At 37.9% G+C, this 72,089-nt stretch overlaps 1 protein-coding gene and 1 pseudogene across 1 annotated transcript; one reads left to right on the top strand and one right to left on the bottom strand.

Annotated features, from left to right (window-relative positions):
* The first annotated feature begins 17,605 nt into the window (after positions 1 to 17,605).
* BTLA (B and T lymphocyte associated) lies at positions 17,606 to 57,256 on the top strand. Its single transcript, XM_090263478.1, has 6 exons — positions 17,606 to 17,693; positions 34,733 to 35,056; positions 49,834 to 49,869; positions 50,965 to 51,123; positions 52,615 to 52,661; positions 55,679 to 57,256. The coding sequence occupies exons 1-6, from the start codon at positions 17,624 to 17,626 to the stop codon at positions 55,952 to 55,954; spliced, it is 912 nt and encodes a 303-aa protein (XP_090119604.1). The 5' UTR covers positions 17,606 to 17,623; the 3' UTR covers positions 55,955 to 57,256.
* Positions 24,712 to 25,268, bottom strand: LOC150021538 (dynein light chain roadblock-type 1-like; annotated as a pseudogene).
* Positions 57,257 to 72,089: the final 14,833 nt, after the last annotated feature.

Here is a 72,089-nt window from a genome sequence, read left to right as displayed (position 1 = left end):
ATCTTCTACAGTCATATCATGTTAGTGTGAAACTGTGTTACAGAAGTACCGTGTTATACAGGGGATGACTGTATGTTTATATCTATCTGTCATTCCGTTTCCATTTCAGAACACACTTTTCCCAAATTCTTTTTTGACCTTACTCCAAAATAAAGCTAGCTTCAGTTAGTTTTTCTCAGAATTATTATTAACTTCATTTTTATGTTTTTTTCTCATAAAGCCATATGAATAGAGACTTATGCTGAGGCAAATTTAAGTGGTGTACGTGGCATGCAGCTCTAAGAAAAGTCTTTCACTTTATTTGATTGAATTCCCTCTATATTCTTAGCTACTTTCACTTTTACAGTTAAATAATATAAATTTTGTATGCTTCTGCTTGTTTTATAATGCTGGGCTTTTTTGTTTTGTTTTGTTTTTGTTTTTGTTTGGTTTGTTTTTACCATTTTTCCCATTGATTGGCCAATTTTTATAGTTTCTCCCAAATTGACTAATTTAACCCTGCTAATTCTACCAATGTGCTTTTATACATTCCTACCTTTTAAAAATAGATCCTCTGATGAAACAATGTTGTCTACTGAACAAGGATAAAGGGAAAACAAAATGAAAAAGTTGTATATTCAATTTGTCTTAACTATAGAAAATTAATGTGTTAAGACTGGGCTCTCCCAAAAACAGACTCCAAAACAGGATAAAATGTGCAAGAATGAGAGGAAATGCCTGTGAGGAAAAAAGAAAAGCATATTTCATGTATGTTAACTTAAAATATATGGGAAAGCTAGAACTATCAAACTACAAAATCACTTGGTGACAAGTGACAAGAGCAGAAAGTAATTTGGGTGGAAGCATCCTAGATTGCTGTTGTATTCCAAGGACAGCTTGACAAGGCTGTAGGGGAGTCCTGAAGCCAAAATTGTCATTGAAGGAGTTGTGACTGTCCCAGAAATTGACCTCCTGGTGTTTTTATTGCACTAAGTCACTAGCTGGGAAGCATGGTCTCGTGACACAAATGGGATGATGAATTTCAGAATGCAGGATTTGGGAATCTTGGTCAATTATGCCCCTATAGTAAGAAATCTATAGGGCATATCACCCTTTGTTTTTCATGTAACCCTGTTCCAGTCCCTCCTGGACGAACAAGTTGCTGGTTTCAAACTGTAACATTTTGCTAAGGTCTGAAGCTGCAAGCACATCAAAGCATAGATACATCCTCAAAAGTAAAAGATAAAACAATTTTCAAGGCAACAATGCATCCATAAGTTGGTTTCATGAGAAAAGCATTAAGATAAATGTATACAATGGCACAAAAATATAAGCACATAAAAACAGTACACACAGGTGTATAGGATATAAAAGAAGCCTACTCTCTTTTTGCCCATGCTTCAAAGATACAAATAAATAAGACATAAGAAATCTATACTTTTCTTTCTAAAGGGGAGGAGAAAAAGGAAAATGCAATTATCAGGATCCTAGTTTTGTGCCAGGCACTGTAGTAGGTGGTTTCATGTATGTTAACTTAAAATATATAGTACTATTTATTGAATGCTTGTAAGAACCTTCCAGTAGGTGTTATTATTTCTGCTTTACTAATGAAGTAATGGGATTCAAAGAGGTCATAAGTTAAAAGTTATGAATAAGAAAATAAAATATTTGGAACTTGAGTGTATTCACAATAGTCTTTGATGGGCTTCCACAGCCATTAACATAGCCTTTATTCATTCTTTTTGGATTTTTAAAAAACTGATAAGTTAATGTTTGACTTTTGACTGAAATCCATAGGTAAAAATAAATCTGCTTTATTACTGGGGAGAAAAAGTGAAGGAACTTTTCTAAGTTTGTGCATTCAGTAAATAATAGAACCAGAATACATTTCAAGTCTGCCAGTAGGGAAGTAAGGGGAGAAGGGCATTCTTGGGTATTTCTGTATATATATATTTTTTATTGCAGGAGATTTTTTTTTTCTCCCAAAGTGTCTTTAGTCTTTTAATTTTCGCAACTGAGGGTACTTTATACCATCTTTTTAGATCTACCCTATCCACTCTATAGTATGAGACCAGTCCTCTCACCAAAGGGATACGTTAGTACTCAAGGGGAAAAACACAATATCAGATCATCATGCTTGCCCAAATCAGATGAGATGCCAATGACTGTGATCCTTTTCTGTCATCCAGATTCAATAAGTGGTCCCTGCCTTGATTACCTGTTAATTCCTCCAGGCTTGCTGTGATTGCACAACTATTTTGACCCCTTCCAGTCTTTTGGAGGGTTAGAGCTCTTTCCTTGAGGGGACATCCCAATGGCTGGGCCCTTTATTAGACTTCTTGTCTTGAGGCCTCTCATTGTCTCTGCCCTTTACTTCTTAGGCCTCCCTGCCTGGCTGATTCATCCTTGTGAAACTTTTTTAAATTCAGATCCTCTATAATCTGCTACATTTCTCTGCTAATCAAAGCTTTGTTAATGACGCTTACTTCAGAATCTCTATCTCTACTCAACAATGACTCCCATTAGCAAATAAACATTTCAACTTGTTCTACCATCATTATTTTGGGGCCTATTTATATAGGGCTTCTTGGTATCCATCTTGTCCAAATGAAAGACCATCTTTGGTTCAGGAATAATTATAGATGCAATTTACTAACCACTTTGCATACCCCAGTTAACCAGCGTTAACCAATAGATATTATTTATTACCATCTGTGTCCAGGAAAATTGAGGTGGGGAGAATAAGAAATTGAGATAAGGAGCAGTTTGGTGCTCTGAAAGCAGACACTGAGATATATTAAGGATCAACACCTGTGAAAGGAAAGAGGAAGAAGCCAGGTTGGGCAGAGGAAGAAATCAAACTGGGATATAGGCCTAACATAAACTTGGCTGATCCAGCTGGGTCAAGTATCACCCATTAACAACCCATGTGAGGCTGAGATGACCAGCCCTTTATACACTTTTTTTGATTCATTACTGGATGCAGGCTTTGATGGAAAAGCATGACCTTGGACAAGGTGATTCTTGATTGAATAGACTCTGAAGAAGATTACACTTGGAAGCCATCTGCTGACTATATTCCCCACAGCTAAGAAAAAATCTGTCCTTGAAGGGGGATCTGAGTGGTATATTTGTGTGTCTACTGAGAATCCACAAATCTAAGAAATCTATGAAGGATTCTATAGGTAATAAGTGACAAAGATTTGACATCAAGTCTTTTGTCACTCAAAAGTCTATGCACCTCCCCAATTCATAACTGGCTTTTAAATATTCATTCCAACTAAATGAATCAGAATCACCTTAAGAGATTGCTTTAAAATAAGGATATTTACCCTCAATCCTGTGAGATTCACATTCAAAGGAAGTGGATGAGATACAGGAATCACACCCAGTTTATAAGTATCCAAGCTCATTCTAAAATACAGTTATATATACAGAAACCATTGACACCAAAGAATGGGAAATGATTTAAATGCTGGACTCCATTTATGTTAAAACTTATACAATGTTTTGGGGGTGTTAAAAATTCAGAACCAGGCTTCAGAAGATGGTGGGGGAGTAGGTAGCAGTGTTATCTGCTTCCTCCCATCGTGGAAAGGCTTGGAGTACAAACATGGAGAGGAGTGAGTGAGTGCTGATTTCAGATAGCACAAACAGGGAAGGGAGTGTGGAAGCGGAGTGGAAGAGGGCAGAAAGCTTACCTGTGCTCTCAAAAGGAGTTGCTGGGCCCCCCAGCCCAGTCGCTGGGTCCTCCAGCCCGGCGCCACTGCCACACCACACCCCAAAGGGGCAGCTGCAGACTAGCTCATTAGCCGGGGTCTGCTTGGAAACTGCTGCCTGCCATAGGTGCTGGGACCAGCAGAGTCTGGGAGGGAGACAATGGGAAGGTTTCCTTGAAACAGCAGGAGGTGTGGGAGGACAGCGAGCAGCCCGGACTGTGGGAGGCTGTATGAACTGAGTCTGAGTGGAGAACCTCTGGGTTGGCAACCCTGCGCCCTGGGCACGCGCATCATGGCACCACTAAACAAATAAACAAAAAAAGCAGAACTGCGCCGGGGAGAGGGGCCCATACAGGAGAGCTGCCACAGAAACGCAGACTCATTCGGGACCCCAGGCAGGCAAGCAGTGCACACAGGTGAACAGTGAGATGCTGCCAGCCAGGGACAGACACAGCCGGGTGCTGCTGCTTGGAGCACAGAGACTTCTTGGGAGGAGGAGCGAAGATAGGAACCAAGGCTGGGTGGGCACTAGGGATATGCTCACTGGCTTGCCAGAAGAACAACATTGCTAGAGAAGCCTGAGGATTGCTGGGCGGTGCTGCAGGACAAGTTGGGAGAGACCCAACTCAGTGTGTCTCAGAGCAGAAAGCTGCAGCAGGCCCACAAGTGAGAGAAAAGCAGCCACATAAACCAGCCAAATCTCATGGCCAGCCAGCCAGCCAGCCAGCCAGAAAAGATTTGAAACCCATGGAATTTTGACCAGGTGTGTATCCAGAAAAAGAAGACTGGGTAAGTTTGAACTGAGTAAAAACTTTCATTTTTCTTTTTTTCCCTTTTTTTCTTCCCTCTTTTTCTCTTCCTTTTTTTCCTTCTTTTCTTCTTTTTTTTTTAACTCTTTAATCTGTTTCCAACCTTCTCTCCCTCCTATCCTTCTTTAATTATTGTTTGTTTGTCTGTTTTGTTTAGCCTCCCTTTCACACTAAACATTTAGCATATAATTGATATATATAAACGTAATGCTATACACTTCCACTTTCTCACTTTATTCTGCATTCTTCCCTCTCTTTTTAAAGATACAATGTAAATGTTACTTACTGTTTCACACACCCTTGATCCTACTTGGTACTATTATTATTCTATCATCTTCCCTCTCAAAAATCACATTTCTTTCATTTAAAACAACTCTTATCTGTTTCTCCTATAGTCTTAACTTCTCTACATTTATATTAATACTGGCTTGTTTGCTGCCAATAGTGGGATTGGGTGGGGGATATTTTTGAGGATGTAGGTTTCTTGTCTGGGTTGTGTGTTTATGTTTTAACAGCATCTCCACAAAAGAACTTAAGACAAGGTGGGCAGAGTGACTCTCAATCAACTAGCCAGAGGGAAGGATCCACCAAAGAGTAACTGAAATACAACCAGACAGCATAAACAAATGGCAAAAAGGGCATCCTAAGAGCGTCAAGCTCAGGAGATCAAAGAGACTGCACCACTGAACCCCCCAGGTCTCTTATAAAGAAACTCCAACCACGAAGGTGGGAAATCAAAGCAGACAAATCTAATAAACAAAAACAAACACGGATAATCCGACATAGGAAGACACGGAAACACCCTCCCAATGAAAGGAAACGAGGAATCCCAAGAAAGAGAGATAGCTGGAATAGACATAAGCCAACTATCAGACATGGAATTCAAAAGAATGGTGATAAAGAAGCTCAATGTACTTGACAATCTCAAAAAAAAACTACGACGAACTCCAGGGAAATTACAGGGAACTCCAGGGAAACTACAAAGAATTGCACAGAAGCTACAAGAAACTTACAGAGAACTACACTAGCATAAAAAAGGACATAGAAACTATTAATAAGAACCAGGAAGAAATGAAGAATACAATTTCTGAAGTGAAGAACACAGTAGAATCAATCAAAAACAGGCTAAATGAAGCAGAGGACTGGATCACTGAGTTAGAGGACAATGTAGAAAAAAACTCCCAGACAATACACCAAAATGAAAAAAGATGGAAAAAGAATGAAGAGGGTTTAAGAGAATTGCAGGACAACATGAGACTAAACAACATTAGAATCATAGGGATACAAGAAGGAGAAGAGGAGGAGCAAGGGATAGAAAACCTGATAGAAAAAGTAATGACAGAATATTTTCCTAACCTGATGAGAGAAAAAGTCATGCAAGTCCAGGAAGCATAGAGCGTCCCAATGAAGATGAACCCAAAAAGGCCCACTCCAAGGTACATCATAATTAAAATGGCAACATTCAAAGACAAAGTGAGAATCCTAAAAGCAGCAAGAAAAGAACAGCAAATAACATACAAGGGAGCTACGATCAGGCTATCAACTGATTTCTCAACAGAAACACTACAAGCCAGAAAGGAATGGCAAAAAATATTTCAAGCAATGAAGAACAGACGTCTACAACCAAGACTACTCTACCCAGCAAGGTTCTCATTCAAAATGGACGGTGAAATAAGAAGTTTCTCAGACAAAGGAAGACTAAAAGAATACATTTCCATCAAACCAACATTGCAAGAGATGCTAAAGGAAATGCTTTGAGAAAAAGAAGAAAAAGAGAGAGGGAGAGGAACACAGGTACAAAGGGAAATGAATACATATCTGTCAATAATAAACTTAAATGTAAATGGATTAAATGCTTCAATTAAAAGACATAGGGTAGCGGAATGGATATGAAAACATGACCCACATATATGCTGTCTACAAGAGACACACCTCAAAAGAAGAGATTTACACAGACTGAAAGTGAAGGGACAGAAAAAAGTAAACCAAGCAAATGGACATGCAAAAAAAAGCTGGGGTAGCAATACTTATATCAGACAAAACAGATTTCACAGAAAGGGCCATAAAAAGAAACAATGAAGGACATTTCATAATACTTAAGGGAACAATCCATCAAGAAGATGTAACCCTGGTAAACATATATGCACCCAACATAGGAGCACCCAAATACATAAGGGAAGTACTAGAAGATTACAAGAAGAATATCAACACACTCATAGTAGGGGACTTTAACACTCCATTATCAACAATAGACAGATCTTCAAAGCAAAAAAACACCAAGGATATACAGGCATTGAACAACACACTAAACCACATGGACTTAACTGATATATATAGAACTTTCATCCCAAAGAAACAAAATATACATTCTTTTCAAATGCACATGGGACATTTTCAAAGATAGACCACATGATAGGACACAAAACAAGCCTCAACAAATTCAAGAAAATTGAAATTATATCAAGCATCTTCTCAGATCACAATGCCTTGAAACTAGAAACAACCTCAAGAAAAAAAGTCAAAGACATCCAAACTCATGAAGAATGAATAACATGCTATTAAATAATGAATGGGTTAACAATGACATCAAGGAAGAGATCGAAAATTTTCTGGAACTAATGATAATGAACACACAACAGCCCAAAACCTATGGGACACAGCAAAAGCAGTCCTGAAAGGGAAGTTCATAGCAATAAAGGCCTACCTGAAAAGGATAGAAGAATCTCAAATAAAAAATCTAACCCTACAGCTACAAGAACTAGAACAACAACAACAAACAAAGCCCAGAGCGAATAAAAGGAAGGAAATCATCAAGATCAGAGCAGAATTAAATGACATAGAGACTAAACAAATAATTCAAAAGATCAACAAAAGTAGAAGCTGGTTCTTTGAAAAAGCAAACAAAATCGACAAACCATTAGCCAGGCTCATCAACAAAAAAAGGGAGAGGACCCAAATAAACAAAATCAGAAATGAAAGAGGAGAAATCACGACTGATATCATGGAAATACAAAGGATTGTAAGAAATTACTACAAACAACTGTATGGCAAGAAATTTGACAACCTAGGTGAAATGAACAAGCTTCTAGGAATATATAATCTTCCAAAACTGAATCAAGAAGAAGTAGAAAGCCTCAACAGACCAATAACAAAATGAAATTGGAACAGTAATCAAAAATCTCCCGGCACACAAAAGTCCTGGACTGGATGGCTTCACAGTCACATTTTATAAAACATTTAAGGAAGAACTAACTCCTACCCTCCTCAAACTATTCCAAAAAATCCAAGAAGAGGGAAAACTCCCAAACTCTTTCTACGAAGCCAGTATTACCCTAATTCCAAAACCAGGTCAAGCCACAACAAAGAAAAAAAACTACAGGCCAATATCACTGATGAACACAGTAGCTAAAATCCTCAACAATATATTGGAAAACAGGATCCAGCAACACATTAAAAAGATCATATACCACGATCAAGTGGGATTCTTCCCAGGGATGCAAAGATGGTTTAATATTCGCAAATCAATAAATATAATACACCACCAAAACAAAATGAAAGACAAAAATCACATGATCATATCAATAGATGCAGAAAAAGTATTTGATATAATACAACACCCATTTATGATGAAAACATGCAGCAAAATGGAAATAGAGGGAGCATGCCTCAACATAATTAAGGCTATATATGAGAAACCTGAGGCCAAAATCATACTCAATGGACAAAAACTGAGAGCATTCCCTATGAGGTCAGGAATAAGACAAGGATGTCCACTTGCTCCACTCCTATTCAAAATAGTCTTGGAAGTTCTAGCCACAACAATCAGACAAGAAAAAGAAATAAAAGGCATCCAAATTGGGAAAGAGGAAGTAAAACTGTCATTATTTGCAGATGACATGATAGTATACATAGAAAACCCTATAGATTCCATGAAAAAAACAATGTGACTTAATAAGCGAATTTGGCAAAATATCAGGGTACAAAGTAAATATACAGAAATCTAAGGCATTTTTGTATGCCAACCATAAAATATCAGAGAGAGAAACTAAAAAAAAAAATCCCATTTACTATAGCAACAAGAAAAATAATTTACCTAAGATAAACTTAAGTGAAGAGGTAAAAGACCTGTACTCAGAAAACTGCATAACCCTGAAGAAAGAAATTAAGGAAGATACAAGTAAATGGAAGCAAATACATGTTCATGGATGGGAAGAATCAACATCATTAAAATGTCCATACTACCCAAAGCAATTTACACATTCAATGCAATTCATATTAAAATATCAATGACATATTTCACAGACCTAGAACAAATACTTCAAAATTTATATGGAACCAAAAAAGACCCTGAATAGCCAAAGCAATCTTGAGACAGAAGAATGCAGCAGGAGGAATCAGAATACCAGACATCAAACTATACTACAAAGTCAATGTGGTCAAAACAGTCTGGTACTGACATAAGAACAGACATATAGGACTTCCGGCCATGATGGAGGCTTAGACGGACACGCTAGGTCTCCCTCTACAACTAGAGAGGAATACAACTACTTCAAAACAAAGGATAACTAGAAATTCCAGAAAATAAAACCACACGGAAGCCCAACATATGAAGTTATAAACCAGCGGTGCCATTTGGGCAGGTAAGAGTTAAAGAGGGCAGCACCGTTTGCGGTCGCACCTGGGACAGCGGCGGGGCAGCGAAAAATCCCGGCGGCAGTCAAGCCCCTGGCAGTGCGCGACTCCAGCGCTGGGGAAAGCAGCCACCGCATCGCCTTGAACAGTGAGGCCCAGGGGGGCGGGAGGACGGATCCCGGTCTCCTAGCTGAATGACTGTGTGAATCCATCTTGGACCCCCGCCCCCAAAGAAAGCACCACAGGGCTGCGAAATAGGTCGCAGACAGGCGCCGGTCGCTGAATTGTGACGCGTACACAGGCACTGCCCCCGACAGCCAGCCCAAGAAAACAAAACGCATCTGTCAAAATGAGGCAGACAACTATAGAAATCCCGGTGGCACAGCTCACCAGGCAACAGATAGAGAACCTGACAGATGAACAGATAAGAAACCTGTCAGAGGCTCAGTTCTGGGCCATTGTTATCAGGTGGCTTACAGAATTCACAAAAGAGCAGGAAAAAGGTAAGAAAGAAGCGAAAAACATTCATAACGAAAGGAACAAAACCACATACGAGACAGATGGTGAGGAAAAAAAATCCAGAGTTCATTTCAACAAACTGGAATATGGAGAAGGAACAAGCAGTCAACCAATGCAGAGAGAGGAAATGGGAAGCAACAATGAGAGGATCAGAAACCTCTGGGACAGCTATAAAAGGCCCAACATAAGAATCATTGGTTTGCCAGAGAGTGAGGAAGATGAACTAGAACTTGAAAAATTGAGTGAAAATATAATAAAGGAGAACTTCCCAGACTTGGGGAAGGGAATAGACTTGCAGGTCCAGGAAGCAAGGAGAGTTCCCAAGAGACTGGACCCAGGGAGAACCTCTCCAAGACACATTATAATCAAAATGTCAAAAATTAAAGATAAAGAGAGAATCTTAAAAGCAGCAAGAGAGAAGAAAAGAATTATGTACAAAGGGGTCCCAATTAGACTATCAGCTGACTTCTCAAGGGAGACCCTACAGGCAAGAAGGGACTGGCAAGAAATATTCAAAGTAATGAAAATCCAAAACCTACAACCACAAATACTCTATCCAGCGAAATTGTCATTCAGAATAGAAGGACAGAGAAAGTGTTTCCAGGACAAAATAAAACTGAAAGAGTTCATTAGATCCAAACCACTGTTATATGAGATGTTAAAGGGACTGGTTTAAAAAACAGAAGCTAGGGAGATGAAACAAAGGCAAACTAAACAGGCAACGAGAGTGGAAAAGGAACTGTGGGTACGGGAAGCATATTGGGGGGAGGTCAACAGGGAGGGGGAGTGGGGAGAGGGAGGGAGATGATATAAGAATTGGGGATCATGGTAGGAGGGAATGGAATAGACGGAGAGAGGTTGGGAGGAACTGTATGCACAACTAATGGACATAATCTAAAAGGGGGGGACAACTGGAGGGAGGGGGGCCACCGGGTGGAGGGGAGCAGAGGGAAGGGAAATTGGCACAAATGTAATATTTTAATCAATAAAACACATTAAATCTGAAAAAAAAGAAAAAGAACAGACATATAGATCAATGGAACAGAATAGAGAGCCCAGAAATAAACCCAGGTCTATATGGTCAACTAATATTTGACAAAAGGGGAAGGAGCATAAAATGGAGTGAGAAGAGCCTCTTCAACAAATGGTGTTGGGAGAACTGGACAGGGTCATGCAAAAAAAATGAAACTAGACCACCAATTTACACCACACACCAGAATAAACTCAAGATGGATCAAAGACTTAAATGTAAATCATGACATCATAAAAGTCCTAGAGGAAAACAACGGCAGGAAAATTTCAGATATCCCACGTAGCAATATTTTCACCGATACATCTCCTAAGGCAACGGAAATAAAGGAAAAAATAAACAAATGGGACTATATCAAACTAAAGAGTTTCTGCTCAGCAAAAGAAAACATTAGCAAGATGAAAAGGAAACCAACCATATGGGAAAACATATTTGCCAATGATACCTCAGACAAGGGATTAATCTCCAAAATATATAAAGAATTTACACATCTCAATACCAAGAAGACAGACAGCCCAATTAAAAAATGGGCAGAAGGGGAAACAAGATGGCGGAGGAGTAAGTGGAAGCTACACTAACTTCCTCCTAGAACTAGTCTGGATTTACAATGTAATTTTGGAGAAATCATCTGGAATAACGAACCGAACACCAGCTGGAGAGAAGTCTTATAAACACGGAGAGACAGAAAAGGCTGCTACATCACAACGTGACCGGTAGGGAGTGCGGAGACGCGGAAGGGCTGGCTGGGCTCCCACGGGTGGCAGCTGAAGGGGCTGAGAAACAGCTCAGCAGCCGGGGATTCCCCCTGAGAAGGGCAGGGTCTAAACCCCCAGCTGGGCTTCCCAGCCTACAGCGACAGAGTGGAAAGTAAAATAGTATCAGCTGTGAAAAGCGAAAAGCCACAGGCTTTCTTGCTAGCTGGAGAGAAACAGCAGGAGAAAAAGAGCTCTTAAGTGGATCACATACGAAAATATTTTGGCCACCACTTACCCTGGGCTCAAGCAGAGGGAAGGCAGAGAGGACTGGAGACACTTGGGGAGAATTTGGCACGGTGGCTTTGAGGGGAGAACTGGAGGAGCAGCTGACTGGGTCCCAGTGCTGACTCATCCCCAGTACTGCGGGTAGACCATTCCCCTCCAAGTGGCGTCAGCCTGAGGGGAAGCAAAAGCCCTGCCTACAGGAATTAAGCTGCCACACCCACAGTCCTTAAGCCTGACAGCTAATCACAGATTGAATAGATTAACAATCAAAGAAGACAGACAACAGCAGTAGATCCCTGGAGGTCTCCAACAGGCTGCCTAGGGCCAGACTGGTACATGATCTGACGCCACCAGAGGCAGATCCAGGAAGTGCAGATCATTCCAAGAAGCACCAACAAACAATAGGAGTCAAAAAAATGGGGAGACAGAGAAACAACCTCCCATCAAAAGGAAAGGTAGAATCCCCAGAAAGAGTGCTAAATGAAATAGAGGGGAGCGAACTATCAGATATGGAATTCAAAACATGGATTATGGAGAAGCTGAATGAGCTCAGCGGAAACTTCAAAGAACTCCAGAAAAACTACAAGGAACTCACAGAAAATTACGTGAGCATGAAAAAGGACATAGAAGCTATCAATAAGAGCCAGGAGGAAATGAAAAATACGATCTCTGAATTGAAGAACACAGTAGAAGGAATTAAAAGCAGGCTAGAGGAAGCAGAAGATCGGATCAGCGAGCTGGAGGACAACCTACACAAAAACTCCCAGACAATGCAACAAAATGAAAAAAGACTGAACAAGACTGAAGAGGTTCTAAGACAGCTGCAGGACAACATGAAACGTAATAATATCCGTATCATAGGAATTCCAGAAGGAGAAGAAGAAGAGCAAGGGATAGAAAACCTCTTTGAAAAACTAATGACAGAAAACTTTCCTAACATGACGAGAGAAAGAGTCACGCAAGTCCAGGAAGCACAGAGGGTCCCAATGAAGAGGAACCCCAACAGGCCCACTTCAAGACACATCATAATTAAAATGCCAACATTCAAAGACAAAGAGAGAATCCTAAAAGCAGCAAGAGAGAAACAACTAATAACATACAAGGGAGCTCCAATAAGGCTATCATCAGATTTCTCAGCAGAAACACTACAAGCCAGAAGGGAATGGCAAAAAATATTCCAAGCAATGAAAAACAAAGGCCTACAACCAAGAATACTCTACCCAGCAAGGCTTTCATTCAAAATGGAAGGTGAAATAAGGAGTTTCCAAGACAAAAGAAGGCTAAAAGAATACATCTCCACCAAACCAGCATTGCAAGAGATGCTAAAGGGTCTGCTTTAAGAAGATGAAGAAACAGAGAGACAGAGAGGAACACGAGTACAAAGGGGGAAAATGACAATGAATAAGTACTGAAAGAAAGAAGGAACTTCTACCATTTGCAACAACATGATTGGAACTAGAGAGAATTATGCTTAGCGAAATAAGCCAGGCAACAAAAGAAAATTACCTTATGCTGTCACCTGTTACAGGAAACTAATGAACAACACAAACAAATGAGCAAAATTGAACCAGAGGTATGTAAACAAGGAATAAACTAACAGTAACAAAGGGGGAGATGGGAGGGAGAGAAGGGGTAAGAAGGGGAAGGGTCTAGTCAAAGAACATGTATGAATGACCCATGGACATGGACAACTGGGTGGGGACTGACTGTGGGGGGGGGCAGGGTGCAGGGAAGCAAGAGGGGGAAAAAAAGTGAGAACTGTAGTGGAAAAACAAACAAACAGAAAATTTTTTAGTGGGGGGGGAATAAAAATATAAAGAATAGAAATGCAAGTTCAGTGAATATTAGAAGGACAAGGATTTTCCTTCCGATAAGACAGTCCTACAGATTTAGAGACTTGTATGTGGGTTATGTTACATAAATTAACATGTGTTTTCTGTTTTCAAAGGGCATAAGCCTACAATCTCATTACCTGAGTGATTATCTGTATGCATAGGCCTCACTTAATCCTGTCTGCATTGCTGCCTCCTGAGACTCAATGGTTTGGCTGAACTAAGTGGCTGGGTTGGTGAAGAACGGGGTGGTCTGTGGGCTTCACTTTAAAACTGGTTTCTCTTTTCTATCCTAATGGCTTGGACAGAAAAAGCCCAGAGGCCTGAGATGGGGGAAACCTAAAATATTTCCCTCAGTCCAAAATAAGTATAATGGGCAAAAGGGTTTTGGACAGGTGAGATGTACCTGGCACACCTTCCTCCAAAGAAGCCCTTCTTTTCCCTAATGTGGGACATTGAAAAATTAATACCTGTCTTTTGTCATCTAGTGGTTACGGATTAAATGATGTCCTTTAACCCTGTTGCCCCCAGAATACAACAAGGATGCCAGCCTGTCAAACCAAGCATGCCGTTGTCCAGAGACAGCCAACCAACCTGGAGTCTGCACGATCCTTCCCCTTGTGGGAAGGCCACCCTCCCCTCCACATCCCCACTCTTATTAGGGATTTCTTGACCCACGGGTAGGTAGGACGACGACCATGTCCAGCTTGAAGCAGCTAGAGGAGCTCGAGACCTTCATCCATTGTCCTTTATAAGATTGTAAAGGGTCTTAAGTCTGAGAGGGAGGAATTGTTATTTTTTATTGTTAAAATATTTAACTAATTAATTAATTAATTTTAAAAAAAGAAGAAGAAGAATATATGAAAGGGTGAGGCGGGAGAGCTTGTATGTACGACCCATGGGCATGGACTTGGAGAGGGGATTGTTGGGGAAGGGGGGTGCTGGGCGGAGGGGAGCAAAGGGGAAAAAAAAAATTGGAACTATTGTAACAATATAATCAATAAAATATACTTAAAAAAAAAAAAAAAATGGGCAGAAGACCTGAACAAACACTTCTCCAAGGAGGATACACAGAAGGTCCATAGACACATGAAAGAATGCTCAACATTACTAGCCATCAGAGAGATGCAAATAAAAACCACAATGAGATACCACCTCACACCAGTACGAATGGCCATCATCAACAAATCAACAAACAACAAATGCTGGCGAGGATGTGGAGAAACAGGAACCCTACTGCACTGCTGGTGGGAATGCAGACTGGTGCAGCCACTATGGAAAACAGTATAGAATTCCCTCAAAAAACTAAAAATGGAACTGCCTTTTTAACCAGCAATTCCACTGCTAGGATTATACCCAAAAAATCCTGAAACCCCAATTCAAAAGAACTTATCACCCCTATGTTCATAGCAGCACTATTTATAATAGCTAAGTGCTGGAAACAACCTAAGTGCCCATCTGTAGATGAGTGGATCAAAAAACTGTGGTACATTTACGCAACGGAGTACTATGTAGCAGAAAGAAAGAGGGAACTCTTGCCATTTGCAACAACATGGATGGAACTAGAGAGAATTATGCTTAGTGAAATAAGCCAGGCAATGAAAGAAAAATACCATATGATATCACCTAATACAGGAGACTAATGAACAACACAAATAAATGAACTAAATTTAACAAAGAACAGAATAACAGTTATTAGGGGGCAGGGGGGAGGGAGAAAAGAGGGATAAGTAAGGAAAAGGTTTAGTCAAAGAACATGTATAAATGATTCATGGACATGGACAACGGGATGGGATATGACTGTGGGAGAAGGGGTGGGCTGGGTGGGGGGAGCAATGTGGGGATAATGGGATAACTGTAATTGAAAAACAATAATAAAAAAAAAATTCAGAACCAAGATTTGTTCCTATGGGCTGATGTCTAACATTAGTGGCAAGAGCTCTCCAGGACTGTGCTTTTTGTTTTGTGATTGCTGTTTCTCTGATCCCCCTGGGGTAAAAATATTGGAGAAAGTAAAGCTGTTACATATTCATGAAAGCAAATGAGTCTGTAAGTAAGCTGAAGAATTTTTCCTCTCATTAGCTTCTAAAATGTCTGCAAAATGAATTTGAAGATCCCAAATTATATTTTGCCTTTTGTCTTTCTTCATAAAATTGTAGGTAAGTTCATGTTTTTAAATTGTTTTTAAAATACAGTGCAATCGCTGTTAAGAATGTAGTGAATTCTTTAAATTCACACATTTAAATAAGTGTAAAATTTTCTGCTCAAACAATACATGATTATAATAAGACAAGGTCAAGATAGAAGCTTTATTACTAGATGAGATATAAATGTAAAGCAAAATTGACGTTGCTGAGCTAACAAACATCTGAGACAGACTTCTTTCAATTCTTTACTGAAAAGACAAGAAGTCAGATTCTGAGTGAGGTTCTGTTTATAGTGGGGCTTTCAGGACCCAGCTGTGGAAGGATAAAGGACCAGTCATGCTGATAAAAGTAACCAAACAGATATCTTCTTTAAAACATGCATTAGCTGTTACACAAGGTTTTTTTCCTTCAAATTTTACCTAATTACCATAGGCTTTTTCATATGAGAAAATCTTTAAAATAGTGAATCAAAAAGGTTTTGTACTGAGATAGTTTATATGACTTCTCTCTGGTTTGTGAAAATATCCAGAGATCGTTGGCTTATCGTTTTTAGCTTTTACCTCTGGGACTATTGAAAAGGGACAATGACCCTTGCTTCAGGTACCATGGGCAGTTTTCACTTCACCTTGAGCACGGAATGAGAGTTGTGTAAATGTTACATAAATATTTTGCAGTATGTTTACTGGGTAGGTAATGGTAGTTCTAAGAAGCTATGGGTAGCTGCTTTATGTTACACTGTGGTGGTTGAAATGCACGAATAGGCAAGTTTCAACACTAAAGATATATATGAGAAAATTACGGTACTGGTTGAACTCTTTAAAATCAGGAGCAGTGACTCATTCATGTTAGTGTCTCCAACTTGTGCACAATGTCTATTTAAACCAGGAAGTACATGAAAACTGCATTTTAACCTTATGAACTTAAAACCATTGAAGTTTGGCTTTGGAAGAAAATCACTAGTCTCTGAGAAAAGACTTACAAAACCAACTTCTGTCAAACCACAAATGTCACAAATCTAGATTTCTCATTTGGAATCTCAAGTGGGTGAATTTAATTAGTAGCTATGATTAGAAGCTAATTATTAGAAGTGGCCTTGGAGAAAACAGTTCCACATTGCCCCCGAACTATCTGATCTTGAACTTTTCCATTTCTTCCTTCATTGTTTCTATTCTATCCAAACAATAACCACATGAAGAATGTTGAAAATAGAAGTTTCCTTTAATTGATATTCAGGATGTCATTTAGTTCGGAACTTTATTATTTAGAGAGAACATGTAGCTAATACTAACGGTGCTCTTGTTCCATTGATAATTATCTTCAGATTAAAGACAGTTGTCCTTCCCTCACCTGCTGAGGAAGTGCTTCCTGCCACTCATTTTCTCCATAACCTCAAGTAAATCTCCACTGCTTTAATGACAATAAGCATTCTTATTTTACCATGACATGGTAAAGAAAAATCTAAACTCTTTCATATAAAAAGAAGTTTCATAATCGTAAGACATGAAGAAGGGGAAAAGGTATACTTAACCATAGGTACTTTTTACCATGAATTTTCTGACCTTTATTTGATTAAATTCTCAACCTGAAGATTGCAACAATATAGATTTCTTTAGAGTTTAATTGTTCATTTCATTGAATTTTGGATGAGGAAAACCTCAGCGTGGGGCACAAAGGGTGGTGAGCGGAAGGAGAAGTTAAGGACTGAGCTGCTTTGCAGATCAGAGCATTTGAAAGTGAACACCCAGTGTGACAAGAAGCAAAACCACAGGACACCACGTACTCTTGCAGTTCACTTCGCTTCTCAGACTGTTCAGACTCTTCCTACTGTCTGCTCCTACATCCTCTCTCTACTTCACAGATGTCGCTGGGGCAGCTAACCTGATCCAACACTGAAGGACTCGGGGAAGGAAGGGCAGCCTTCTACCTGAGAAGTTTTCCCATCCTGATATGCGCAAGAAGTGAAGACACTGCCTGCCATGCTTGGAACTGGAAATTTGTTTTGGGTCCTCTTCTTAATCCCACATCTGGGCGTCTGGAGTATTGACGGTAATGCACCTATTTAGATTAGGCTTTGTTTTGTTTCTCAGGAGGTATTGAAGATAATGGTTTTCCTTTCTGATCTTGTTAGAGGTGGCATTTATGTGAAGGACAATGGTAGATAAAACCAAGTTGTTAGTACTGTTCACTGAAAACAGTCTAGGACAGAAACCAAATTAGAACATGGAATTCAAGTCACTTTGGCTGATTTTCTTTAAAAAACATGCTCCGATGGTAAGAAAAAAGGCAGATATTGTAAGTAGTTAGGTACAAACTTATTACTATTAGCCAAATTGATGGTGAATAGCTTGTTCTTTGCAAACTAAAGTTTGGCAGAGTGAGTGTTGTTTTGTTCACTTGGGTAGGATAGGTATTGGATGCCTGACTCTGTGGTTACTCTTGAATAATGTCGCTAAATAAAATCACACTACTTAACTTCAATGGGGTGTGTGCCTGGAGAATACTGATTGAGAAAATGCTGGTAAATACAGGATTGGAATGTTCTGTCATTGCGTCTCAGAAAATCGTTCTGACTTGGGTGGCATTTCACATAGAAAACAATGTAGGTTCTGCGTAGATGATGTTTGGCCTCTTCTGCATAGATTTTATATAAGCAAGCAACCACTTTCTTCCTTCTGGTGAGTTCAGTTGCTCCCTTACACTGACACAGGAGACTCCATATTGTAAAGGGGGAAGGGCTATAAATAGCTAGTAGTGGTTTTGGATTTTCTCAGGTCTGGTTTCAAATATCTTGCTTCATCATTTCCCCAAGCACACGTACTCTTACCAGTTTGTGTGGCCCCTGACACCTATAGAATGTCATCTTCAATTCTGGAACTGGGTGGTTTGGAATTTGTCTCCACAATGCCAGGATGGCACGTAACCAGGGACAAAACACATCTTCCCTTCAGTCATCTAAGCATTTTCATGTTTGTGTATTTTTATGTGTGTATATTTGTTATTATGTTGACAAGGGGTTTAGATGGATGAGTGGATTTTTTTCGCTTTCCGCCAGACGTCTACAATCATATAACTACAACTAGAGTCAAATTTCATTAGACAGAATTTAAACCAATTTAAAGAGTATATATACTATTCCCTGTAAAATCAAATAAAATAATTTTTAGTGCTGTATCATACTGAGATTGGGGTATTCCCCCTCCCAACATGCTTACAAAAAGGAACTTGAGTGTTAGGATTGGCTTAATTTACTGGCTCTGCTACTTACTGTGTGACTTTAAGTTTCTTATCCTGTCTTATCCTCAATTTTCTTTGTGAAATAGAGATAATAATTGTACCTAAAGTATGGACCTATTGTGGACACTATAAAGGCAGTAATACTATAAAGGCAGTAATACAGGTAAAGTACCTGGCATAATAAATACACACAATAAAAGCTCGATAAATGTTAATGGTATTTTTGCTAATATTCTTTTCAGCAAGCAACCCCTCAAAACTCAGTTAAATGGGAAGTAAGTTTTAACATTATTATTTAAAATAGTTGAGTTTTTAAAGCTAAAGTAAAATGAATAAGTGAAATATATTATACAATATATTTAGCCCCAAATATAGCGAATCAAACTATTTGGAAAATGAAATGGAAAGCCATGGACAAAGTCCTGGCCAGGTATCTTATTTAGCAGTTGATGAATCACAGCATTACTTGCATTAAATTTAGGACACATGTTGAGATAAGGAAAGTTTGGTGAGATTTTTCTCTCAGAGCTGATGACTATTCCTTAAAAATCACATTACTTTTAACCTTTATATCTTGGGGATTTCCTGTGATTTAGTTAATTTTCAACTGCTGAATTCTTTACACTGACACAGAGTCAAAGCTTTTAAAACTAATTGTAAAGCTTTTCCCCCTCCACTTCAAAGCAATGTGAGATCTCTGTGCCTTTTCCCAGGAATCAGGCTGCATTGACAATAAGGTTGGAAACAATGTAACATTTTCTACAAACTTCCTTCTTTATAATAAAATTATGCTTGCTTGCTTTTTGGGTTTCTCAATAAAAAATCGAGGGGGCACTGTGCCCCTCAGTATCTGGCATAGAATTTCTGTCCCAATGAAAGTATTTAAGGGTCAAAGGGTCTGCACCTTCCCTTCCTGGGCAGGTAGGCAGATTATGCTGGCAAGAACTAGGCTGCAGATGGAGAAGCCCCTGTCAATCAGCTGCCTCCTCACCTTCCAGCTGTGAAACCGTGGGCCACTTGTTTAGTCAGAGAGTCAACCTAGATTCCACCTTAAAGCAAGCAGGAACACTGCAGTTAATGTTTGACTACTTCTCAGCACTATATATGGTCCTGAATGAATGCTGTAGGAAATCTTTGATTGATCACTGCTTATTGTGAGGGGAAAAAAAATCCAAATCTGGTCTAGTACCAGTGGACACTCATAGATTGGCTCCTTTGAAAACACAGTGGTTATGGCCAAGTCTCCATATGAGTCTTGCCTGTGTCCTCTTTAGCCTCTACTGTGATAGTTCAGTATGGACCATGGGTCCGTACCCCACATCGCACACAGATTGTGTTGCTTTACTATAAACTGACCATATTGTTGGGTCGGTCAGAGCAGAAACATTAGGGTAGAAGGTGCTCTGCATCTGTCTCTCATTCTTTGAAGTTTCAGGGTCTTTATCAGGCATATTTCTGTCTGTAGCTATTTGTTGCTATTGAAATGGGCACAGGAGATGGAGCTGTGCCTTCTGCCAAATGCATTGGTATTGTTATTATAAAAATGCCTCCCACAAAATATGACTACCTTTGACATAAATGTCTAAGAATACATTCTTCAGCTACAGGATTTCCTGGATTATGGTATGAAAAGGTTAATTTCTGTGCTGGTAACAGCCTTGAAGAGACTTTCCTAATGCTGAAAAGCTTTTTAATTAACTGTTGCTTCCTCTGTCCCACTATCAAAATTTCCTCTATTATAATTTTGAAGTCAAATGCTCTCACTTGACTGTCCTAATTTATTTTTAGTATTTGTGACTTTCACCTTTGCTTAGAGTTCAGAATTGTTGAAAGAAAATGTTCACAGGCATTTGCAATCAGGTCCAAAAATGAAATCAACCTTTCGCTTTATTCTTTGGAGAGGCAGTGCTGGGACTCTAGAGCTAGATTGACTGGATTACTATCCCATCTCTGCCATTTACTGGTTCTGTGACTACAACCTCTCTGGTACAATTTCCTCATGTAAATAATGGGGACAATAACGATATTGACCTTATAGGGTTGTTGTGAGTGTTAAGTGAATTAATTCTGTGAAACACTTAGAACAGTGCCTGATGAATCATAAGTACTGTGCAAGTTTAGTTAATAATGTTTTTTTTTTCTTTTTAGTCCAAAATTGAATTAACTTGAGAGATCTGTAAAGTAGTATTAGAAAACCATCTCTTATTTGGGTTGACAGAATTCATCTATAAACAACTCTTGACATCATTATCTACTATATCTCTAATCACCAAGAAATAATAATAGAGTTTGGGAATCATGAGACTTGAGTTACACTGTATCTTTGAATTGTGTCATAATAATTTGCTTCACAGTTCTAATAGTCTCCATTCTCTTCAAAATAAGCTCAATATTATTCAATTTTCTGGTATCCTCTCATGGACTCTGATTTCTGTGCTTATCCTGTAGAAGAAATTACTTATTTGCACGTGTCTGTGTATACACAAGCAGGAGTATCATTTTAGTATGCTCAGAATATAAACATGTACATTTTGAGGTTCACTTTGAACACAGTCCAGGATACTGTTGGAACAGCCATCTAGGCCAGTCATAGGGAAACATCAGGTTTAGCTAGTAGAGCTCTCTCATCCTCCCTCCTTCCTGATAGCCACATTTATCTTATGAGCACAATCTGAAGCTTGAATACATCACAAACAGTCCATTGTCCAGAAGTGGCTATTAGAAGGGATGGGCATTTAAGTCCTAGATGGGTGGCCATGGTCCCATTTTATTTTCTTCTATGATATTAGAAGAGAAGAATTAACATTGGTAAGGGGGTAATTGGCAGTTTCTGCCCAAATGGATACTGTGTCTTCTAGGGATTTGAAAATGCCAGTGAATCTCAGTGTGGTCTTTGCGGCAGACTATAAATATTAGGAAGGCAAGGAAGCATCTGGCAAAAAAGTGAAAATGAACTTTCCCTGTGTCTTTCCACTAACACATAACCCACACTTACACTGAGCATCACACATAACTTTTCTATCACATATTTAGAAATACTCATGTTGGTTTCCAAAGTCTCCTTGGATGCTGCTTTCTACAGCTTCTATGATATACTGTTAGCTTTTTCTGCCTTGCTTTTTTTTCTGAAGTCACTGTGACTAAGGCGGAGAGCCTATCATCTCTAAAAGACAGGCCCACCTGTTTCAGGTAGTCAGTGCCTTTCCCTGCCAGAACTATTCTCTAAATTATCAACATGAATCATTGTTTTTAAGTGCTCATTAAATTGGCTAAAACCTTTTGCTGTCTAGAGAGGTAACTACACATCGGCCAAAAAAGTCTCTGCTAGATACTCATCCTTGTCACCTAGGATGGGCAGTACTCTGAATCCTCTGTCATGGGAAGACAAAGACAGTGACCAATAGGGTAGAATCACAAGGGAACATTTTTCACTTGGTAGAGATCTACTTGGAAAAGTACCCAAAGACATGTTTCCATTGATTTGAGAGAGAGAGAGAGAGAGAGAGAGAGAGAGAGAGAGAGAGAGAGAGAGAGAGAGGAGCGAGAGAGAGAAACATTGATTGGTCGCCTCCCAATACACCCCAACTGTGGATTGAACCCACAAGCTAGGCATGTGCCCTGACCAGGAATTGAACTGACAACATTTTGGTGCAGAGAATGATGCTCCAACCAACAGAGCTGCATGGCCAGGGCAACAAAGGATTTTTTATTTGACTAAGGCTGACCTTGCTGGTTAATATATTTCTGTAGGATTTCATCTCTCAGATAAAAGGACATTTTTCTCTGGGATATACTGCATTTTCTATTTATATTTGTTTGCCTGGTAAGGATACCAGTGTTTTTGCATCACCACTAGTCCTTATGAAAGCAGTTGGGAATCATTGTTCAGAGCAGGGGCACTTGAGGCAGATCTCCTGGGTTTCCATCCTGTTTCTGCCACCTTGAACAGTAACTCAACTTTTGTGTCATCTCTCTAAACTCATTTTATTAAAAACATGTAATACCTGGTGTTTATTGTTTATTATGACCAAGCATAGTCCTAAGAACTCTTCCTATATGTTCTCATTTACTTTCACAACTAACCCCTGTTAGAGAAGAACTTGTGCTTTGGGGTTAGCCAGGCCTGGGTTCAAGTCCTAGTCTTGACTCTGCTTACCACTTGTGAGTTATCTTGACCAAGTGACTTAGTTTCTCCAACACTTGGTTTTCCAAACTTAAAGATAATAATAGTAACTACCTCATAAAAATTGTTGCAAAGACCAAATGACATTTTACACACACACACACACACACACACACACACATATATATATATATATATACCTAAAAGTGCATAGGACATAATAAGAACTCAAAAAATATTAGTCATACATCTATGTTTCTCTGTTTCTCCTCTTTGGAGGATCTAGGGTGGGTCTACAGCACCTGGATAATGTGAGGTGCAGTGCATTTGTGGGCAAGTGGCAATGACTGTAGAGCCTGGCAATGACTGATTCTGGAGGTGAGCTTCCAGATGTGACTCAAATTATTCATGTGCTATCTGACCTAATGATGACTAAAGCTCCTTGCTTGTCCTATTCTTTAATATGTCAAGAGGAGACATGGCACAGGTATTTTGTAAACTTTGCTAACTTTTAGACAAAGCTACAGCAAATACTAGAATGACTGTTTCAAAGCAAATCAACTTCAGAATAATCCCAAACTAGTTAAAATCAAGAGATACAGGTCTTAATCTTAAATTGTGCAATGCAACTAAATTGAAAAGATAGTCTTCAAAGCTCCCCTCAAGTAGTCTTATCACAAGATGAGAAATTTTAGTCCTAGAAGAGATTGCTTCAAAGTATGTTAAATAAGTACCTTATAAAGCAAACTTAAAGGAAAGTTTCAAGTATCATTTTCAGGAAGTTTTAAAGAATAAAAAATAATAAAAGATGATTTTAACAGTTCTCTCAACTTTCTTGTTTAGTGGTCTTTGTTTTTTAAGTAAATGGAATAAATATGGATTTATACCACGTGTATTCTTGATGTGAAGTTAATTATTTCATTCCATTTTTGCCAAATGAACTTTACATTATGTAAGCCAGTCTCTCTTTCTCTCTCTCTCTCTCTCTCTCTCTCTCTGTCTGTCTCTGTTTGTGTCCCTCCACCTCTCTCTTTCCCTACCTCTCCTTTTTTCTGTTTCTCCTCTCTCAGTATGCATGTTTAGACTGGGAAGAGATGCCTATTTCTCTTAAAAGACCCATATCAGACAATATGCCCAGAGAAGAAAAATATAAACTATTATTGCATACTAGTTCTATATCAGTTATCTATAATACATTATATGTTGTTTCTCAGGTAGGTATAGGTGAATGTCTTCCACCTGACAGTAGGGACTGAGACTCAATAGGTTTTTGTTATACCCCTTAAGATAAGTTTATAGGGTTTTATTAAACTAATAATGGTCACCCTTATAAGAGAAGCTTTGATTTTAACATTGTGCCTCATTCTTTTTTTTTCAAGTTCCAATTTTTTAGTTAAAGAAAAACAACCTTTTCCAAGGGCAACAAGTGAACCAAAGATCAGAAGGAAGCAGGGTGTGGGCCTCTTACAAGCTTTTGCTTCAAAACCTGGACTTGAGGAAAGAGGGCATCCTCGGAACTTGGGGGTGACTGGCCAGCAGGGGGATGACTTTGGTAGGATCAGGTGGAGCTATAGCCCAATGTGGCCACTCGATTGATCTGCATGGGCTCTAAGGTGATTTCTATCTGCCAGTCAGTTGACATAATTAACACTATTATTCGTAAGGGGCATTAAATTAAGAAATGATATATGGAGCCAAGAGAGTGGCTTATTCAATTAGATTCTGAATCACAATCAGGAAATAGTCTTTGTCTGGTGCAGCCATAATTTCATTTTTCTTGGTGTGAATTTAAAAGAAGGTGAGGTCATTCTGGGAGTCAATTTCATGCACCGTACTCCGGACTTTCAAGATGAAGTTGTGCATGAGGTTGGCACACTGTGTGGTGGTGGAATTGTCCATGGTGCTCTTTTTTTTCTTTTTCTTTCCTTTTTTTTTTAAAATAATTTATTTTTTTATTTGTTTGTTTACTTATTTTTTATTTTTAGAGAGAGGGGAAAGGAGAAAGACAGGGAGAGAAACATCTCTGTGTGGTTGCCTTTCATTCGCGTCCCCAGCTGGGGACCTGACATGCAACCTAGTAATGTGCCCTAGCTGGGAATCGAACCAACGACACTGGGCTCGCAGGCCAATACTCAATCCACTGAGCCACAGCAGCCAGGGCCCATGGTGCTCTTAATGGTAGTGCTTTCTGTGTTCAACCCGATGATTGCCCACACTCCTTTCTGGCTCTGAAGTCACTTCAGTGTCTCCTCCACTTCTGCCATCACAGACCACTGATCATGTAGCCTAGCTCTGGCTCACTACAGTACAGCCCAGTCTGTGTACCTTATTCTTATTCAAATTTTCCCAAGTATTCCTTGCATTTCTGGAAATATCTGCTTTATGATGTGAGTTTATTTATCGCACAGTTAAAGTCATAAGTTTAGTCAACACTGCATAATACAACATTATATTAATGGTTCTGAATGAGGTGGAACTCCCCTACTCTCATCTCATGTCATCACATCCCTAACTTTGTGAGTCGATGGCAGTCAGCTTATGATGGGAAGAACATTGGTTATATGGGCTTTTTGTTGTTGTGCATGTAATTCCCTGAGAGTGTCTAGGTGGATGCTCTTCCAGCATCTTTGATTTGTGTGATGTGTGATTACATGGCTGCTACTGCTATATGTGGATTGGCCTTGACTATGCTCAAGACACTGCCTCAGGGGATCATTAAACTCACATCATTTTGTAAGTAAAAGGCACTGGCTTCTCTTCCTTGGTTGTCATTATATCGCCTCTCCTCTCCACTACTCCAGCCCTCTAAAGTTAGGCAGATCAGACCACCTGCATCCTCTGAAGGCCTGTTTTTCTCCTGAGTCTGAAGAATTCTCTCTTTCCACAGGCCCCCCCACCATGTATCTGAAGTTTGTGTTTGTTCGTTGGTATCTTCTGATAGAAGCTAAAATTCTGGTTGGTGTCACAGAAAATTAGTAGCATATTATACCTTTCATAATCATTTCAGTCTTTCAAAAATTACTTGGTTACATTTTTATGTTCAACTCTAATGCTGTCTTAGCTCCAGTAAGACATTCTGCATTTATTACAGGCAATCATTTCTTTCAGTGAAAATAATTATTTTGAACTTTTCATAAATATGTAAGAATTTTTCCATGGAAAGCTTGGTTGGGAGTTTCCTCGTGGTAATGGTTATAATCAAAACATTTAAAAATATGTATTTCACAATCTTATGTATTTCACATTAAGTTAGAATTACAAAACTTTTTTATAAAGAGCTAATAAGTTTCACAAATTATCTACCCTTTTTGGCTTCTGATGACATCTATACCTGCAGCTACACTTGCTCAGCTGGAAGGTACTGGACCAGGCAGTTGTTTATGACTGGCGTGCTTTTCTGATTGGTTGGTCTGGGTATCTGCATGACCACAGAGTGTCACTTATTCAATATTTTCAATATTACCTCTGAGTGAACATAAATCAGATCTTTCCATACTGCATGCTTATGAGGTCTGTTTTCTCTTTAATGGTTATAACTTAACCACTGCAGGGTATATTGAGATGCCTTTGGCAACCCCTCAAAGGGCTCAGGTGTGTCTGCTCTGTGTCCTTAGCACACAGAGAGCATGAGTCAGAGTTGTGGACAGAAGATTTTTCTCTCCATGAAGCTGTCTCTGTTTGGTTTCAGGTACATCATGCCTTCTCACTTTCATACCTTTTCTAAGGCCATCTTCTTCTGCAGAAACAGGTACCATCCCACCAAAAAAGGGTGTAGAGCAGATAGGAAGACATGCATAAACACATATTTATAGAGTGATATGTGTCATACAAAATAATATAGGACATTCATGGGGCGGGGTTGGTGGTGCATCAAGTAGCCTTGGTTTTCTGGAGTATGGGGGTGTGGGAATTTGCATAAGGAGACAAGGGGTAAAATGCCATTTGATGAAGTCTGAATGTGTTCCTGCAAGCATTAGAGAGTCTGCAGGGGAGGGGAGTAGGGGTAAAGTCTTGTGATTGCATTTTCATTTTAAGCATGCAAACTGTGACAGTAGTGTGGAGAATGGGTTGAAGTAGAGATAGGGGATGAAGGCTAAATTTGAAATGTAGAAGACTAATTTCTAGGCTGTGACAATAATCCACATGAAACAGAGTAAGACCCAAATTAAAGCAATGGCATGGAGACAAATTTTGGATGCTGAATCAAACTAACTTGGTGACCGATAAAATGGTACAGTGAAAAGAGGTCAAGATGGCTCTCAAGTGGCTAGGTGGATGATGGTATTACAGTATAATGATGAGAGGAGAAGCAGAATTGCCCTAGGGTGGGGTGTGGGGCAGGAGGGGGTTCAACATCCTCCTTGAAGCCTTTCTTGATTGACCCAGCCACAAGGGTTCTCTCCCTCTTCCAGATTGAAAGCTCTGAGAAACTGTATAATCAAGATAATCAAAGAAAAAATCTAATAGAAAAATCAAGAAGTGATGTAAGCTTCTTTCTGCATCCACTTTGCACTAAAAACATTACTAAATAGTCAAGGACAATAGGATGTCCAAACCTCTGGTGTGGGCACTAAGGGGTACATTGTCTTTATAGAATTTTAAAACAAATAAAAGGTGCTCTACTTTTAATTATCACCATGTACCAGCAATTCTGAACAATATCGGTGATAAAATATTCCTCCCCCTACGAATAATTTTGGCTTAAAGTTCTAGATGACTAGTATGGTTATTGCTGAGTTTTAATACTATGTGTGTAAGCTTCAAATTAGCACATTTTTAGTACTTCCCCTTTGATAACCATTTTATTCTACATGAAAATTAACTCAGAAAACTTCGCAGTTACAGAGTTGGCCTTGGACATCCACAAATCCACCTACATTTCAAGAGTAAATTCATAATGTTCACAATCATTTGAGCTTGCTCAAGGCACAGTTTGTATTCCCAGTCCCTGTGAGACTCCACAGACTTGCATTTAAACAGTAGATTTTAAATGCACAATAATAGCGCAGTGAGTATAAACACAGACAGAACGTGAGAGTATTTTATTTTTTTCATTCTATGCAAACTTTTTGAATATTTATTTGTTTAAATTTGAAATATTAAAATTATACATACTGTGATACATAATTTCATACAAGAACTAAAATTCATTCATACATGAAATGTTTTAAAATTAATATTTTTACAATTGAAATGTATTCTTGTCCTTAAAGTGTTAATTGTTTTAAAATTTAAAATGAATCAAGAAAAAAACTTTACATTAGTGTTACAATTTAGTAATTGCCTAAATTTTATCTTTTGTAGAATTTCAGTTTTTAATAAAATTTACTTACTAGTTATTGGAAAATTATTTATGTAAAGTAATATGACAAGCTATAACTAAAGAATCAAAGTTCACACCATTTCTCTTTTTCTCTCTCCCTTCTCTCTCTAAAAAAGAAAAATCAATAAACAGTGTCTGGTGAAGATTAAAATAAAAGTTTACACTATGTAGGTAGATATAAAAACTGTTAAGTAAATAGTTGTACATTTTTACTTTTTTGAATTCCAATATTATTTTTGAAATATCTTTTAATTAGCATGATTTTCTATACAAAGTTCAGTGAAAAAAATATTCACTGACTGTGTCTTTTCTGTCCATTTTACTATTTGTTTCATTTCATGAGTATTTCTGAAAATATGTTTCCATTAAAAAGAGGAAGTTGTTAAAAATGTACTCTGGGCATCAAATATGCTAGGCACAGCCTAGTCATAGGATATAGCAATACAAACTAATAGTACAATAGTGGTTTCATGAGAATTTTCTTTTTAAATATATTTTCTATTGTTAACATTTATTAGATTGTATTTATTTATTTTCAGAGCAAGGGGAAGGGAGGAAGAAAGAGAGGGAAACATCAATGTGTGGTAGCCTCTTACACGCTCCCAACTGGGGACCTGGTGTGCAACCCAGGCATGTGCCCTGGGAATCAAACCAGTGACACTTGGTTCGCAGGCCGACGCTCAATCAATCCACTGAGCCATAGCAGCCAGGGTCTCATGAAAATTTTTTAAATGAGACATTTCCTAAAGCTATAGTGACTTGCAAAAAGGATATTGCATCATTTGATGGCGTGGGGATGGTAGGGGTTTCATCTTTTTACTTCAGATATTTAAATTACTTTTAGCATTGGGATTTCCTGCCATTAAGTATGAATGTTTAAAATAAAAAGCAGGAGCAATAATAGCATAAACAACCATAACTGATGTTGGCCTATAAACCCCAGCCAAAAGCAAAATGATTTTCATCTAGCTTTAGAAAATGGTTTGTTTTGACAAGACAAACCCCTTGGGGACAGCTTTAGATGTTCTGAGTGTCATAAGATGTATATGCACAACTCAGGACAAGCAGCAAAGAAGTGTCATCATGCTTGTCAAGTGGAATATTAGAATTGAGTTTACAGTTGAGTCCAGGAGTCAATGTATAACATAAAAGTTATGGTAACATAATAAATAGTATGCAATAAACTACTTAGCATATAAAAAGTTACAATTGTGTCATTTGGCTCAGTGCATCATTCCTGCACTACAAACATTAGTTTTAGTTTCAGACATAGGGAATATAATATCTTCTTCATACAAAGAAGGAGTATTCTTGATGACTTTTAGTGCCTGTTGACTAGCCTCTATTTTTCTATTCATTCCTCCATTCAAAAAAAATTCCTGTGCCGGGCAATGTGGCAGTCAGTGATCTCCATAGTCTCTGATCTCCATCCTGCCAATCAGAATACGCAGGCACTGCAGGGATGTTTCCATAATCTCACTGCAAATCAGTGATACGGTCAGGACAAACAGCTAACCCTCTTCCACTCCGTGCATTCCTCCTTAGCATACAGTCAGAGAATGCTGGAACTACAAGGGATGTTCAGCTACGCTTGTAGCATTGGGTGAGTTTGATGGCTAGATGGGAAGCTAACTTGTTATAACAGAAAGTGAGACTTAGAAGTAATTTTGTAGTGTTGGTCACATATCGAGGGAGGTGAAGTTTTATATGTATTTTTGTGTAGTAGAGGATGGTGAGTAATAATTTTCTTATTTTTTGCCGTCCAATCTTTTTATTTTATTTTAAAGAAATGGAGTGCCAGTGCGTCTTGGTGGCTATCTCAGTATCACAAAATGTGTTAGCATTTGACCAACTATGTTCAAATAAATATTCTGATTTTTAGCTATCTCCATGACTTTTATAAATGTCCCCAAAGAATCATGTTCTGTATTTTCTTATGGTTGGTAAAATTTAAACTTCTCCCACCTAATGCTTATTCCAATTGTTCTGAAAAAACTAGTAGTCTCCATGACTAGTAAACCATGATCCAAATGTGTTTCAATTCATGCATCTGCCATGAGATTCCTGGCCTCTCTGTCTTTGCCCTTTCATTTCCTCAGTTTTAAAATATCTCCCATGCCCATTCACTGTTCTAATTATCAAAAAGCTAACCATTCACTGAGGTTCAGCTCAAATACAACCTTTCCATTAAGCCTTGCCCTGACAGCCCTAGCTGAAGTGAATCTTCTGCACACCCATGCAAAGTTTGCACCTCTTTACTCTGTTGTTTTGTTCTCCCACTTTCTTTTCCACTGGAAGGCAAGCCCCATGATGACAGGCAACCATTTCTTATTTATTTCTACAAGATCCCTCTGCTTTTAGTCATGATAAGGTTGAAGAAAAAAGAGCGGTAGATAGAAAATTTACTTCAGATACAGAGACTTTGTTGTTACTTAATTTTGTCTCGCCAATTAAATGGTAGGTTTCTTGAGAGAAGGAGGTCTTTGTCTGTAATTATTATTTAGTTTTTCATAGAATTACAGGCTCCATAAGCTATGATTAACTTATCCAAGTAAATAAAAAGGGAAGTTAGGAAGCTGAGATAGACTGTTAACCTTAGGGAGAGCATTGGACTTCTGGAAACAAAGGTTTCACTTGGTCTTTCTCCCTCTGCCTCCTTGCTTTTTTTGTCATAAGTCTAGCCACATCCAGATGTTATATTGTTGGACACTTCCTCTTGCTAAATTATCTTACCCTTTCTCTTCAATTTTTTGAAAACCTCATTCTCATAACTTGACTTTCATATTGCTTTCATTTTTATTCTGAATTTTAGAAGCAGTTAGGAAGTTTTAAAGTGAACTTATTTAAGATCTCAGAGCATTTACAAATATATAAATATTCAGAGGTCCTAAAAGTTTTTGTAGGTCTCTTGTCTCAATATGATTCCTGAAAACTCAACAAGATACTTATTCTGAGCAAAGATTGATATTATGTGAGCAGAAATTATAATGAGAGGTTTATCTGGTGTTAGGAAATAGCTAGAAATGAGCATGTTCATCCTGGCAAGGGTATAGAAAGGAAGTAGGACATTATGCTAGGTAGAGCAGTATGGTGAATGCAGGGCCATAATAACATATATTAGCAGGGACTTTCAGTCAAGTTGGAGGCATAGGTAAACACAGTATGCCTTCTCTTACAACCACATCAAAAATCACAACTAAACTTGAGAACAAGAACAACTATCACTCAGAACCATCAGAAACCAGGCTGAATGAAAGTCCAGCAACTATGAAATTACAGAAACCACATTCATCCAGACTGGTAAGAAGGATGGAGATGTGGAATGGGCTGGCCCCACATCCATGTGTGGTGGATAAAAATTTGGGAGGGATATTTTGGGAGTGAGGAGTCTCAGCCCCACATGGGCTCCCAGCCCAGGGGTTCCAGTGCCAGGAAGATGAGTTCCCATAACTTCTGGCTACAAAAACTAGTAAATATTGAGTCAATGGGACTGGAGTCTCAAGCAGTTCCTTTTAAAGAACCCACACATTGACTTACTCAGACTAACTAATTCTGAGCTTCAGCACCAGGGTAGCAGCTTTAAAAGCACCAGTGGTATATGGGGAGGAACTGAAGTGACTAGCATCAGGGTGAGAGCTGGGGGACAGCTTTCTCCCAGACAGAAAAATGGGCAGAGGTCATTGTCCCTTTTCCGAACCCTCCCCCTACAGAGCCACAGAGCTGGGAGGTACGTGCCATATCTGAGACTCCATTAAATTGGCTATTTTCCCCACCCTGGGGATCCTCTGAGTTTCCATCCCAACCAAAATATGGACTCACAAAAGCTGTTAACAGTGACTTTTCCATAAAAATAGCTAGTGTTGGCTCATACTTCACAACTTCCTAAATCCTCTCAGACAAGCAACAGCTGGCCTCAATGATCTCCCAGCCCCTGTACCTCTTGCTAAGTGGTACCAGAACCGGCACTAGCAGCAGCCAGTTTTGGATCACGTTTGGCTTCACCTGGGAACCTCAAAGCTCAGCACAAGTAGCAGCCATCTGCAGATTGCTTTATAGCCCATATAGGGTGACCCTGTGTAGAACACAGGTTGGGGCAGACTTTGGCATGCACCACCCAGGAAACCCCAGAGTTTGTGCACACAGTGAACAGCTACAGAACACGTTGGAGCACAACCACCCTCTTGTTGTACAGCTGATTCTCCATGGAGGGTGGAGGTTGATGGTCAGTGGTCACAGCCAGCCTTTGCAGCTGACTGGTCTGGGTGAACCCCTCCCATTGACCTGCCAACAGAAAGCAAGGCTCAACTATAAGAGGAGGGGGTACTCAGCACACATGAGGGTGTACCTTGATTACCCAGCTTGGGTGAGAGGGGAGGCTGTGCCTCTGGACTCTATAAGACACCTACTATATTAGGCCACACTACCAAAACAGGGAGTCATAGAAGCTCTACCTAATACATAAAAACAAGCACAGGGAGGCTGCCAAATGAGGAGACAAACATGGCCCAAATGAAAAAAAAAGTTAAAACTCCAGAAAAAAACCTAAACAAAATGGAGATAAGGAATCTATCAGATGCAGAGTTCAAAACACTGTTTATAAGGATACTCAAGGAACTTAGTAAGTATCTCAGGAGCATAAAAAAGGTATAATTAGGAACAAAGGATACACTAATTGAAATAAAGAACAATTTATAGGGAAACAACAGTAGAGTGGATGAACCCAAGACTTGGAACATGTGGAAGCAAAAAACAACCAAACAGAACAAGAAGGAGAAAAAGAACCCCCCAAAACAAGGATAGAGTAAGAAGCCTATGGGCCAGTTTCAAGTGTCCCAACATTCACATCATAGGGGTTCAAGAAGGAGAGGAGAAAGAGCAAGAAATTAGAAATCTATTTGAAAAACTAATGAAAAAAATGTCCCTAATTTGGTGAAGGAAATAGACATGCAAGTCCAGAAAGCACAGAGAGTTCCAGACAAGATGGATGCAAAGAGGCCCATGCCAAGACACATCATAGTTAAAATACCAAAGGTTAAAGATAAAGAGAGAATCTTAAATGTAGCAAGAGAGAAGAAGTTAGTTTTATTTACAGGGGAGTTCCCATAAGACTGTCAGCTGACTTCTCAAAAGAAATGTAGCAGGCCAGACGGGACTGGCAAGAACTATTCAAAGTCATGAAAAGCAGGGACCTACAGCCAAGATTGCTTTACCCAGCAAAGATATTATTTAGAATCAAAGAGCAGATAAAGAGCTTCCCAGACAAGAAAACACTAACGAAGTTCATCATCACCAAACCATTATTATATGAAATATTAAAGGGACTTACTTAAGAACAAGATCAAAACTATGAACAATAAAATGGCAATAAGTACATATCTATCAACAATTGAATCCCCAAACAAACTAAGCCAACAAGAAGAACAAAGACAGAATCATTGATATGAAGAGCATTTTGATGGTTGCCAGGTGAGAGGGGGGTGTAGGAGAATGGGTGAAGAGGGGAGGGGACTGAGAAGTACAAATAGGTAGTTACAGAAAAGCCATAGGGATGTAAAGTACAATATAGGAAATGGAGTAGCCAAAGAACTTACATGCATGACCCATGGACATGAAAAAAGGTGTAGGGATTACCTGAAGGAGTGGGAGATGCTGGGTAGAGGGCAGCAAAGGGGGGAAAATCAGGACAACTACAATAGCATAATCAATAAAATATAAATAAAAAACATATATCAGTTATTTTCAACCTGTTTCACCTCATGGCACACATAAACTAATTACTAAAACTCTGCAGCGCACCAAAAAATATATTTTTTGCTGATCTGACAAAATAGGTATAATTTTGATTCATTCATATCAAAGGCTATTGATTGTTGGCTGTTGTCATTTTTAAAAATTTGACAACCTTGGGAAGAAGTCAGTGTCCCTGATTACATAGTCAGTTATTACATGTCTAAAATTATTATGGTACACCATTGTGCCCCTTGTAGCACATCAGTTGAAAATCACTGTCATGTATTTGTATTGTGAGGATTAAAAGAGTTAAAGTACTTATGAAGTATAGTAAGTAATTGATAAAAAACATTTATTACCTATTAAAGTAGCTATAAAATAAAATAAGTAAAAATAAAATAAAATACAATAAAAATATTTTGGAATTTTATAATATTTTGGATATTTATGAAATATTGAACAACTAAAGAAATGATTTATTTGTTTTTTTCAATAAATATTTATTATGTACTTACCATGTGCCAGACACTCTGCTACTGATTCTTAATTACTGGAAAATATTATCTCAAAAAATTATAGAATCATGCTGAATAAATCTTTGGTAGAAACTTTTCAAGTGGGAAATATCTGGTCCTTCCAGAACATATTTGAATTTAATTTTTTTTCATTTTTCAGGGGAAAAGTCATGTACTACACAAATTAATATTAAAAGAGATTCCGTGCAAAATGTCTCAGCAGGGAAATCATTTGACCTGGAATGTCCTGTGAAATACTGTGCTGATAACATACCTGATGTGACCTGGTGCAAGCTTGAAGGAGAAAAGTGTCCACCTCTTGGGAAAGGACATAAGATATACACGAAGGTTGAAAAAGAGAATATTTTTGTCTCTAGTCTGCATTTTGATCAAGCACTGGCTAGTGCCAATGGATCATATCGCTGTTCTGTGAATGTTTCATCTGGACTCATCGAAGGCTTCTCCATAACTATTTATGTGACAGGTGAGTTCTATACACTGAGACTATCTAATATTTTTCTCATTATGTTTCAAGGAAAAGGAGAACCCAGATTCTCAAATAATATGTTAGACACTGAACTTATATAAATCATTAGAACATTGCCACACCTCATAGGCTGTAAAGTTGTGCACATGTTGTGTGTGTGTATGTGTTTTGGGGTGAGTGAATTAAAGAGCAGAAAAATATGTAATAAATTTTATTGTTTTTACCCTGACCCACCAATGTGGCTCAGTTGGTTGGAGCATCATCCCATACACCAAAAGGTTGAGGTGTTGAGGATCTGATCCCCAGCCAGGGTGCATACGGAAGGCAACCAAGAAATTTCCCTCTCACATTGATGCCTTTCTTTTCTCTCTCTCTCTCTCAAATCAATAAACATATTAAAAATCATTGTTTTTGCCTTAAGGGAGGATAAAATTTACTTGGTAAGTCCATAAGTAGATCACTGAAATGTGGGAGAATTACAAATTGAATACCAATAGCAGTAAACATCTTTTATTCTCTGTCCTTGTTTGCTTTTTCTTTTCTTTTTTTCTTTCATTTTTTTGTCCTTGACTTTTACTAATAATAGTTCCTTAAAGTTATGTTAAGAGTTCATAGTTTGCACAAAAGGCAAAATGCACACAAATAACCTGACTCCTTGATAAAGTTTAAAAATATTTATGGCCTTAACCATCTCCCCAGACCCTCTCCAGAGGGCCCCTAAAAGTTCAAACTACAGAGGAAAGACAGGGTGGTGTTAACCTAGGCAAAATCAAGCTGAATGAAACATAGGGGGGAAAAAAAGAAGACTTGGGGACAGTAAAAGAATTGGTTTATAAAAATCCCATAGCTAATATCATACACACTGGTGAAAAACAAAGCTTTCCCCCTAAGAAGAGGAACAAGACAATAATGTATGCTTTTGCCACTTCTATTCAACATTGAAATGGAACTTCTACTCATAGCAATTAAGCAAGAAAAAATGAATAAAAATATCCAAATTGTAAAGGAAAAAGTAAAAATATTTATTCAAAGATGACATGGTCTTATGTAAAGAAAGTCCTTTAAAATCCTCAAAAACTACTAGAGCTAATAAATAAATTCAACAAGTTGTATGCTCCATGGAAAAATAGCAATATTTCTTTTTTTTATTATTTATTTATTTTATTTCTTCCATTTTTAAAATTGTTCTATTACAGTGGTCCTGTATTTCCACCATTGCTCTCCCCTGCCTAGCCCACCTCCCCCTTCTCTCACAGTCAACCCCCACCCTGTTTTCCATGTCCATGGGTCACTTACATTAGTTCCTTGACTAGACCCTTCCCCTTCTTTCTCCACTTCTCCCTCTCCCCTCTGTTCACTGTCAGTCTGTTCCTTGTTTCCATGCCTCTGGTTCTATTTTGCTCATTTTTTTGTTCATTAGGTTCCTGTGAAATCATCCGATATTTTCCTTTCACTGCCTGACTTATTTCGCTAAGTATAATACTCTCCAGTTACATCCATGTTGTTGCAAAAGGCAGGAGCTTCTTTTTTTTTGCTGTAAAGAATTTCATCACGTAAATGAATAAGAGTTTTTTGATTCAGTCATCTACTGATGGGCACTTAGGCTGTTTCCAGCATTTGGCTATTGTAAATAACACTACTATGAACATAGGGGAGCATAGGTTTTTCTGAATTGATATTTTAGGATTCTTTGGGTATTATCCTAGCAGTGAAATTGCAGGATCAAAGGCAGTTCCATCTTTAGTTGTTTGATATGTTAATGATGGCCATTCTGACCGGTATGAAGTGGTATCTCATTATGATTTTAATTTGTATCTCTCTGATGGCTAGTGATGTTGAGCATTCTTTCATATGCCTATGACCCTCTGTATATTCTCCTTGGAAAAGTGTCTATTCAAATCTTTTGCCCATTTTTTAATTGGATTGTCTGTCTTCTTAGTGTGGAGTCATATAAGTTTTTTAAATATTTTGGAGATCAAACCCTTGTTTGAGCTATCATTGGCAAATACATTTTCCCATACAGTTGGTTCCTTTTTCACCTTGCTAATGTTTTCTTTAGCAGAGCAGAAACTTTTTAGCTTGATGTAGTCCCATTGGTTTATTCTTTCATTTATTTCCCTTGCCCTGGGAGACATATCAGCAAAAATATTGCTGTGTGGGATATCTGAGATTTTACTGCCGATGTTTTCCTCCATGACTTACGGTGTCACAGCTTACATTTAAGTCTTACCCATCTCAAATTTATTCTGGTGTATGCTGTAAGTTGGTGTTCTAGTTTCATGTTTTTGTATGTTCTTTCCAATTCTCACAACACCATTTGTTGAAGAGGCTAGTTTCACTCCATTTTATGCTCCTTCCCCTTTCGTCAACTATTAATTGACCTCAGAGACCTCGATTTATTTCTGGGCTCTCTATTCTGTCCCATTGATCTATATGTCTGTTTTTATGTTAGTAACAGACTGTTTTGATTACCCTAGCTTTGTAATGTAGTTTGATATCAGGTATTGTGGTTCCTGCTACTTTGTTCTTCTTTCTTAAGATTGCTGAGGCTAGTCAGGCTCTTTTTTGGTTTCATATACATTTTTGAAGTATTTGTTTTATGTCTGTGAAATATGTCATTGGTATTTTAATAGGGATTGTGTTGAATCTATAATTTGCTTTGGGTAGTATGGACATTTTAATGATGCTGATTCTTCTCATCCACGAACACAGTATATGCTTCCATCAATTTGTATCTTCCTTAACTTCTTTCTTCAGTGTTATGTAGTTTTCTGAGTACAGGTCTTTTAACTCTTTGGTTAAATTTATTCCTAAGTACTGTATTTTTCTTATTGCTATAGTAAATAGGATAGGATTTTTTACCCTAGTTTCTATTGCTGATATTTCATTGCTGGTGTACAGAAATGCCTTCAATTTCTGAATATTGACCTTATACCCTGCTATTTTGCCAAATTTACTTATTAGGTAGAGTAGTTTTTTGGTGGAGTCTATAGAGTTTTCTGTGTACACTATCATGTCATCTGCAAATAATGACATTTTTACTTCCTCTTTTCCATTTGGATGCCCTCTATTTCTTTTTCTTGTCTGATCACTGTGGCTAGAACTTCCAAAACTATGTTGAATAGAAGTGAAGAGAGTGGATACCATTGTCTTGTTCCTAAACTCAGGAAGAAAGCTTTTAGTTTTTGCCCATTGAGTATGATGTTGGTGGCAGGTATTTCATATATGGCCTTTGTTATGTTGAGGTATGCTCCCTCTTTTCCTAGTTTGCTGAGTGTTTTAATCATAAATGGGTGCTGAACCTTATCAAATGCTTTTTCAGCATCTATTGATATGATCATGTGATTTTTGTATTTCTCTTTGTTTGTGTGGTATATTACATTTATTGGTTTGCCAATATTATACCATCTTGCATCCCTGGGATAAATCCCACTTGATTATGGTGTATGATCTTTTTAATGTATTGCTGGATCCACTTTGCCAATATTTTGTTAAGGATTTTAGCATCTATGTTCATTAGCAATATTAGCCTGTAGTTTTCTTTCTTTGTTGTGTCTTGACCTGGTTTGGGAATCGGGATAGTACAGCCCTCATAGAAAGAGTTCGGGAGCCTCCCTCCCTCTTGGATTTTTTGGAATATTTTGAGAAGGATAAGAGTTAGTTCTTCCTTAAGTGTTTTGTAAAATTTACCTGTGAAGCCATTTAGTCCAGGGCTTTGTATGCTGAAAGTTATTTGATTATTGCTTCAATTTCACTAGTTGTTATTGGTATATTCAGGTTTTCTGTTTCTTCTTCATTCAGTTTTGGAAGTTTATATTTCCAGAAATTTTTCCATTTCACCCAGGCTGTCAGATTTCTTGTCATTTAGTTGTTCGGAGTAATTTCTTATAATCCTTTGTATTTCTGTGGTATTGGTTGTGATTTGTCCTCTTTCATTTCTGATTTTATTTATTTGGGTATTCTCTTTCTTTCTTGATGAATCTGATTAAAGGATTGTCAAACTTGTTTACTTTTTCAAAGAACCAGTTCCTGGTTTTATTGATCTTTTGAATTGTTCTTTTAGTTTTTAATGTCATTTAATTCTGCTCTGATCTTATTTTTTTCCTTGTACTTGCTCTAGACTTTGTTCGTTGTGGTTCCTCTAGTTCGTGTAGATATAGGGTTAAGTTGTTTATTTGAGATTCTTCTGTCCTTTTTAGGTAAGCCTGTATTGTTATGAACTTGCCCCTCAGGATTGCCTTTGCTGCGTCCCATAGGTTTTGGGCTCTTGTGTGTTCATTATCATTTGTTTCCAGAAACTTTTTGATTTCTTCCTCGATGTCATTGTTAACCCATTCATTCATTAACATCATGTTATTCAGTCTCCATAAATTTGAATTTTTTTTTTAGTTTTTTTCCTTGAGGTTGATTTCTTGTTTCAAGCTATTGTGATCAGAGCAGATACTTGATATGATTTTAATTTTCTTGAATTTGTTGAGGCTTGTTTTGTGTCCTACTATGTGGTGTATCTTTGAAAATGTCCCATGTGCATTTGAAAAGAATGTATATTTTGCTTCTTTGGCGTGAAAGGTTCTGTATATATCAATTAAGTCCATTTGATCTAGAGTGTTGTTCAGTGCCACAAATTCTTGGTGTTTCTTTGCTTGGAAGATTTGTCCATTGTTGACAATAGGGTGCTAAGATCCCCTACTATGAGGGTGTTGCTGTAGATATCCTTCTTGAAGTCCTCCAAGACTTTCCTTATATATTTGGGTGCTCCTATGTTGGATTCATATATATGTACAAGGGCTATATCTTCTTGATGGATTGTTCCCTAAGTATTATGAAATGTCCTTTTTTGTCTCTTTTTATGGCCTTTGTTATGAAATCTGTTTTGTCTGATATAAGTATTGCTATCTCAGACATTTTTATGTTCATTTACTTGAAATATTTTTTTCATCTCTTCACTTTTAGTCTGTGTAGATATTTTTGTTCTGAGGTAGGTCTCTGGTAGACAGCATATATGTGGGTCATGCTTTCTAATCCATTCAGCTACCCTATGTCTTTTGATTGGTGCATTTAGTCCATTTACATTTAAGGTTATTATTGAGAGATATTTATTCATTGTGATTTTTCCCATTTGTACCTGTGTCCCTCTTTGTCTCTCTCTGTTTCTTCATTTTCTTAAAGCAGGACATTTAGCATCTCTTGCAATGCTGGTTTGGTGGAGATGTATTCTTTTAGCCTTCTTTTGTCTGGGAAACTCCTTATTTTGCCTTCCATTTTGAATGAGAGCCTTTCTGGGTAGATTAGTCTTGGTTGTAGCCCTTTGTTTTTCATTGCTTGGAATATTTTTTGTCATTTTATTCTGGCTTGTAGTGTTTCCGTTGAGAAATCTGATGATAGCCTTATAGGAGCTCCCTTGTATGTTTTAGCTATTTCTCTCTTGCTGCCTTTAAAATTCTCTCTTTGTTTTGAGTTTTGCCATTTTAATTATGATGTGTCTTGGAGTGGGCCTGTTTGGGTTCATCTTCATTGGGATTCTCAGTGCTTCCTGGACTTGTGTGACTTTTTCTCTCATCAAGTTAGGGAAGTTTTCTGTCATTACTTTTTCAAACAGGTTTTCTATCCCTTGCTCCTTTTCTTCTCCTTCCAGTATTCCTGTGATACAGATATTATTATGTTTCATGTTGTCCTGCAGCTTGCTTAAAACTTCTTCATCCTTTTTCAGTCTTTTTTCATTTTGTTGCACTGTCTGTGAATTTTTTTCTGCATTATCCTCCAGCTCACTGAGCCAATCATCTGCTTCATCTAGCTTGCTTTTGATCTCCTCTACCATGTTCTTCAATTCAGAAATTGTATTTTTCATTTCATCATAGATCTTATTGATAGTTTCTATGTCCTTTTTAATGCTCATGTAGTTCTCAGTAAGTTCCCCGTAGCTTCCCTGGAATTCTTCGTAGTTCCTCTGGAGTTCTGTGTAGTTTTCTTAGAGTTTGCTGATCTCATTGAGCTTCCTTATAATCATTATTTTGAATTCCATGTCTGGTAGTTTGCTTATCTCTATTTCATTTAGCACTCTTTCTGGGGATTCCTCCTTTCCTTTTAATTGGTGGTTGTCTCCTTATTTTTTGTGTGACTCTTCTTGTTTGTTTCAGCTTCTTGGATTGATCTGAATTTGACTTCCTGTCTTCTTGTTGTGACCTTCTGTGGTAGGAGACCTGTGGGATTCAGTGGTGAAGTCTCCTTGATCTCCTGAACTTGATGCTCTGGGAATGTTCTTTATGCCATTTATTTGGGCTGTCTGGTTGTATTTGGGTTTTGGTTGTTGTTGTGTTGCTCTTTGGTGGGTTCTTCCTTCCCGGTAGCTGACTGAGAGTCACTCCTCCCACCATGTCTTATATACTTTTGTAGAGGCGCACTTTCTTTACTTCCTGGATTTGGCCCTGGTGGCAATAGTAGTATTTCTATGCACTAGCAATGAATTAGCAATCTGAAAAAGAAATTAAGGGGATAAATTTCATTTTGAATACTATCAAAATGACAAAACACTTAAGAATAAATTTGACCTAGAAGGTGCAAAACTTATAATACACTGAATAAAACATAGTTGAAAGAAATTAAAGAAGATGTAAATAAATAGAAAGACATCCTATGTTCATGGACTGAAAGGTTTAATATCATCAAGATGGCAATATTTCCCAAAGTGATCTACATATTCAATGCGAATCTCATCAAAATCCCAACAATCTTTATTTGCAGAAATGGAAATCAGATTTTAAAAGTTGTAGAGAACTGCAATGAGCCCAGAATGGACAAAAAATTTTTGAGAAAGAACTATGTTGGAGCAATCAACACTTTCCTATTTTAAAATTTATTACAAAACTTCAGTAATTAAAACTATGGTATTGACACAGGATAAATATATAGATCATGGAATAGAATTAAGAGTCCTGAATAATTCATACATTCTTGGTCAGTTGATTTTTTTAAGTATATTTCATTGATTGTGTTGTTACAGTAGTCCCAGATTTTCCCCTTTGCTCCCCTCTGCCCAGTAGCCTCCTTCCCCCTTAATTCATGTTCATGGGCCATGCATATAAGTTCTTTGGCTTCACCCTTTCCTATATTATTCTTAACTTCCCTCTGTCTATTTTGTACCAACCAGTTATGCTTCTTAATCCCTGCACCATATCCCCATTTCTCTCCTATCCTCCTCGCAGCTGATAACCCTCCAAACGATCCCCATACTATGATTCTGTTTGTATTCTGGTTTGCTTAGTTGGATTTTGTCCTTATTTTTTAGAGTCAGTTGTTGATAGTTATGAGTTTGTTGTCATTTTAGTGTTTATAGTTTTGATCTTCTTTTTCTTAAATAAGTCCCTTTAACATTTCATATAACAATGGCTTGGTGATAAGAAACTCTTTTAACTTTACCTTGTCTGGGAAGCACTTCATCTGCACTTCCATTCTAAATTATAGCTTTGCTGGATAGAGTAATCTTGGTATTAGGTCCTTGCTTTTCATCACATTGAATATTTCTTGTCAGTCCCTTCTTGACTGCAAAGTTTCTTTTGAGAAATGAGCTGATAATCTTATAGTCACCCCTTTATAGGTAACTCTCTGCTTTTCTCTTGCTGTTTTTAAGATTCTCTCTTTATCTTGAACTTTTGGCATTTTAATTATGATGTGTCTTGGTGTGGTCCTCCTTTGGTCCATCTTGTTTGGGACTCTCTGTGCTTCCTGGACTTGTTTGTCTATTTCCTTTGCCAAATTTGGGAAGTTTTCCTTCATTATTTTTCACATAAGCTTTCAATTTCTTGCTTTTTCTCTTCTCCTTCTGGCACCCTTATGATTAGGATATTGGCATGCTTAAAGTTGTCCCAGAGGATCCTAAGCCTCTCCTCATTTTTTTCAATTCTTGTTTCCTCATTCTGTACTAGTTGATTATTTTTTTCTTCCTTATATTCCAATTCATTGATTTGAACCCCGGTTTCCTTCCTTTCACCATTGGTTTTGTGTGGATTTTCCTTCGTTTCATTTAGCATAGCCTTCACTTCTTCCCTTATGCGTTTGCCACACTTAAGCATATCTGTCAAGCCTGTGCGCATCTTTATCACCAGTGTTTTGAATTCTGCATTTGTTAGGTTGGCTATATCCTCGTCTGTTAGGTCGGCTATCTCCTCATTGCTTAGTTCTCCCACTGGAACCTTGATCCATTTCCTCTTTTGGGCCATACTTCTCTGTCTCCTCATCTTGACAGGCTTCTGTGTTTGTTTGCCTCTGTGTCTTAGGTAGAGTTGTCACTTCTTGTTACATTTTAAAGGGCGGAGCCTTAGGTATCATCAGTACAATGTTACCCGTTTCACCACGTTGTGATGCTGTATTTGGGGGAGCTGTCAGAGAGGAAACAATGCTGCTGGCTCAGCACTCACCCCCTTTCCAGGCCCTTTTCCCACATCTGTATGGGATTGGCACTTCTCTAGATGTTGTCCTGGCTGTCATTCCCAGAGTAACTGGGTCTGTGGATGTTCTAGGAACATGGGAGCCATTTAAACAAGCAGACTCTGCTGAGAGACTGCCAGTTTCTTCCTCCTCCCCAACCCCCACTGGTTTGGACAGTCAGAAGCAATGAAGCTTGATTTTCCCCAGCACTGGAACCTTGTGCTCTGAGGTCTGGTCAGGAGCCAGAAATGCTCCCCAGGTGTTCCTCTTGACTTTTTAAAACGTGTAACTGCACTTTCTGCCTGCCTGCCACTGCTGTCACTGTTGCCGCTACCTCACCATGTCCTCTCTGCTCCGGCTCCGCTCCTCCTGCCTGTCTGGATGAGTATTTTTCTTTATAGTTTTGTTTGTTGGACTTCCATGCAGCTCGTTTTTCTTGAACTGCTGGTTGTCCCTAGTTTTGAGGTAGTTTTATTCCTTCTTAGTTGTGTCAGTCTAGGCCTCCATCTTGGCCAGAAGTTCCCTGGTCAGTTGATATTTGACAAGAGTGCCCAAATCATTCAATGGCAAAAGAATACTTTCTTCAATAAGTGGTACTGGAACAATTAAATATTCAAATGTAAAAGAATAACTTGGACCTCTACCTCACACAATATATACCAAAAAGGTAAGAACGGATCTGATATTTAAATATAAAACTATAAAATCCATACTTATATAAAATATAATATTGCGGTTTTTTTAGAAGACAACATAGGAACTAATCTTCATGGGTTTGTCAGTGATTTCTTGGATATGATATTAAAAGCATAAGCAACAAAAGAAAAAATAGATAACTTGTATTTATCAAAATTAAAACTTTCTGCACCAAACAACATTATCAAGAGAGTGAAAAGAGAACAAATAGAATGTAAGAAAATATTTGCAAATTATATACTCAATAAAAACTTGTGTTCAGGATATAAACAGAATTCTTAAAACTTAAATAAAAAAGCAATCAATGAAAAAAATGGGCAAAAAATTTGAATAAATTTTATTCCCAAAGATATGTAAATGGCCAATAAGTGCATGAAAAAATGCTCGATGTCAGTAGTCATGAGGAAAATGCAACTTAAGAATACAATGATACCATCTAGAGCTGCTGAGACGACTAGAATTAAAAACAAGTGATGACAAGGATGTGGACAAATTGAAACTCTTATACATTGCCAGTGGTAATATAAAATGGTGCAGCTGCTTAAAAGAAAAGTTCATTAGTTCTTCAAAAGGTTAAATCTAGTTGTTACAGATCCAGCAATTCCATTCTTAGGTAAATACACAAGTGAAATGGAAATATATGTCCAGAAAAAACTTGTACATGAATGCTTATAGCAGTACTATTTATAAAAACAAAAAATGGAGACAACCCAAGTGTCCATCAACTGGTAAAAAGATAAAGGAAATGTGGTAAATCGTATAATGAAATATTATTCAACATTAAAAAGAATAATATATTAATGTATTCTACAACATAGATGAGCCTCAAAAACATTATGATAAATAAAAGAAGCCACATACAAAAGATTGCATATTATATGATTCTGTTCATGCAAACTACCCAGAATAAGTAAATCATAATTAATGGTTTCTGGGGACTGGGAGAAAAGGAAAATGGGGAATGACAACTTAATGGGGTTGGGGTTTCTCTTTGGGGTGATAAAAATGTTCTAAACTTTGAAAGTGGTGATAATTGCACAACACTATGAATATTTTAAGTGCCACTGAATTCTATGCTTTAAATGATTAAAATAGTAATTTTTACATTAATACATAAAATGTATTTGGATCAAAGAAGATCACCCTTTAATTACAAGAAATGAGGTGGAATTTCTTTTGTGGGCATAAAATGACATTGAAGGTTATCACAAAAGAGAAATTTAAAAAAGGTATAGTACGGTGGTAGCATGCCTGAAAGCTATGGATGCCACTCACTTAACTGCTTACATTTTGTGTGTGTTTTTTTAAATTAATTTGTTACTTTATATGCACACTTTGGAGTCAGTCTTTAAATTCTTAAAGCAACCCAATAAAGGAATCCACTTAAATTCCATTAAAATTTTTAAATCACTTTAAAATTATTTAAAGCAGGCCAATGAAGGAATGCACAATATTGTAGTGCTAGTTGCAACCTTCTACTCTGAAGCACAGAATTGTAGGATGCAATTAGATAGAGATTCTGCTTTTGGAGATTTTGGGTCAAACCCAGTGCTAGTTACCTGTGACCATCCATGTACTGGTTTATAAACCTCTTTAGAATGGAGTCTATGTCTCAAACATCTTTGCTTCTCTACAAACAGATAGCATTAGTGTCTGGCACATAATGGGTATACAATAAATATTTCTTGGTAACTGAATTAAATAACATAATCTATGTTAGTGAAAGAATTGCCTTTAACTACCCAGAGAAGCCTATGTTGAGAATGTTTGGAAAGAATGCTTCCTGGAAAGAATAGTACTATTAATTAATGTAATGAGATATTATAAAATACTGAATTTTTAAAGAAGTAATGCATTTGCAACTGGCAAAATAAATGTTAAAAATAAGCCAAACTTGCAAAAATGTTACTTCCAGGCCCATATTAATTATACTATTAAATATAAAATAATTAAGTACTACTAGATAATTTATATAATGTATATTAATGTAATGTATAACAAAATTCAATGTAATGACATTGAGTCCACCTCCCTTGGAAGAGAGCCTTCTTGTACAATTTAGTCTTATGTCATGGGGACCAATCTACTTCTGTATGAAAGAAATTTAGCCAAATGTCTATCCTAGATTTGAGTCATTCCTTGACCACCCCCAATGGTTGTACAGTTGGTAAAATACCTGTTCTAGGGAATCAACTCAAGGTTAAAATTAGAATTAATGTGTCTCCCTTGTGGAGGAGGGGGAGCTAATTTCTGAGGAAAGGGAGGCAGCAGTCCCTCTTAAACCTTGTGCCCTGAGGGGATGTGCTTATTAGGCCCAGACTGGAATAAGAGCATGAAGGATGACGAGATCTGAAGGAAAGCTAAAAGCTTTCCTAATTTCCTTTTCTTCTTCCTTTTATATCACTTCATTTCTTATCATTCTGTTAATTAATACCACAGACTCCCATGGGGAATTCCCCAGGACTTTTCTTTGTCCTTCTATTCCTGTCTGTCAACAACCTCCTACTCTGTGACGTGTTCCCTCCTACAGGTTCCATGATCATCTCAGACATTTATGATCTTCCTTCTCAATGATTTCAGTTATTTGTATGGGCTCCTTGTCTTTAGTGTTTCCCCATTTTTGTCCATTAGTTTTTCTAATAAACTTTTTTTTATAATGCCACTCTTTTATCCAGTGTCCTGCAGAACATACCCTGCACTTACAATATTGGGCTCGTTTGTTAATCAGTATTCAAGGCCTTCCACAGTCCATCCTCCACTTCCCTTTATGGATTGTTTCTGCGTACCACATAGAAACTCTCAACTCCATTGTCATGTCTTCACCATGATCCTCCTGATGCTGCTGCCACCACACATGGGGCACCCACTCATCTGTCAAATGCTACCTCTCCTGTCAAACCCAGCTCATTTCCCAAGCTTTTACTGAAGACTTTCATGTTCACCCTTGAAGAAGTGATTTCTCTTTTCTAGCCATTTTTATGCTATTAAAGGTCTGTGCTTCTCAATTATCACACATTTCCTTGTACCAAAGTAATGTGTGTATATATCTTTTATCCCATCAAGGATTATACTGTCCTGAGAAGCAGGAACTGTGTCATAGTCCTCTGCATCATCTCTGCTTCTTTGAAAAGTCAAATAAATTATTTAAGAATTGGCTTTTAATTGGAGGGAATTTTCCTTTCATGAAGTGGTAAAAAACAAATAATAGGGAAAGAGTCAAAGAAAAATTCCTTTTGTTCTCTATCTCAAAGTATTCAGTGAACTAAGTACAAGGTGAGGAGAAAAATGTACTTGGAAATTATATTTAAGAATTGTGCTTTTTGTAAATACATTTTGGAGGTATAATAAAAAATACTTGATTTTCTCCCCTTCAAATATATTTCTTAGAGAGTATTGAGATTATTCCTGTTTTTGAATTTGACTCTCACTTGCTTTTTAAAAAATGTATTAAATTTATTGGGGTGACACTGGTTAATAAAATTATATAGGTTTCAGGCATACAATTCTATACTACATCTTTTGTACATTGTATTGTGTGTTCACCACCTAAGTCAAGCCTCCTTGCATCACGATTTAGCTCCCTTTAGCCTCTTCTACCTCCCCCAACCCCCCTTTCCCTCTGGTGATCACACTATTGTCTGTGTCTATGAGGTTTTTGTTGTTGTTGTTTTTGCTTAATCCTTTTACGTTCATCCAGCAACTGCCCTCCCCTCTGACAGCTTTCAGTCTGTTCTCTGTGTCTATGAGTCTCTGTGTTTTGCTTATTTTGTTCATTAGATTGCACATATTAGTAAAATCACATGGTATTTGTCTTTCTCTGACTGGCTTATTTTACTAAGCATGATACTCTTCAGGTTCATTCATATAGTTGCAAAAGATAAGGTTTCCTTCTTTTTTTACAGCTGAGTAGTATTCCTGAAACAGAACCCACAGGGTGTTCAGTTGAGAATGGCTTGGTTGCCTGCCACCAAAAAGCATAACTCCCAATACCAGAGTTTGGCGAAAAGGAAAATAATTGTTTATTTAAAAGTTATACAGATTTATATTAATGGCAGATTTTTGCCATTAAGTCTTACTTTCTTTAAAATACCCCAAAACACATAGTTCTGCCTCCCCCTGCCAAACTAGGCTAGTTTTAGAACAGAAAAAGTCAGAGGTACCATTTCCCTCTAGGAAAATTGAAGTCCGTGGCTTTGTATTTCCCAGACACAGTTCAGCCTTACCGGCAGCTCCCATTCATCTGTGCCTGACTGGGGAGGTTTCCCCTGTGCCGTGGTGTTTTTCAGCTCTTAATCCAGAACCGCGTGGCACCTTCCTTCCCACCCAGCCTATGACCACTGGTGGGGCGCTTCTGCTTTCTTTCAACCCATGTGGCTCTCTCTTTTGCTTAATGGCTGCTGCGTTATTTTTTTAATCCCTGACTATGACCTGTGTCATAGTGGGTATGGTGACCAGTTATGGCCACTTATAGAATTTGGTGCAGGTCCCATAAGCTTTTAGTCACCATTCTACAGTCAAAGCCCCTCCCATTTCCTTGGCATGTGTAATGGCCATAACTATTTACATATTAAGAAACCAGGTATTCCTCAGGAAAATGGCTGAGCTCCACTGAGTCTCATTCCCCAAATTCTGGGGCTTCTGCCACTGTGTTACATTCCCTTTTATAGATTTACAACTTTTAATCCACTCATCTACTGATGGAAGCTGGGCTGTTTCTAAATATTAGCTATTGTAAATAATGCTGCAATGAACACAGGCATGCATATATTCTTTTGAATTAGTGTTTCTGGTATTTTTGGATATATTCCCAGAAGTGGAGTCACTGGTTCATCAGGCAGTTTCATTTTAATTTTTTGAGGAAACCCCATACTGCTTTCCACAGAGGCTGAGCCAATCTGCATTCCTACCAACAGTGCAAGAGGGTTCCCTTTTCTCCACATCCTCGCCAGCACTTGTTGTTTGTTGATTTATTGATTCTCATTTGCTTTTTATGTTTAAATTAAGAACTGGTTTATGTAAGAATAGGTATGTGATAAAGGAGGGACTTGCACATTTTGGGGAAAGCAATGTTCTTCCAGAATGAACAAATGCATTTTGCAGAGCAAAGTCTCAGAGGAAAAACTGACAGAGCTGGGAAATAGTCACCAGAACACACAATGACCGGCAACTCTGCCCTCCCCAGTCTGCCTTTGGTCAGTTCCTGATTAGGAATTTTGAAAAGACAAGCAGTCATTGTCTTAGCAGGAATGTGGGGGTGGTATGAGTAGGCAGGAAGTGAGACATAATCTTTGTCTCAGAATGAGTGCCCAACATGTCATCAAATGCATTCTTCCCTTGTGGCCTTCCACGCCCCCTTGGGATACCTGCTGCATGTGCGTATTTTTATTCTTGGTACCAGAAGATGCAATAGAGGCTGTATTGTGTCCTTGTATTTAAGAAAAGGGTTGTGTTGTATTTATTCAGTCTTTCTTTGAGCCTCAAAATAAACCCAGAAATTATGTAAACTGCCTTTTGCTGGATTACTGGATTTGCAGTGTACAAATGCAGGTGTCATCTCAGATACTAGCTCTGATTTTGGACATACCTGATATACACGCACATTGTTTTCACAACCAAATTCAATACTTACCTTGTTTGTTTGTTTTTAATTTCAGAACAAACTGAAAATAATTCAGAACATCCTCTAATAAGTGAGTATCAATCTAATTAAATAAAACTAAGGAAACTAGATCATTTGATAGTTAGAAAAATAATAAAAGTTGTATCTTCTTAACTGAGTGGACTTGTTTGCATTAAGTTATCTGCTGTGAGAACCTTAGTTTTTATTCCTATCCACATTCCTCCCCCAGACAGCTGTGTCTATTACCCTTGGCAATGACTTAGCTACTCGCCCAAACTAAACAGCAGCTGCAGCATGAATAATGCAACATTTGTTACCACTCTGAATTTCCAAACCACTTTATACCCAGTTCCAGTAGCTCCTGATAACCTACACCCCCAAAACCAAGCATATGGGGAAGTTAATATGTAATTATATTAATACATTTAGAAAGAAAGCTTTCCTGCATAAAAAAATAACACAAGTACAGCATTAAAGATGTGTGATGCATTCTAATATTTTGTATTCTGTTATGTTTTATTTTTTAATGCAATTTGTAATCTATTAAGTTATCTCATGACCCACAAATGAGTTGCAACCTATCATGGACAAACAGGGTCATAATGCATGTTAACATTGATCAAAAGTAACGAGAACCAGCTAAATGCCCAGCAAACCATATTTAGAGATATCAAAGATATGTGGAGATACTAAAAGGATTTGGTATTTGGAGATACCTAAGAGTTATGAGACGATGACAAGGCATTGTGTTAAAGGAATTTGAATTAAGTTCAGAAAGATGTTGGCTTGAATCCCGAGTACCACTTAATAGCTCGCTGACCTTGGGCAAGTCTTAAAGCAATAATACTCTTTTCAAGTCATGGAACTAGATAAAAATAATGGCTTGCTTACTTTTCTGAAGTGATAAATGGAAGTTAAATAAGACGATGTAAATGAAAGGCTGTGGTGAAGTATTTTCTAAGACCTTTATGGATGTTGTTTTATAGGGGATTAACCCTAGCAGAAAAAAAATGTTGCAGTAAAGCAAGAAGTGGGTGAGAGTACTGAGGCTTGGGGTTCTTGGGGAAGGCTTACTGGAAGGGAATGGAGGCATCTTCTTCATTCAAGTTCTAACAATGCAGGGGGTGTTGCCAATCCTAATATATTTCAGATTTTCTATCTTTAGCAGTGACTAACATTTCAGATACAACCAGTGCTTCAGGACCACCCTCCAAAAATGAGATAGAGAACAGACACTTGATCCTCTATGGTTTGCTTCCTTTGGGAGGATTGCCTCTGTTCATTACCTGTTTCTACCTATTCTTCTGCCTGCGAAGGCACCAAGGTGGGTTCCATCTTCCTTCTACGGCTCTGTGCCACACATTTTGAGTTCAGTTACCAGGACCGATATATTTTTAGTTGGTTCTTGTTGTTATTCCTGTTGCAATAAACCATGGGTAATGATTTCCTGGGGGACAACTCATCCTTCCACCAAGAAACCGTAATGGATTAATTCAGGTGTTCTCTATTCAGGGGGAGGCATGCTCTCCACAGAACAGTGCTCCAGCCAAAGGTTGTGGTAAGGAGGGAACATGGCTGGAAGTTACTTATTCTGCTTGTGTCAATCTTTGGCTTGTGTGAGAAGCACTCCTAAATTTTCAGGATGTTGAAAAGGAGGTTGAAATAATCTCTTAGTGGGTCTGATTTGAGTTAGTTGTCTCATTTTCTTGTTCACAGCCACACCACACCATTCCAGCCACACATACACTTGTCTAAATGAAGACCCACTGTCCTCAGAGGAAATTCACATGTTTGCACTTTCTGTTGCCATTACCAACACATGCTCAAACTGAACCCTCACCCAACAACAACAATAATAACTGGGTTTTGCATGAAAGAGGAGATGTGATATATTAAAAACAATTCCTTTCTGCTTTTGTAAGAATGCCTTTAATGTCATGATGAACACTTAAGAGACAGATGTATGGAGAATTCTGATCTAGCTCTGGTCTGAACCACATCCGTTCCCTCTCTCCTTTTACTCCTCTGCCATCTCTTCCCATTCCTTTTCCCACAACAGCAACCACAGTGTACCTATAGATACTAAGCTAAACAAAGAAATCCTTATTTCTGCCATAAGAAATCTTTGTCTGGGCAAAAGTATTTCTGGTTCTTTGTGGTGAGGACTTCCAGAACCCAGAACCTTCTCAGAATCCTGAGGGAGTCTTGTGTAACCTCAACTCCACATTTGCAACTCCAAGGACCTTTATATGGTCCTACTCAAAGTTTCAGCACCTCCTCTGGGTCTGTTGGAACTTCTCTCAGAACTTCAGGAAGAAACTCAGGAATAAGTCTTTTGATTTACCACGTTCAAAATGAACTAGATAGTAGGAAATCCTGGTCATACACGTGACAGGACAGCAGTATGTTTGGCACTGAGTACAGAATGTCCCCAAACAAAGATTTCCAGCCTTTTAAAACTGTTGTATGAGATGCTGCCTCTTCCCCTAGAATATGCCAGAGGGCTCTCTGGAGTGAGAAGTGAAGAACCAGTGAAGAAAATAGGGCAGCATGAATTCACAAAATTAGAATTGTATATGCCATGCTAGTCACAGCAAATAAAGAAGCCAAACTAATCATAACACTCACTGGTAAGCAAGTGGGTGGGCGTGAGTAGAGGGGCATTCCACCTTTGCTCTAGGGACTGAGTTTTAATTTAGCAGTCTGATTTTAGGACCCATATTCTTACCACAACCCTAATTTACAGGGATTTGGAGAATAATTTTGTGTTGTCCTTTATTCCTTTTGGTTTTTTATTTTTCTTTTTGAATTCCAGGAGAACAAAAGAAGCCTTCTGATACAGCAGAAAGGAGAATTGATGTGGTATGTGCACTGTATCTGTTAAAACAATGTAATCTATGTTATATCATGTTAATACATGTATTTTTTATATGTATGTTATTTACTTATTTATTTTTAAATTTGAGTCTCTGTAATACTTACCATGTGCCAGGTACTATTCTAAGTGCTATATATGTTGACTTGCTTTAAAAATGTGTTTATTTTACATCCTCCTCCATTTGAAGCAGAGTCTTCAGAATTAACAAGTCTCAAAATAAGTGAGTTTTCAGAATAGCATTGGTGGCCGTGTGGACTCAAAGCAGAAAAGTCCGAGACTGAACCGTAAACCTTGGCTCTGCTCTTGGCCTATTATGTGACTTCAGGGTTTTTCATTTATTCTCACAAAGTTAACCCATAAGTTAATGAAAAATGAGCCATAAATCACCTCATTAAATGAGTTATGATTTCTTCATAAAGCACACCAGCAGATAAAGAAGCATGACCACAGCTAGAGCTACCATGCAAAAATCTCTCATGATGTGTGTGGGCTCATCAAGGAAGAGAACTTCCAGACAAAGGGAAGGATGTTTTGGAGGCAGTGCCAATTTTTCCTATAAGTTCTTAGGGTATAAACTGAGCCCTTTCTTTTGAGTTCAATATTGTGTAAACATTGGAACTCAAAAAATAATGCAAGATGAGGTGTTATATTTCTGGAAAAAAAATGTATGAAGTTCTTTAGTTAAAAACAAATACTATAGTCATGAATGGGGTACTGCCAAGGAACTTCATGTGTGTGTGTATGCATGTATGTTTCAGTAAACTAGAGCAGAGATAAAGATGTAGTAACCTTCCTGGAAGTTCCAGAAATGTCAGAGGCAGATATAGCCAATGATCCTACATGTAATATTAAATGGCACTCAGCACTCCCCACCAGTTGCCTAATTTTAAATCAGTCCAAATACATTTAACTTTAAAAACTTGTATTAAGTTTTTAGTAAGCATCAGTGGACATCATTGTGATGGGTGCTAAGGTTTTGTTTCCTCAAGAAGGGAAATTTTCTTAAATGGTATCATCGTTCTCCTATAGTCAACAACAACAACAACAAACTACATTCTGTTACAATCAGCCCTGAGAACCATGAAATCTTTTAAAACAATCTAAATAATTTATCATACAAGTAAAGCCCAGTTTGGTCAAAATGTGGTCATATTTCTTCCTGTGTAAAGCTGGACAAATTGTTTATTATGTGAACTTCAATTCAAGAGGGGTTTTTCTTTGTGTGCAAATTATTCGGGAATTTTGCTTTAAGGTGTTCATGTCTTTCACAGGAATTCACAGTTTTTCCCCATTTGAGTTGTCAAAGATTTAAAAACATAATAGAAGAGATGCCATATTAGATCTCTGAGAATGACTAAAAATTCTGTAAGAAGGAACTTGTATGGGAACCATGAAATAGAAACCCAAAGTAGAAGAAGGAACTAGTAAAAGCATGGTAGATACGTGTAAAAGCCAAAGTTCTCATTTTGTTCCAGAATGGTCCTTTGAGGGTTTAAAAGTGCTTCTATTCTAAAAACCACTGAAATGTATGTTTAAAAAAGTGAATTTTAAGGTCCATGAATTACACCTCAACACATCTGTAAAACTGCATTGTAAACTGGAAGGTGCCATACAAGTGCGCAGTAGGAGAGCTTCTTCAGTATTTTTCATCCTCACCTGCCGCCTGCAGGTGCACCAGCCTTGTGGCACCCACCCCCTTGATAAGGTGCTCACAGGATAAGCTCAGCCACAGAGCACCATGTTTTCTTTTACCCCATTCACCGTTAACAGTTTTCCATGGACATGAGCCATCTTTTGGGAAGAAGTCAGGTAAGTGGATTACCAGACACAGATTGAAAAATATGACAGAGACCTTATTGACATATAAAAGATTCATGACTATGAGGTCACATGACAGCCTCCTTCTTCAGTGCTCCTCCAGAGGCTTTATTCATGCTCCTCTGAGTGGAGGTTGGGACACTTTCCATCTGAGCCAAGAGACAGGGAAGTTTAAAGCAATCTCTAACTCTCTCAGTCATCTAGCCCTAGCATTATTTCCAGGGAAGACACCTCCTCAGAGGGAAGCAGTGTACACAGCAGTTAATACCTAGCTTCTCAGCATAGGCCCGGAAATGCCTGTGTGGTAGACCTCTGCTCAGGAGAACTGGAAGTCCCACTGCACACATCACATGCAGAACAGCCAAGGGCCAGATGAGGCATGTAGGCTATCAAAGGCTGTGAACCAGATACCTTAAAGCAGTTAGGCCAAACTTCAAGAACATAAACTGGCAAAATTGGAATTTAAAAAACTGAAGCAACACAACATCTTCATTTTCACCAGCTGAGTCCCCTTGTATAACTAGAAATGACAAATAACTGAAAAGGGTGAAAGACATCAGTGCCCGTTCTACTTTTAGTTGCCATACTTTCACCTCTTTTACAACAGCTTTAAAATATTTGACTCTACTTGGAGATGTAAGAATTTTCTCATGATGGAAATAACTATTGAAATATTTTAGAACTTTCTAAGTACCCCCCCAAACAAAACAGCAATTTTTCAATTATAGTTCTCAAATCATAATATATCTTTGATAACTCATAATATTTATTCTTTCTGTCTCTTTAGAAGATATCTGTTCTGCTCTATCTTTAATGTTTTTTCTTTCTAAACTGTGTTAATACTATCCATTATGTTGTAGGCTGTCTGAAATTCTTGTGGAATATTTGTGCTTTTATCATAAATTTGGGCTCTGCTTTTCACTTTGAAGAGGAATTTAAAACTGTTCTATGACCTCAAAAGTGACTAATAATAAAGCACAAAATAACTATTTTGGAGGAACATAGTGGTCTTTAAGCCTTTCATCCTTTAAGAAGAAAAAGATGACAAACAGCATATGTGAGGAAAAGTGGATTAATTCTCTCCATGAATAAGGGCTCAATTTAGTCTGCACTCATAGTTTGCTAATAAATATGCACATCACATCTTTAAATGATAATTAAAGCAATTTTTTTTCTCTTATAGGTTGATGTTCCTCAGCCCTGCAGGAATGAGCAAACTGAGGTGGGCGCCAGGCAAAATTCCCAAAACCTGCCATTAAAAAGTGAAGTTTATGATAATGACCCCTCGTTCAGAGTCCAGGAGGAGCTTGGGGTTTATTCTAACCCATGTCTGGAGGAAAACAAACAGAGCATTGTTTACGCTTCGCTGAACCACACCATCATTGAAATGAACCCAAGACAGGCAAGAAACATAAAAGAAACACCTACAGAATATGCAGCCATATGTGTGAGGAGTTAAATCTGGTCCTGATCTCTCACCAGTGATCACTGAGTGATCAGCATGTCAAAACCATTATCTGAGACTCTCAGAATGTCAAATAATATTCCTTGACCTGAGAAGTTTCACTTGAAGGAGATTCATGTTGGTGCTTGGGTCTTAAGGGTCCATAGGACAAATGACTAAAATTTCTCCCAGAAAATTCTTTTTGGAGCATTTTGTATTATTGCCATGAATAACAAAGCCTCCTCTCCAAAACTGAATGATATCCTGAATAGCAGTGTAGTAGAACATTTAAACTTAGCTACATTTTACCCAACATATAAAGTCAATATTTTCTTTGGAGCTATCAGAAAGGTGTGTAAGGAAGAGACATATATGTTATCTGGATTAGTTCACTACACTCTTTAAAAAGAATGTCCCAATTTAACCAACTAACCATAAATATGGTAAAGATAGTATGTTTATTTCCAGTTAATCTTTGATAATAAAAATTTTTCCTCTGTCAATCTAATGTTGGGGTTTCTTAACTGTGAAGAGGAATAATTTTAGATGTGACAACATAAGAAAAGAATGGAAAGAATAAATCGTGCAATAATGATGTGGAATATACCAACTAGATGTAGGTAGATGTTCCCTATACCTGAGAAATAAATGTTTATATCTACCGGTTATATTGCAAAGCAAATATCTGTGGTAATGGAGAAATTAATGTATGGTGCACTTATAAACAATGTGGTGACTCAGTGTTTGGGTTACATAGACTAATGTATATGGATTGACATAATGCTGCTGAATTTATATACTTGTGGGTGTCTGAATAAAGATAAGAATTAGTGAGAATAGTTATCATCAGGCAGGTGCATATTGATGGTTTAAACTGCTTCATGATTGGCCTGATATAAAATTAAAAGCACAACTGATAAATGGAGAAAAGTCCAAAATATTTAGTTGGTCAGTATGGGTCAATATATTTTCATTCACCACATCTGTATCTTGCTAGGATTTTCTTTTTTACTAAGGAATCAGAGCAAATCATACACAGTGAAGTAGTACAATTTGATAACAATCTGTTTTAAAATATTGAGGTTGCAGCCACTTAAAAGTATAGCAAGGAGATATGATTTCAGTTTTCCAGAGTACTTGAGTCTAATTATTTCAAAAATAGCCTGCAACTTTATTCAACAGCTTGAGGCTATTAGGGCTGTCTGGTGCTGCTACTAAGTGATGCAAAAGACCTTATACAATGTGGGTAGCAGAGGTTAGAATCCATTTGAACAAATACATGAGCTGCTGCACAAATGAATATGAAGGGATGTGTGTGTGTGTGTTAGCATTGGGAAGAAAGGGTGGGGGCTTACAAAAACGGTAGAAGAAAAACTGACAAAATTAATATACCATTTCAGTTCGCTAAAGAAACTCAAAATACCAGAGAAAATGAGTCATTAAAGAAAATTTATGAAAATGATGTATGAAATTATGGAGATAGGAGTATGACTACCATAAAAGTTTTTGTCCCAAAAAGATAAAACAGATTTTGTGGCTGAACTTTTCTTATGTAACACAGACATTAAGATTTTGACCTCTAGATTGGGGTAGTGGGTATTGTTTTAGAGTCATTATTATCTACTCAGTAAGATATCATTACTCCTAGAATTTTAAGCAACCAATTTTAGGTAGGCTTTTTTTAAACAAGCTGCATTTACAGAAAACTAATGTACAAAAGATAAATTAGCTGCTGGTGCTATTCTTAAAAATAGAAACAGGAAGTATGGGAGGATACATTTAACTGTCCTTATCAGATAAATACACAAAGCCAAACAGTTCCTTCAAAATAAAATTAAATATATATATATATTTCTGCTTATTCTTGACAATATTCATGCGTTACCATAATTTGATAATGATTTCACCTCTGTTAATGATTTAACTTATATTTGTATAATGCTTCCAAAATGACAAATCATTTGTTTATATTTCCTTTTAATAAAAGATATCAGAGTTATATATGTATTTCACAAATAAATCTATTTCAGTATTATTTACATGGGGTATTTCATTAATAAAATATGAGAAAAAGGATATATAGATAACTTAATGATTTTCCATGAATTTTAAGCTTGTTGATTCCAAAAAGAAGATAGTTATTAAAACTTACTTGGAATCATTTTGGTGCTGACATTTGTACCAAAAAATGCATGATTATAAAATATAAGAGTGATTCTCAAACACTGTGGCACATAAAAACAATTTGAAAGAGCTGCTAAATTGCAGATGACCAACTCCCAGCACTAAGAAATTGTGATTCAGAATATTCTATGGCTCTGTGATCCTTACCATTAAAAGACACCCCGGATAATTTGGGTATAGGTTTCTCAGCACAGAGGCTAGTTTGGTGTGGACATGAGATGAGAGCAATATGCTGGTGATGCTGAACCCTCTCTACAGCAGTGGCCCCAATAAAAGACTTTTTAGAGGAAAGCACATTAAGAACCTCAGAAGGAAACCCCTGTAACCCACTGTTGCTCATTGTCTCCCATTAGCACTTATTTAATTGTGGAGGTTGGTCCTGACTGCCAGAGGAGGTGGGGTATTGCTCATATGTTTTCTTCCAGAGTTGGATTGGCCATCCAAGACTGCCTGCCCTTACACCCAAACACTATTTTTTTAAAGCATATATTGTATATGGGTGTGTGTGTGTGTGTGTGTGTGTTTATTTTGTCTACCAGTAAAGACTTTCTAGGTCCCAGAATTGGTTCTCTGGGCTGATCATATCTACCAATCTGTGTATACATACCTTTTTAAAAAGAAGTTTTAGGTTCAGCAAAGCTGAACAGAAAATAAAAAGAATTTTCATATACCCCCTCCTCCCACACATGCACAGCTTCCCCCATCATCCACATCCTGAGCCAGAGAACTACATTTGTTACAAGCAGTGAACCAATCTTGGCACATCATTATCAACCCACGTCACTAGTTTACATTAAGATGTACTCTTGCTGTATTCTGTGGGTTTTGACAAATGTATAGTGACATGTATCCTTTATTATAATAACATACAGAAAGTTTCAGTGGCCTAAAAATCTGTGCTCCACATATTCATTCTTTTCTCCCCCCAAACACTGATCCTTTTTACTGTCTCCATACTTTTGCCTTTTCCAGAGTATCATGTAGTTGGAAAACCATACCATATGTAGTGCTTTAAAATTCTTTTTAGCACTGAATAATATTCCATTATCTGGATGTGCTACAGTTTATGTATCCAGTCACCTACCAAAGCACATCTTGGTTGTTTTCAAATGTCAGCAATTGTGAACAAAGCTGTTATAATCACCTGTGTGCAGGTTTTTGTATAGACATTAGTTTCAACTCATTTGAGCAAATACCAAGAAAGGTGATTGTTGGATTATGTGATAAGAGTATATTTAATTTTGTAAGGAACTGCTAAACTGCCCTCCAAAGTGGCTGCATCAATTTTTCCCATCAGTAATAAACTTAGGTTTCCGTTTGTCCACATCCCCACCAGTATTTGATGTCAGTGTTTTGAATATTGTCAATTTTAATAGGTATAGTGGTTTCTCATTGTCTTAATTTGAAATTTCCTAATGATATGTGATGCTGACATATTTTCATGTTTATGAGAAATCTGTATATATACTTGGTGATGTATCTATTAAAGTTATTCGCCTAGTTTTAAATATGGTTGTTTGCATTTGTATTGTTGCATTTTTTAAAAATATGCTTTATTGATTATTCTTTCAGTTGTCCCAATTTCTTTTTCCTTTGTTCCCTTCCACCCAGTTGTGCCCCCCTTGCTCCAGTTGTCCCCCACCTTAGTCCATGCCCTCCCCCACCTTAGTCCATGCCCATGGTTGTACATATAGTTCTTCTCAACATCTTGCTGTCTACTCCACTCCCTCCTACTATGCTTCTTAACTCCTGTACTATCACCCTCCCTTTCCCCTCTTCCTCCTCCCTGATGACCTCCTCCCATAATGTTCCCCATACCTGGAATTCTTTTCCCACTCTCGTTGCTTGCTTAGTTTGCCTTTGTTTTGGTTCCCTAGCTCCTGTTGTTGGTTGTTATGATACAGTTTTCATTTTAATGTTCATAGTTTTGATCCTCTTTCTCCTAAACAAGTTTCTTTAACATCTCATATAACAGTGGTTTGGATATGATGAACTCCTTCAGTTTTACTTTGTCCTGGAAACACTTTCTCTGCCCTTCTATTCTGAATGACAGCTTCACTGGATAGAGTAATCATGGTTGTAGGTTTTTGCTTTTCATTACTTTGAATATTTCTTGCCAGTCCCTTCTTGCCTGCAGAGTTTATTTTGAGAAATCAGCTGACAGTCTTATTGGGACCCCTTTGTACATAATTCTCTTCTTCTCTCTTGATACATTTAGGAATCTCTCTTTATCTTTAATTTTTGACATTTTGATTATCATGTGTCTTGATGTGGTTCTCCCTGGATCCAGTTTATTTGGAACTCTCTGTGCTTCCTGGAACTGTAAGTCTATTTCCTTCCCCAAGTTAGGGAAGTTCTGCTTCAATATTTTTTCACATAATCTTTCAATTTCTAGTTCTTCTTCTTCACCTTCTGGCAACTCTATGATTCAGATGTTTGCCCGCTTATAGCTGACCCATAGGTTTCTGAGACTCTCCTCATTTTCCTCACTTTTTGTTTCCTCTTTCTGCACTGGTTGACTGTTTGTTCCTTCCCTATGTTTTGATTTGTTGATTTGATCCCTGGTTTTCTTTCTCTCACCACTAGTTTCTTATGTGTTTTTGTTCATTTCAGTAGGACTAGCCTTCATTCCTTCCCTGTCTTGTTTAAGATCTGCTGTCAGGTCTGTAAGCATTCGTATAACCAAAGCTCTGAACTGTGCCTCAAAAAGATTTTCTATCTGCTGCTTCATTAGATTAGATATTTGCTGTCTGGTCAGCAGCATCATTGGGATCTCTACCATGATCTGTGCCATTCTGACAATTTAGTGTTTATCTTTGCTTCCTGGGCAGGGCTTTCACACCTCCTATGCTATAGGGGGCGGAGCCCCATGCACTCATCACAACTGGACAACCCTTCTCACCACACAGTGGTGTTTTCTGTGGGGATGGAGATCCAAGATGGATTCCTGGCGTTCAATCTCCACTGAGAGACCAGGAGTCTCCTTTTCCATCTCCACCCGCTCCAGGCCTCACCGTTCAAGGCAATGGAGGTCTGCTTTCCCCAGCGTTGGAATCAAAGCTGACAGGTCTGGTCTGTAGCCAGGGGTCCGCTAGGCTCTTCTCACCTCCCCTTAAGTACGGGTGTCTGTGCTTACTGCCATCGCCACAGCTGCTGCTGCCAGCATAGCTTGACCTCTCCACCTTAGCTTCGCCCCTCCTACCTGTCCAGATGAGCACCACTTCTTTATAACTTCATATGTTGGACTTCCATTTATTTTCTGGAACTTCTGGTTATTTCTGGTTTTTGCAGTAGTAGTATTCCTTCTTAGTTGTGCAGGGAGTTGGAGCATGTCAGTCTAGGCCTCCATCTTGATCGGAAGTGTATTGTTGAGTTTTAAGAGTTCTTTATATAGTTCAGATATTGATTCTTTATCAAATATGTCTTTTGTAAATATTTTCTCCCAGTCTATAGCTTGTCTTATTCTGTTAATAGTCATGTCAGTTATAGTATTCAATTGTTACTGTTTGCTGCCACAGTAGACTGTGGGATTCTTATGGGCAAAAGTTAAGGAACTAAGTTTAGTTCCTTAGCCCAGTGCTTTGCACATAGTAACATTAAATAATGTTTAAAGAATTAATGAGTTTGTGAAGTGAGTTATCTAGTCCCTTGATACTCAAAGGATAACCTTTAAATCAGTAGCATGGCATCCCCTGGCAGTTTTTAGAAATGTACAATCTCAGACATTATCTGCTAAATAAGAATTTGCATTTTCACAAGATCACCTAAGTGATTTGTGAGCTGTGATCCACCTAGCCTTTATGCACTCACACCTCCCCAGGGGGTGTTAGGAGTGGCGTGGCAGGAAGCCAAGTCACTCATTTGGAAAGTTCTATTTTAAGCAGTAACAGGAAGAGCTTCACAACCCAGCCCAGAAAGTAAAAATGGTAAGAGAGAAAACATTACTAATTTGCAGAATGTTTGTACTGAACCTGAGAACACAGGGACTGAAAAGCCTGTGCGAGAAATCAAGATACAGGTTCAAACGCAAGTTCTGGTCATTGATCTTTAATTGAGCTTGAAGTCAGGGTAAATATTCCATGGAAGTCATTTCAGCTGCAAACAATTTAAGACCACATCATAGGCACGTCCCACTCTGCTAAGATCTGAGGTAACATGGTTGAGTAAGATTCCATCCCTGTATATCACTGCTTACAGTATAGTTGAAGAGGTAGAAACTAAGCAAGAATTATAATCTGATAATTGCATTTTATCATGGAAATAGGTGCAAAGTGCTATGGAATCACCATAACTATATGTCCTTGCCTATAAGGACCATGTTACATTTAATTGATTAGAATTTGTAGTCCTGAGACACCTCAAAAATGATATTACTAGTAAATATAAAATATCTACACACATGCATATATATATACAGACATGTAAATATAAATTTATATATACATATAATCTTAGTTAAAAATAAAAGCTAAAATTAATTTATTTAATTTTATTATTCATTAACTTAATTCTTGGTGACAGAAAAGAACAGTGTGGAAAAGTCAGGATGGAAGTGAGACTTTAGTGAATGTATATCTTGGTATTGAGATTTAACTGGAGTCATGAAAAATATTTGCATAATTAAATAATAATAATTTATTTAAAGAGGAATCCCCTCAAATTGAAAACAAGCTAAAACAAGCTTAACTGTCCATCAGGTTAATAACCATGCATGTAGAATAATTTTATTTGCATAATTATACATCCATGTAGAGATACAAGAACAAAAAGAGCTATAAAGATATTTTCATCTATACTTGGTATTTTTCATAGTTATATTGATACTGTTTATTTTTAAATATGTGGATAATATAGCATAAAGCAAATATATAGCTATTAGTATATTTAGACATAAAACTTTCTTGCATAACAAGATTTAACTCAACTATAAAATTAAAAATGTTCAGAATCTTACAATCCAAGTTTCAAATTGGAAGTATAAGCATAAATTCATGATTTTTTAATTAAAAACTTTTTAGTTCTGACTACTAAATCAAAACAAATTAAAAGAAGAAAAATTATAAATATTCATAAATTATATAATTGTTAGCCTGATAAACCCCAGAAATCAACTGGAGATTTATCAGAAAAAAATTAAGGCAACATGTTAATAACTTCATTTATACATTGCAGGAACCATAAGTATTAAATAGTAGCTTCTCAAATACCAAGGGGTCAAATAGATTACACAAGTGAGTAGAGCAGACCAGACAGACAACTGCAGCAAGCTAATTAACACCTGCTTTATCTAAATCAGAGAGCTGGAGGGCACCACAGCACAGAAAGGACCTCCCCAATCAGAACTGAGTGATTGGCAGCAACTGAGAGAGAAGAAGGGAAGGAGAAAGAGGGCGAGAAACATTGATGTGAGAAACATCAATTAGTTGCCTTTTGAATGGACTAGAGGGGACTGAACTGCAACCCAGGCACGTGCTCTGACCAGGAATTGATCCTGTAACCTTTTGGTTTGTGGGACGATGCCCAACTGAGTCCCATCATCTGGAGTTCAACAATTAGTGTTGGGTCAGCACTCAATCCTCTGAGCCACACCAATCAGGACAAGATCCACAGTTCCATCCTCTTTTCATAGGCAAAATGCATTGTGAGCATTAGCCAGGATCCCAATCTTTGTCTGCGGTGGTCAGATTCCTCTTATAGGTGAGATCATGTGGTACTTGTCTTTCACCTCCTGGCGTATTTCACCTTGAATAATACTCTGCAATTCCATCCATGCTGCTGCCAAAAGGTAGGAGTTCCTTCTTCCAAACTCGCATATAATTTTATGAGCAACATGCCATGTAGGTCCAGAGAGAGTGTCATTATTTTTAAGCTTATGAACTTTAATAACATATTAGACTTGGGAATGGAAGCAAAACACCTTTGTGAAGGATGAGCATTTCATTTTGAGTAAATACTACTTGATTTTAATAGCAAGAAAAATACCCGAGAAAAACAATGTAATTTTGGAACATATATATATATATATATATATATATATATATATATATATACACACTATATATATATGTATAATATATATATGTGTATATATATGTATCCCCCTGGCTGGTTTGGCTCAGTGGATTGAGCGTCGGCCGGCGAGCTAAGTGTCGCTGGTTCGATCTTCCAGTCAGGGCACATCAGAGAAGGAAAACTCTGACTCCAAAAATCCTCCGCTGCCTTGCGGCATACCTCTTCAGGGGAAAGGCTAAGGGAGTAAACCCCGACAGAAAATCCGGAGCCGGAGTCCCTAAGGCGGTTTGACGTTGTAGTCAACACCGGCAACTCCTGCGGCGCACCTGAAGCCAAGCTGTATTGACTCCGTCTTTCCCTTGGGCCCTTCAGCTGCGAAGAGAGGGGGGGTCTGCTGCATGGGCAACAGCAGACCCTCCATATCACCCTGCCCAGGCTCTGTAGCTTCAGCTTCACTGGAGAGGACACTCCAGCGTCATTGCAAGATGTCGATTCAACGCGGGAGGAGACACTGTCACTCCCGAGTCGGACTGCACAGCTATTCTCGGCGGTGCAGATAGACTCTTAAGAAGCTACACCATCGTCTCTCGAGACGGACGGCTGCCGACATATATCTAAATCAGACACCTGATGGATCTAGATTATTGCCATGTAAAAACAGACATTTTATATTGTCTATTTTTCCAAGTTTTCAAAAGAGGAAGTAAACTCAGTTTCCATGTAGGATCACCTAATTTTAAAATCTTAAAAGCAAAATTTTTTTTTGAAATCATGAAAGCCAACTAGAACATAGCAACAAACTAGATTTGCCCTATGGTTTGCCAATCTCTATCTGTTATAAAAAAATTCAAAAGTTAAAAAATAAAAGTTAATACAAATCCACTTTTTAGTAGTAAATATATACAAGGGGGGACCCCCCCCCAATAAAACAGAATTATCTTCTGGATGGCGGGCCTTTTGTAGTACAAGCTTCCTCTGTTAGGTGAGTGTTCCAGGAACCCATCTGTCAGTGTACCAGCTGGTTGTTGTGAGAGGCTGTGTTTGACTCCAGTGAATTTTCTCGAAGACTTTTTAAAAATTGTCATTCTACTACAGTTGTCCTAATTTTTCCCCCTTTTCCCTCCTCCACCCATCCCAAACCCCACTCCCACAGTCAATCCCCATCCTGTTGTCCATGTCCATGGGTCCTTTATACTTGTTCCTTGACTAGTTCCTTCCTCTTTTGTCCACTGTTATTTATCCCTCTCCTCCCTCCCCTCTGGTCACTGTCAGTCTGTTCCATCTTTCCATGCCTGTGGTTCTATCTTGTTCATTAGATTTCTTTTATAGCTGAGATCATATGGAATTTGTCTTTCAATGCCCATTTCATGACCAATGATTTACGAGTGGAACTGCCCACTACCCATACCACACTGAGTGTTCGGCAGTTTTTAACCAAAACAGCATGACCTCCGTGCCCCACTCTCCCCCACCCAATCTTGCCCTGGAAGACGTTTTTTTAGTTTGTTTGTTCCCCTGGATGAAAAAATGTCCTCAAAAAGAAATAGTTCGCTAATGCGGAAGGGGTGAAACAAAAAAATAGCAGAAGCACTAAAAGGCATCAAAATTGATGCATTCAAAACTGTCTTGACCAGTGGAAAAGACATCTTGATAGATGTATTGCATCAAATAGAGAGTATTTTGAAGGTGACTAAAGTTTAAACATGTAAGAATAAATGCACAATTTTTATAAATAAATTTTTTTGGAAAAAATTCCATTTTGGGGTGTCCAGCATCTTAAGTAAAATATCTAGCTACATATGTATTAAGAAATGTATAGAAGGAACCAAAAAAAAAAAAATTAGAAACACTGTTCAGAGACTTCTGCCTGAAGCCGTGATGAAAAAACGTATCATACTAGTCCTTAAGCAGTAAAAATTTGTAAATGCACAATATGTCTTTTCACATATTGGTCAATAGAATTCTACTTTGATTATTCCTAAAAGAAAGGAAAAACAAGAAGTGAGCCCCATGATTTTCCTCACTTTCTGCCTGAAGATAGTTTTCAGCCTGTAACACAGGGAGGTAGAGCCTAGTCAGAGCATGACGGGCTCGCTGAGGTAAGGTTGTAGAGATTGGCATTTGGGAAATCTTAGAGACTGGAAATTGTGAGGAAAAGTATGGAATAAAAGAAAGCTCTATAGAAAAAGACATCCAGAAAGCCAAAAGAGGTTTTCCCTGGCTCTATTGGTGAATATTAAGGAGAACATATGCAGTGTGAGATTTCATGAGTTCAGGTCAAAGACAAGTCCTGGAAAGCTATGAGCTAAATCAGCGATTATCAACAAGTGTGTTGCAAGACTTTTTAAAACATGCAATACCTGATTATTTAGTCAGGGGTACCGACTTCTTTTCCCTTAAACTGTCAAATTAAAAAATGACAACAGCCAACACAATAGCCATCTGGTGTGAATGAAACAAAATTATACCAATTTTTGTTGTCAAATCAGCAAAGTATATATTTTTTGGTGTGCCACAGAATTTTAGTAATTAGTTTATGTGTGCCATAAGATGAAAAAGGTTGAAAATTGCTGAGCTAAAGGTATACAAAGTATACAGATAGAAAAGTTGAAGATAAGCTTCAGGGACTTCTGGGACAATATCGAATAGTCTAACGTGTAATTGTAGTCTCAGAAGAAGACAGTGAGACTGGAGCAGAAAAGACATTTGAAGAAATAATCATCAATTTTTTTTCTAAATTTGATGATAAGTATCAACCCATATGTTTAATAATCTTTCAAACCCCAAGCAGGACAAACTAAAAGAAAATTACACTCCTGACTGGTGAAGCTAGTGGATTGAGCACTGGCCTGTGAACCAAAGGGTCGTCGGTTTAATTTCCAGTCAGGGCACATGTCTGGGTAGCAGGCAAGGTCCCTAGTTAGGAGTGCATGATAGGTAACCCACACATTGATGTTTCTCTCTCTCTCTTTCTCCTTCCCTTCCCCTCTCTCTAAAATAAATAAATAAAGATTTTTTAAAAACTACACTTATGCATATTATGGTAAAATTGTTAATGACCAAATTTAAGAAGAAAATCTTGGAAGCAGTCAGGAAAACAGCCTAAGTTATATGCAAGTAGTCAACAAAAATGGCTTGATGCTACTTATTGAAGTGACCAAAATGTAATTTTTGAAATGCTGGGGAAAAAAGAAGTCAACTCAGAATTCTGTAACCAGAGAAAATACTCTTCCAAAATAAGATTCAGATAAACAAAAGCTGAAAGAATTTGTCACCAAAGAAAAGGTACCACCACTATGTTAAAGAACAGTCTCCAGGCTAAAAGAAAATAATACTAGATGGAAACCTGATTACACAAAACAATGAAAAGTATCAGAAATAGAAAATATGTGTATAAATATGAAACACATTTGAAATTCAATTTTTATTTAAGAGATAACAGATTTTAAAAATAATACATGTGGATTTTATAGAATAGGTAGAAGTAAAATACATGGCAATAATAGCTCAAAGAATGGAAGGGTGGTAAATGAAAGTATAATAATACAACATGGTAGATTGTAGTAAATTAAGAATGCAAAATGAAATCGCTAGAGCAATCACTAATTTAAAAAATTATATCTAAGATTTTAAAAATGAGATAAAAGTAGAATATTAAATACTCAATAGAAACCATTAAAGAAGGAAAATGGACAGAAAAGATATGGAGAAAATTAAAAAAAAATACATATCTTAAGATAGTAAACAGAACTCCAACAATATAAATAATTTTATTAAATGTAAATAAATTATATATTCTAACTAATAGTTGGAAATTGTCAGACTGAAAAAAGGCAAGACTATACTATATGCAGTTTATAAAAGATATATTCTAATTATAACTATACAGAGAGATTAAAAGTAAAAAGGTAGAGTGAAGCCCACAGACCACCCCATTCTTCTCCAACCCAGCCACTTAGTTCATCCAAACCATTGAGTCTCAGGAGGCAGCAATGCAGACAGGATTAAGTGAGGCCTATACATAGAGACAATCACTCAGGTAATGAGATTGTAGGCTTATGCCCTTTGAAAACAGAAAACACATGTTAATTTATGTAACATAACCCACATACAAGTCTCTAAATCTGTAGGACTGTCTTATCGGAAAGACATCCAATTGCAAGGCATTTGACATTCTTCTTGCCTGTAAATTAAACATTTTTGATAATGCCACAGACATAGTTTAACTTTCAAATGAAAACAAATTTTAAATGAAAAAAAACTTTAAAGATGGTTAGCTGCACTACTTTATAGTCTACCACTGAGCATTGTGATTTTCCCTGAATCATGATTTTTCTCCGTAAGATTACCCTCCTTGTCATTAAAGGGGCTGCATTAAGTCAATTTTTAATTTATCCTGTTCGTTTGCATAAACACAACAAGAGCAGAAAATGATCACTTATGATCCTTAGTTCTGCTTTGCTGGAACTTATGCAAGGAAAATTTAGGGTGACCTTCAGTCTGCCCTTCAGGGCACAGAAGCAGAACCACATACCTGGCATTCAGCCTTGCCTGTAAACACCTGTCTTTTCCAAGTCCTTCTGGTTTTTCATTGTGCCTTAAGGTCCCATCTAGCCATCTTTCAGGAAAACAACCTTCATTCCTTCCCTGGAAAGATTGCCATGGACCGTGCATCCATCCAAGGTACCAGGCCTTTTATCTCGTGGATTTTTATTACCTTTGAAAGTCAATCCCAGTTCCTCAGGGCTTTTTGGTAATAACCAAAGCCCAAGCATGGTTTCTCTTTTCTATCCTAAAGGCTTGGACAGAAAGAGCCCAGAGGCCTGAGAGGGGGGAAACCTATAATATTTCCCTCAGCCCAAACTAAGTATAATGGACAAAAGGGTTTTGGACAGGTGAGATGTACCTGGCACACCTTCCTCCAAAGAAGCCCTTCTTTTCCCTAATGTGGGACTTTGAAAAATTAATACCTGTCTTTTGTCATCTAGTGGTTATGGATTGAATATGTCCTTCAACCGTGTTGCCAAATCTGTTGCTTCCAGAATACAACAAGGATGCCAGCCTGTTAAATCAAGCATGCCATTGTCTGGGGACAGCCAACCTACCTGGAGTCTGCATGATCCTTCCCCATGTGGAAAGGTCACTCTCCCCTCTACACCCCCACTCTTATTAGGGATTTCTGGACCCAAGAGTAGGTAGGACGACGACCATGTCCAGCTTGAAGCAGCTAGAGGAGCTCGAGACCTTCTCCCATTGTCCTTTATAAGATTATAAAGAGTCTTAAGTCTGAGAGGGAGGGATTGTTATTTTTTATTGTTAAAATAATTAATTAATTATTTAAAAAAAGAAGAAGAAGAATATATGAAAGGGTGAGGCAGGAGAGCTTGTATGTATGACCCATGGGCATGGACTTGGGGGAGGGATTATTTGGGGAGGGGGGGTGCTGGGCGGAGGGGAGCAAAGGGGAAAATATTGGAACTATTGTAACAATGTAATCAATAAAATATACTTAAAAAAAAGAAAAAGTAAAAAGATAGAAAATATATATTACACAAACATCAATTACAAATAAGCTGAAAAGACTATCTTGATAACGTTGAATACAGAACTTGAAATAAGTTTGTACCTTTTCAGCACTAAAAGACATTTCATAGTAATACAAGAATCAATCTCTCAAGAAAAATGATAATTCTAAATGTGTATTGATTTAATAACAGAGCTTCAAAACACATGAAACAAAAACTGAGAGATGTAAGGGGAACAATAGAGAAGGCCACAGTTTGAACCCCTAGGGTAGACAATAGATGAATGGAACAAAAAGAGAGAGCCCATGAGTAGAATCACATATTTATGTAAAAATATTTTATAAAGATGCCAAAGCTGTTGAATGGAGAAAGAAATGTTTTTAATAAATGATCCCAGAGAACTGGATATGCAAATAGAAAAAGTAAATGTCAATCCCCACCCCACATCACATATAAAATGTAATTCAAGATGGAACAAGACCTGGAAGTAAAGATAAAATTATAACGCTCCTAAATAAAACTTCTCTATGACCAATATTTCTTAGATACCCCTAAGAGCATTAATCATAAAAGAAAAAAATAAATTAAACTTCATCAAAATTTAAAATTTTGCCCATTGAAAGATACTGTTAAGAAAAGACTTTGACTTCCGGCCAAGATGGAGACCTAGATAGACATGCTGGGTCTCTCTCCACAACTAAGAAGGAATACAACTACCTTAAAACTAGAGACAACCAGAAGTTCCAGAAAATCAAGCTGCATGAAGTCCAACAAACAAAGATATAAAGAAGAAATACTCATCCAGACAGGTAGGAGGGGTGAAGCCCAGGCAGAGAGGATGCAGTGTGGTCGTGGCAGTGGCAGCGGCAGTGGTGGCAGCGGCAGTGGTGGCAGCGGCGGCAGCAGCAGGCTGGTGGAAAGTGCAGTAACATGTTTTAAAAAGTTGAGAGGGACACCTGGGGAGCGTTCCCAGCTCCAGACCAGACTACACAGCTCATGGTCCCAGCTCCAGGGAAATAAATCCTCATTGCTTTTGACTGTGCAAACCAGTGGGGGTTGGGGCAAGAAAAAAACTGCCAGTCTCTCAGCAGAGTCCACATGTTTAAAGGGCCCCTATGGTCCTAGAACATCCGCAGACTCACCCACTCTGGGAACGATGGCTAGGGCAATAGCTAGAGAGGCGCCAGTCCCATACAAAAGTGGGAGAAGTGCCTGAAAAAGAGGCAGGTGCTGAGCAAGCAACACTATTTCCTCTCTGACCCCCTACCCCACCTACAGTGCCACAACATAGTGAAGTGGGTCACCTTGTACTGATGATACCTAAGGCTCTGCCTCTTACAATGTAACAGAAATGACAGCTTTACCTAAGACACAGAGGCAAACAAACACAGGAGCCTGTCAAGATGAAGAGACAGAGAAATATGGCCCAAGAGAGGGAAGGGATCAAGATTCCAGTGGGAGAACTAAGCGATGAGGAGATAGCCAACTTAACAAATGAGGAGATAGCCAACCTAACAGATGCAGAATTCAAAACACTGGTGATAAAGATGCTCACAGACTTGACAGATATACTTAAGTATGGCAAACGCATATGGGAAGAAGTGAAGGCTATGCTAAATGAAACGAAGTAAAATCCTCACAAAACCACTGATGAAGGGAAGGAAACCGGGGTTCAAATCAATGATTTGGAATATAAGGAAGAAAAAAACAGTCAACCAGTACAGAATGAAGAAACAAGAACTGAAAAAATGAGGAGAGGCTTAGGAACTTCTGGGACAACTCTGAATCATAAGGGTGCCAGAAGGAGAAGAAGAAGAGCAAGAAATTGAAAGCTAATGTGAAAAAGATAATGAAGGAAAACTTCTCAAATTTGGCAAAGGAAATAAACATACAAGTCCAGGAAGCTAGAGAGTCCCAAACAAGCTAGACTCAAGGAGGACCACACCAAGACACATCATAATTAAAATGTCAAAGTTTCAAGATAAGGGGAGAATCTTAAAAGCAGCAAGAGAAAGCAGAGAGTCACATACAAAGGGGTGCCTATAAAACCATCAGCTGATATCTCAAAAGAAGCATTGCAGGCAAGAAGGGACTGGCAGGAAGTATTCAATGTGATGAAAAGCAAGGACTTACAACCAAGATTACTCTGTCCAGCAAAGCTATCATTTAGAATGGAAGGGCAGATAAAGTGCTTCCCAGACAAGGTAAAGCTCAAAGAGTTCATTATCACAAAGCCACTATTATATAAAATGTTAAAGGGACTTATTTAAGAAAAAGAAGATCGAAACTATGAACGCTAAAATGACTAAAATGACAACAGACCCACAACTATCAACAAATGAATCTAAAAAATAAAAACAAAATCCAACTAAGCAAACCAGAGTAGGAACAGAATCATAGGTATGGGGATCATTTGGAGGGTTATCAGC

Source organism: Furipterus horrens, unplaced genomic scaffold (assembly GCF_987537825.1).
Source record: "Furipterus horrens unplaced genomic scaffold, mFurHor1.1.pri manual_scaffold_1, whole genome shotgun sequence".
NCBI lineage: Eukaryota > Metazoa > Chordata > Mammalia > Chiroptera > Furipteridae > Furipterus > Furipterus horrens.
Note: the sequence above shows the minus strand (reverse complement) of the source record. Positions and strands in the feature narration are given on the sequence as shown.

Coding starts and splice junctions, on each gene's coding strand:
- BTLA (XM_090263478.1), top strand. CDS start 17,624: ATGCTTGGAACTGGAAATTTGTTTTGGGTCCTCTTCTTAATCCCACAT. Junction 35,057..49,833: donor CATAACTATTTATGTGACAG/GTGAGTTCTATA, acceptor TTTTAATTTCAG/AACAAACTGAAAATAATTCA. Junction 52,662..55,678: donor CAGAAAGGAGAATTGATGTG/GTATGTGCACTG, acceptor TTTCTCTTATAG/GTTGATGTTCCTCAGCCCTG.